This window comes from Accipiter gentilis, chromosome 34 (genome assembly GCF_929443795.1).
Source record: "Accipiter gentilis chromosome 34, bAccGen1.1, whole genome shotgun sequence".
Classification (NCBI taxonomy): domain Eukaryota; kingdom Metazoa; phylum Chordata; class Aves; order Accipitriformes; family Accipitridae; genus Astur; species Astur gentilis.
In genome coordinates, this window is record NC_064913.1 from 2,314,737 (window position 1) to 2,374,411 (window position 59,675).

Sequence of the window (59,675 nt, forward strand, 5' to 3'; positions counted from 1 at the left end):
AACATACTTCACCCCTGCTTAACGAGAGTAGAATTAAAACACGTTTCTTTGTTTCTTCCCTCAGTGGTGTTCCTAACCGAAAGTACTGAGAGTAAGAAGAGCCTTTTCCTGAGATTTTTCCCTTTCAGTTCTTTAGAATCACCCCATGAGCTCCAAAAGGGAGGACTAAACAGAAAAGGAGATGGGGGAAAAACCCCACCCAAACCTTTCATTCCCTGTTAGATACTGAGCACTTCTAAGCAGAAGTTCAAGATAAATGGTTTACATTTTTGCCAGTTGGCCTCCCTTCAGAAGGCATACACTATTGTTTTATTTTGCTTGTGGCTGATTGAGCTGCTACCAAATAGGAATCAGATTCGGGCAGAGAGACTGCCAATGTCTCCCAGATGCATGAAGGAATGAGTACACCCACTAAACAAAAGCAGAAAAACTTCTGTCTTCTGATGTGGGATTGTTCCAGCTCCAGGTGGTTTTGAAGCAGCTTGTAGTTAACGCTTGCAAGACCAGGGCGCACCTGAACTGAATGCCTGCAGGAGGGAGGTAGGAACTCGTGAACAGCTGCTAGAAAAACATTTTGTCTGAGACCATCTTTGCCAGTCCACCCGAGGTGATTTTACATTTTTAAAAATAAACGAGGTTGCATGTGGAGTTATGGAAACATAGGTAACTGCCACTCTCCTATCAGAAACACCCATAAAATTCCGCAGGTAGTTGAGCGCACATAGGTGAGGCTGCAGAACGCCTGCCGTGCCACCACGTCTGCAGAGCAGCTGGGGCCGCTGGGGAGGGCTGTGCAGCCCTGGGCAGCTCAAAGACACAGCTCCTGTGCAGCAGAAAAACACAAGTTTAACAGCAAAGTACAGCTCAGCGTTCCCTGTTAAATAGCTGCAATAGCATGGCCTGTGGTCTTCGGGTTCCCACTGCTGCTACGAGCCTTGCTTTTGATTCCTGCTTGTCATTACTGCCTGTTCAAAACTGGCCCCAGGAAGGCTGTGTCCCCTTTTCATTTAGTAGAATTTGGGTGTCATTTATAGCAAGAAGTTTCTGGTGGTGGTACTGACAGACCTCTCCATTGGGACAGGTCTTAGCTTATGAAGTGTAAGTGCTCTGAGCCGAGTACGCTATTACTGGCATGAGGATTTCTTATCAATGTGCTTTTTCTTACACAACAAAACAGGAATGTCAAGACAACAACAAAATTCTTTCTCTTGTATTTGTACAGAAGTGTACTGACCCACTGTCTGGCATGCGGGGTCACGGCTGCAGCAGACTGGCAGAAAGCCCCATTAAGCCACACACGCCATCCTTTTTCCTCTGTCCTCTTATCCTGCGGTGCCAGACAATCTGCAGTACATGACTGATCACAGCTTTGTGTCACACTAATAGAGATGCAGTCTGAGGCTTTGGAAAGGATACATCAGCACAATGTAAGGCCCCAGAGGCTTTTTTTGAATTTTTTTATTTTTTTTGTCTGGGAGCAGTTGATAGACAGCATGTGAGGTTAACCTATCTGATAGCCAAGAAGCAGCAAATGGGTTGGAGATGAGACCTGACAAACCCTGGCCACCCATGCCTCTGATGAGCATCTGGGAACTTCGGACCATGTCATCTATATGCTGGATGCTGACTAGGTTGGGGGGAAAAAAAAAAAAAGAGTGACGGTGAGGAACTGAAATCTGAAATTGAAGTCTTTAACGATCCATCCATCATTCACTTGAGTTGGGCACCCCTGCAGCACAGCGACCCATCCTTCCTCTGGCATATGTGCCTATAGGTAGACCAGATGCATCTCAGAAAAGAATTTAGCTTGCAAGCATTAAACAATGAAATGTCTACAATTCGAATCTGAATTTATATTAAAAAGGGTCTCATACCATGTTAGTTAACCACAATGTAAAGTGAGTATCTCCAGTTAAGGCAGCTGGGCTGCATCTGCTCCAGATATTTTCTGTAGCATTATAAATAAAATACACAGATGGGGTCTTGCCATAGCAACGTCTCCTTTTCTTTTTACAACCTTTAAATAGTGGGGAAATCAGCTCTCATAACTATACAAGCTTATTACTCACCCTTCAAGTAAAACTTTTTAATTATACTTGTCCTGAATTATCAAGCATAAGAAAATAATTATGCATGTTGATGACATAGCATGTGCTGTATTGGTGACAAACTAGTGGCAAACAGGACAGAAGTAGTGCAGCACTGCGTGTCAGAAAATACCCTCCTATCTCCCCGAGCAAGCACAGACAGCATATTTTACACAGCCTCCCCTTACTTGAGATTAGTCTGTCTGAGAAAAGAGAGATTGTCCTTGAAGACAGATAAAAGTTCTAGACAGAAACTGTTTGGTTTTATCCTTAGCAGTTAATGAATTGGTAAGGGAAGTTATTATGTAAAGAATCCCAATTTAATCTCAAAGTCATTGGTCACAAGACGTTTATTGGTTGAGAAGTGGAAAAAGAAAGTCCTATTTACCAGTGTGGCAAGTCTTGGACTGTAGAAAATTTGCTGTTAATTTAAAAAGCACCTTAGTTTCCACACAGCCTTAGCAAAATGATACCATGCTTAAGACTAGGCTTAACAATGTGCTATATTTTTGGGAGAACTACATAAACGCTCTGGTTTTGTTTTGCTTCAGCTCAGTAAAATGCATTTTGTATAGGAGTTAAATAGTTTTCATGCCACATCAGGACAAGATTGAGTATCGATAATACCGCTGTTCAGCGTTACGTCAACTGAGTATAGCCCTTCGTTTCTCTCCTCTTGCATTTTTGTGTAGATGGAATTTTCTCCTAATGATGAAGCAAGCTAGCTAGCTAAGGATCTCAGCAATTGGGGTGCTGGGTGAAAATAAGCAGTTATCTGACTTGGCCTGTGGCAGGACATTCCACTTAAACCAGATTTCTGTTTGCCTTGAAATTCCAGTGCTAACAGGAGGTGAGCACGCTTTGCAAAATTCTGGCAGCCTCTCCTCTGTCCCCCGCTAGACCTTGAGCTTTATGCTCAACAGGGATAACAAGCTCATCTTGAAAATCCATCATCACACACATATCTAGATTTAAACCACTGCTGGAATTTTTACAAGGTGACATGGTTGCTGAGAATCTATATTTGGCCAACGGACAAGTCCAGGCAGTTATCCACTGCCTGTTTGGACAAGTTAGTTGTCATGGAAAATTAGCATTATGCTCTCACTCTGCTCTAGTGTATCTTTAAACACTATCTGCAGCACTCATGTTCTCTAACAAGTCTTTTCACTATTCAAATATGATTTTAAAATGTCACCACGGGCAAAGAAAAAACCTGCGAATTAGAAAAGGGAGTCGGACTAAAAACTAACCAGTTCTAGTTGAAATGTAGCAATTAGTACCTATCAAAATAACATACTTCCAAATGCCCTACACTTAAAAGATATTCAAAAGTATAGAACTGGAGATGACAGGCATATAGGACAATAATGACAGCCTCCAGTTCTCTTTGGATGTAAAGTTATCTCCTCATTTCCTCTCCTAAAGATCAGTGGAAAAACAACTTAAAGGGCACAAATGAGCATTGCAAATCAAACTAGTATCCAAAGGTGTCATTACCAATGAGCCAGGCAACCAGCACTTTTACTATTGCGTCCCTGAATTTATGTGGACTATAAGCAAGGGTCTCTGCCGTTATTAACCTCAAAATAAATTGACATAATGAAGTTTTCTGTCACTAACATGCTGCAGCTGGATTTACAGAAGCACAAGGTTGCCATCAGAAGCTGTAAGGCTCTTTAATCCCAAACAAGGTCCTACATTTCAGACACGGCGCTCACGAAGCCGGGGTCCAGAGAGCTGCCAACGGCGGGGGCTGCATGGCCTCACCCTGCGCAAGCAGGGCTGCGCCTCAGCACCACATGTGTCCTAGGGAAAGCCAGAGAGATGTTCGACATCAGTGCAAGAGTTTTTTTCAGATTTTTAGTAAAGTGGGGCTCTGTAGGGAACATTCATACTCTTTTGGGCTCGCTGTTAGCAGCAAGGCCTGCTCTTCCAGTTCCGTCTCCTCAACGCCTCACATCCACAAGCCACAACAGGTTTTGTTTGCCACAACCCCACAGTTTTTGCGGAGCGGCCGTAAACACGGTCGGGAGGGGGTAAAAGGGACGACGGACAAGAAAGAAGAGCAACGCAGACAAGAAAAAGCCGCCGGCAAAGCACAGCCCGGGCGTCCCGCTTCCCTCCAGCCCCCCCCCCGCCTCTGACTGGCCCCTCTCCCTGCTGCCAGGCCTTCCCCCCTCAGCCCAGGCACCGGCTTTTCTGTTCCGCCCCTCTGCCTCTCCATCCCCTAAAGCCCCGGGGTCGGTCGGTCGGTCGGCAGCCGCCTGGTGTGAGAGGAGCCGCCGCCTCAGGGTCCGCGCGGCGCAGGCCGTTGCCCCGAGCCCGTTAGGGGGCGCTTAGGGGAAACCCGCCGAGCCGCGCCGCTCAAAATGGCGGCGTTGGGCGCGGACGGCGCTGCGGCGTGTTAGGGGGGGCCCTCCCCGGTTCCTCCGCCCGCCGGGCAGCGGAGCGGGAGCGGCTGGTGGTGCGTGGGGATCCCGGTTCGCTGGATGGGTGGGCGGCTGGGGGTCGCTGGGAGCTCGCTTTTAGCGCGCAGCGGGCCCGGGTGCTGGGGGAGGGGCGGCTGCAGCACGGCGGGGCGTTCGCTCGGGGCGCGGCGCTGAGGCGAGGGAGGACGGGGACAAGGGGCGCGGAGACGGGGCTGTTTCTCCACGACGCCTCCCTCGTCGTGTTCCAACCCCCCCCCCGCCGCCGCCGCCGCTTCTGACGGGCGCGGTGAGTCAGCGTCGCCCCCCCCCTTCTCCTCGTCCTCCTCCCCCGCCGCCGTGACTCGGCAGCACCGCCGGTCATGCTCAGGCATGTCGGGCCGCGGCCGGCGGAGGAGCTAAGCCCCGACTTGCCTCCTCTTGGCACCGCTATATAAGGGCCCAGCCCGGCCCGACTCGGCCCGGATAACCTGCAGCCGGAGCCCGGCGTCTGGCTTGGACGAGGGCACCGAGGTGAGCGGGCACCAAGCTGCTTCTCCACCCCCCCCCCCCCCCCCCTTCCCCGGGGCGTCTCTGTGCGGGGGAGGGGGAAACCCGGGTTTGTGTAGCTGCGTTCCACGTTTTGAGGTTGTTCTTTCCTTAATTTCAGGCAAATGTGCAATACCAAGATGTCCTCCCTTACGGATGCCTCTTCTGTCACCGCTTCGGAGCAAGAGGCACTGGTCGGTAGCTCCGTTGGACGCGCCAGTTTTTCATGCTTTTTTGCAGAGTTTTTACCTGCTAATTCAGAAGGGCAGCTTTGCTCAGCGAGCGATGGTTAGAGAGAAGCCAGGAAATCCGGTGAAGATGGTCTCTCTGATTCTGTAATTCTGAAGGAAATCTTTCTCATTCGTGGGTGAGAGTTGAGGCTGATGGTTTAGGTCTAGACTATGTTTCCTGGAGACCTCTGATGGTCAGGTTGCTTTCTTTCAAAAAAAAAAAAAAGTGATCTTATGGTCTGATTGAATCATAGTAAGTATTTTGTGGTGGAAAATTTTTAACGGTTCATAACTGAAGAGTTGTGGAAGACCTCTCTTGTGCAAAACGTACACTGCCTGTGAAATAATCTTGTCATTACAACTGAAGGGTTTTAAATTTGGCATTTTCACTTCCTCCTCTTGGAACTCGTAAGCAAGTTGTAATAAGAGTCTTTGTTTGTGTTTATAGCTTTGTATATCCAGGCTTTCCATCGTACAGTGACAGTTCTGCTGTCCTTGCTTTCTAGGCAAGTTTTGCTGAGGATGGAAACCTATGTGTTATATCTGAGATATGAGTTAAAAACGGCGTGTGTACAATGATGGTTGAACTGGATTACTTTTTGTAGAAGGGTAAAGCTTAAAAGTGTTGTGGACTGATAGCAGAACTTCAGAAAAGCAAAGTCATAGAACAGCAGACTGGTCAAATTTGGTGGTTTTTTCCATTTGTTTATTCTTTTTTTTAAGTCGTCATAATGTGATGCTACCGGGTAGAAGAACTTCATACTTACAGGGGTCGAGGAGAGACTCTGGCTGGGGAGTAAAAGGATCTGAACCCATGAGTCTAGTTGTGGATTCAGAGATCTGAAACTGTGCTTTGCCTTCCTATGCTCAGGTGTCGTTAGTAGTTGAATAAGTTACTGTTTGCTTCCTTTTTGAAAGTGTAATATATGCCGCATGCTCTAAATAATTCAGCACTTAGGAAGGGGTGAATAGACATCTGACGGTGTCCACAAGCTTGTTTATTGTTTTCATTATGTGCGATTCTTGCAACTAATCTCTTGTTAATGCATTAAAACTTAACGTTGGTTTTAGCAGATACTTGAAATGGAATGTAGGGAAGTCCTGTCCCGATCCGTCCCCCTTCCCTTAAGCATTTATTCCTTGTCTTGTGATATGTTATTCATACTTTCCTGTAAAATGTTTCTTTTCTAGAATATTTCTTTCTTATTTTAGGGAATATATTAGGATAGCTAAATATTAGCCTGTTCTTAGAATGGTTATGCTATTGTTGAAGTGGCAATACTAGAATATACTGCACTGGGAACTGTCAGTGGCTCCACAGGCATTTTCTTGGCAGCTGTGGCAGCCCCTGCAGCTTGTTCTTGTCTCCTGCACTGGTACTGGCACAGCTGTTTGTGGAACAGTGCAGTGGATGGGATCAGGACATTGCTCTGGCAAGAAAAAAAAAAAAAAAAAGGGGGCGGGGGGGGGGAGTTTTTTTTTTTTTTTTTTTTAAACTTTTCCTCCTACCTCAGAAATTGTCATAGACTGACTGCACATATACTCTGCTGGCACAGTGGGTGGGTGGGAGGCCGTTGCAGAGGTGGGAGTGGTGGAAATACAGTGGAAAGGACAGAGTGTGCTTATCCTAGCTAAAAAAAGTCTTCAGAGGTAACACAGCCCAGCTGGCAAATACAAAACCGCAGTCCCAGAAGCTGTCACAGGAAGAGAGTAGGAAAGAGGTGGACCGGTGTTTTGGTTTGTGACTTGCACTGTGGACCTGACAGACAGTCACAAAGTCCGTTTGCCTTCCTCCCTTCTCCTCGAGAGTTGCTGTAAAGGAGCAAAGGAGTGAAGCTGAATTCTCCAGGACCCAGCCTTGTCCTTGGAACTACCAGATGAATCCTGTAGCTCAAATTGAGGAATCTGTACGTACTAGTGGAAGATGAGGATTTGAGCTAAGATGTACAGTGTTTGAGAAGTTTAGTATGATTGGGTTTGTGTTACTTGCTTTTAAGTTTAAATTTGCAAAGTAAACATCTTGGATGCAGTTAGGTTTTAATGTAGTTGTGTGTTTCTATATCAGGTTAATACAGGAGGAGTAAGCCAACCTGTATAGTGTTTTGTTTGGTGAACAGCTGGTGCATACTGTTTTTCTTCTTCCCCACACAGGTGAAACCAAAGCCGCTATTGTTGAAGTTGTTAAAGTTAGCTGGTGCAGAAAAGGACACTTTTACTATGAAGGAGGTGAGAACTTTTAATCACTAAAGGTAGATTACAGTGAGTACAGATAGATCCGTTCTTTTGTCTTGGGTGAATGGGGGGCAGTGTAGTTCACAGCTTATCTAGAAGATATTGAGACAAGATATTACTCTTACTGTCCTGCTGACTTGTTAGGTGGTGTTTAGCGAGTTTCTCAAAATCTGAACAAAAGTATCTGGTGGTCGGTAGAATAGCAGAGTACTTGGGGAATGATAGATGAAAGTTGCAGCTCAAGGGGAGTTTAGGCAAAGTGAGAAGAACAAATCTCAATGAATTTAATGTGTTTTCTCTTGCGCTTAAACTTGAAACAACAGAACCTGGGTATTTAATGTCTGTATGTCATTTGTTTTACAGGTAATATTCTATCTTGGACAATATATTATGTCTAAACAATTATATGATGAAAAACAGCAACATATTGTACACTGTGCAAATGATCTCCTGGGGGATTTATTTGGAGTAACAAGCTTTTCAGTAAAAGAACACAGGTAAAATGGGATTCTTTTCTGAGAGTCTGGTTGTGAAATGATGGAGAACATAATGCGTATGGCCTTTTTTAACTCTTTGTATCTTCAAAGATGGTAAGCTCTCTTTTATAATTACATGTAGCTAACTTGCAACATCTCTCTCTTTATCCCCATCTAAGGAGACTATATTCAATGATTTCCAGAAATCTGATAGCAATCAATCAACAAGGTAAGCTAGTTGGGGAGGACCTTTTGTTTGGGGAAATGGCAGTAGGGGAAAATACAGCTTAACATATGCATCTTGCATGTAGTGATCAGATAACATTGATCTCTCCATAATTAGCTACTTGGCTTTACACACTACTGTCCAGATCGATCACAAATAGTGAATCAAAGCAAACACTGTTTCTTCTTGGTGAGAAAAAAAATATTCTGAACAGCATTTGGTAAATTTTTGTCAGACTAGAACCAGAATAAGCACAATCAGAGCTGAACACAGAGGACTAAATTGAAAAATTAGTCGTTTGCTTGTATTTCTTACAGATAAAGCCCTCAACGACATAAAAAGTTTTAATATGAAAAATTAGCTTCTTGAACTTGAAGTGAGGGCAAATGTTTTTCATTCTTTCTGTTAGTGTTCTGTTTTAGTTTTCAAAACTGAATCTGGAGTACATTTAGAACTGTTCACCCTCAGGTACACTTGAGTCCTCTTATGAAAGATCTCTATACTGAAGAACGTAGCTTTGCAGTAACTTTGTGGGTAGCCACTCCATAAATGGAGTGCTGTTAATATAGCTGTAATTTCTGAGTAATACAAGGAGTAAACCAGAAGTTAAACAGTGGAAGCCATTTTGTAAATTGGCTTCTAAATCCATATTAAGACACCCTTTGTTTCTGATTTTTCCTAAAGGCAAGTGTGCAGCTGCTGAAGATGCAAAACATGCTCTCTTTATTATCCCTTATTTTTATGTTTGCAAACTTAAATTACCTCTCAAATTCTCAAAAGATAATTTATTAATTCAGTATTTGTCTGATAGTAAGCATATATAATTAACCACAGTTAATTTTTCTTCCAGTGAATGTCTTTTTAATACCGTGTTCCCATAAGATGATAGCTAGTAAAATAAGCTTTGGAGAAGAAGAAGTGTAAAATATTTCCTGCCTATATTCTTTCATACCTGCAGAATCTCAGCTAATGCACAGCCTTCATTTGAAGGCATTTGTAATAAAATTCTCAGCTATTCTGTGGTTGAGATTTCTTCCTCCCAACTTTACCGCTTCAGCTAAGCTACAGGGCAAGTGCTGCACACACCTGAAAAGCAAAGGGGCAGGATTGTTTTTTCCATTGTTGCAAAACATCTGGATTTTAAGTTTAGAATTTACTTTGTAAATGCTGTGCACGCAGTTAACTTCTCTCCCTTGCTTTTATTCTAATGTTTTTGAGCCTGAAATTGACTTGCTGCTATGCTGTGTTACGGTGTTTGGTTTGGTTTCAGAGTCTACGCTTGCTGACACACCTGAGGATGATGCCAGATTCCAGCTTGAAGAAGAAAATGTTCTTACGGTGATTTTTTTTTTTTCTTTTTTTCTCCAAATAAATGTTCCGAGATGTAAATTCTATTTAGTGTTGTATGATAGTGTCAATGGTTTAGATACAACTAGTTGATTCTAGCCTTTTACTTCATATTCGTGCTCAGGCTTACTCAGTATTTCTGTTAACCAGGAAACTATGCAAGAGTTAGATGAGAAGCAGACTTCATCAAACGTGACTTCCCGACCAACTACGTCTTCTAGGAGGAGAACACGCAGTGAATCTGGTATGTGCAGATTTATGATGCAGAGCTTCCAGTAGCATGGCCACTTACGGAAAGAAGTACATTCTGTTGCCTTACTGACTTTGAAAGATGCTGACAAATACTGTTCATGTTTCTCTGCTTATCTAAAACAAAATGTTCAGTCTGGAAGAAATACACAGTTCCTTGCATTGCTCCAGTATCACGTTACAGTTTGGACCTTTAGAACTGTTAGTAAGATGATGGAATAATTTGTTCCACAGATCTCAAACTTGTTCACATCAGCAGGACTTAATCAGCTGTGTTATCTTCATGAGGAGAACACTTTTGTTTGTAATAGACTGGTGTAGTCAAATTAATTTCAGTTCCCTCTGTCGACAGCCACAAAATTTTACTTTTTTGTTTGCCTTCTAAAACAAGTTTTCATTGGATTTCAATTGGTGGCAGACATCAAAGGTCTGGTAGTAATATGGGATGATTTTGGATATGTTGGAAGTGTTCTCTACAGTTCTACTTAAGTAATATTCTGTGGAATTTCATAGATTAGTTTGTTCTATCAGTTACTTCTGTTACCTCATGACTTGGTGGCTGTAATTACCTGGGCAGTGATAGCCTTCTGTCCCTGCATAGAACTTCCTTTTCTTCAGTTGTTCGGTAGCATTTTTCAGTTCCTCAGCTTTTCTGTAGTATTTTTTTTGTGTTCGTCATAGGCCACTGTTATGTTAGTCAGTCCAAAAACTGTGCTGCGTTGCTGAGCGGTTTGCACTAAATTAAAAGAACATTTTAATGTTGTAACAAAAACTGGTGAAAGGATGGAAAGTCTCGGTTAAACATGATAACCTGTAATATTTAGGCATGACCCAGAGCACATAAGGTCCTGTGTTGTGCTTACTTATTGTAGGTTTGATGATTGACTCTTGTCTTTGCATCCGTTTATTAGTTTGTTACAACCTTAAAAGTTCTTTTAATATAGTGTTTTTATATACACTTTTTTTCTAATTTATAGGAAATCTTCCTTTTAAACCACTATTCTTGTTAAATTGGGATGGTAGCGGCTCCTTTGGAGCCGCTTATATAGTGTATAGAAACCTTGTGGTGATACAGTATCAGTACAGCATGGAGCCATGACAACTAAATGAGGACAACGATGGACAGGAGCAACCCTTGGGCCTGGGGGCACCAAATTTGGTGGGGCTCTCAGGGCGGAAAAAAGAAATGAGAGGGGCTGAGCCAAGAAGCACCAAGGGAAAGTAAGAGAAGTCTCAAAGTATGTACAAGTGTTTCGTTCTCTTTTCTTTTACAATGAAAGATTCAAGACTTGAAGACTCATGGATTGTCAGGGTGTGTTTTACAAGGCAAGGGAGAAGCTGGGCAATAGAGGGTGGGTGCAAAAGGCACCTGTAGTGGGGCAGCAGGCTCTTACCCAGGTCTGTTGAACAAAGTTGTCAGGCCTCCTGGGGAGTTTTCACTCCACTGCACTTCTATACTGACTTTGCAATGCCTTTTTTAATAAAATAGTTTCTTACCGAACACTCTGAAAGTCAGTGGAGCTGAATTTTGACTTGCCTACCCCTAAAATGCTGTCCCCCTACTCCTTATGCTGCTGTAGGTTGTTGTTTCAAAACGTGATGTATTTAAAAAGCATTGTCTTTTTGCCTTCAAACCAAGCATATTTAATAAGCACAGCTAAAAGCAATGCTTTCAGACTTCAATTTTTACATAGTATGCCTCAAAGGTTTTCTTACTAGTGCGTGGTGAAAGTCATAAAGGTTTGTTACAAAAATCCTGTCGAGTAAATACAATTACATGTAGTGTAACTATTAACTGATAAATTTGTTGAGGTGTCTGAAACTTGAACTTACCTTGCTTAGCATGAGGTCCTTCGTATGCATGTGACCTGGGGAGCTAGTTGCCCTGTCTCCCTGCAAATTCTGGGTTGGACTCAGTAGCCCTCCGAAAAGTGCCTTTCTGTCTACTGACTGTAGAGGGAGCTAGGACAATCAAGATCCTAACTATTTCTTAAAATTAGGAGGGGTTTTAACGTGTCATGTGTGAAGTGGGAGTAAAAATACTTCCAAATTTGGAGTTATTTTATTTCCTGCATGGGGAGACTGCCATTTACAAGCTGTACTGATGGGACAAGCAGGGAAAGCCAGTCCCTGAAATACTGACTTCAGGAATATTTCACACTTCTCATGTTTCTTGGTGTTACTGTGTCTTTCTTAAAAAAGTTTTTGGTGCCTTTACTTTTTTCCCCCATAAAACAATGCTGAATGATGACTTTATTCGTCCTAAATTCCTATATATGTAAATTATACTTAAAGCTTCTGTTAAGAATATTCAAAACTGCATATTGCATAGATGGTTTTGGAGTAATAAAAATTCTTGAATGTGCCCAGAAGAAAATTCTTCAGATGACCCGCGTAGTGACAGAAGAAAACGACACAAGTCAGACAGCATTTCGTTGACGTTTGATGAAAGTCTCTCATGGTGTGTAGTCAGTGGTCTGTGCCATGAAAGAAGCAATAGCAGTGATTCAACAGATTCTCTTTCCATTCCTGTAAGTCAAAATATTTATTTTTTTTTTTTGTGGTACAAATTTTGCAGATACCACAAGTGCAAATATGCATCTTAAAACATCATGTTCTTAATTAAAAGCAGCAGTGCCTTCAGTGGTGTCTGAGGAAGGAAAAGAGGCTGAAAGAAAACTTGGTGTGTGGGTGGAGTGGGGTCTTTCAAAGATGTGCTGACAAAGCTGAAGTGAAATTTTGTTAAATATTAACTTTGAATATTCTTTAAAAAACAGATTCTTACTGCTTGGCACAGTATTGAAAAAATGCCAGATACATTTTGTGTTTTAAAATAAGTATTCCTTAAAATGCTAAGAGAAGAAAAGCAGTCACAGACGTTCCATAATTCAGAATAGTTGGTAGTTCCAGTACAGCTTTGGTAACTGTACATAGTAGTGCCCTGATGATATGCTGTATTCATTTTCTAAGCCTTTACTGTTTTTTATTGTTGTTTTCAGCAAGCACTGAGGCAAATTACCTGTGGTTAGGTTAAGTCATGAAGAGCTAAACTAACAGCACTCCTAGTTATATACTGTATTCTGAATTGACAGAACTAATACTATATCTTCACTCTTGCTATTCTGTAATTGTTTAGCCACTGTCTTAAGGTTAACAAAGTTGATGAGAATAGAGAATTTAGTGACATGCAGCCAAAAGACAGCATCTTCTGGCATCTGTTCTTTCACTTTTTAGGAGAGCCTTTGTGAAATAGTAGCTGCAGTCTTCAAGCTGGCTGTAGGTTGACTGCAGCCTCTTTATTACAGAGCTGACAAAAGGTTTTCAGGTCTAGCTTTATTTTTACCTACCAATGGTTTGTCTGTCTCATAAAAGATGTTCTATCTAACAGCAACTGGTCTCATTTCTTCCATAGCTAATTAAACTGAGTGGTTTTATCTCATGAGCTACCTTTAACAGTAATGGTCATGGATATGGACTGGTGAGGCTGAATGTGTACTTTCTTTCTCTTTTTTTTTTTTTCTTTTTTTTTTTCCCAGGATCTTGATGCCAGTTCATTAAGCGAAAATTCTGATTGGTTTGACCACAGTTCTGTTTCAGACCAGTTCAGTGTAGAGTTTGAAGTTGAGTCTATTTATTCAGAAGATTATAGCCATAATGAAGAAGGACAGGAGCTCACAGATGAAGATGATGAGGTACATATTTGATTTGTTTGGGGTTTTTTTTGCCTGGGGAGGTGGTGAGAGGGAGAAGGAAACTTAGAAGAATACTTCATGTTGAGATTCCAACAAGAAGTAGTAACTCTTCAGGTTTATTGCAGGACTGCATGTGCTATGTCACAAACTGCACCCAGTTGTTTATTAAATCAAATTACATGCCTGTGCAGTTGGGTCACCATTATACACCCACCAGGCAGTAACCGGAACAGTGCTAAGGCTTTCTGCAGGCTCTGAAACAGACTCTTGACAGTCTGGAGAAGTCTGTCTGTTTACTTCACTCACTAGCTGTTGGAGTCGGTGGCAGTGTGTGTACTTGAGTCTGTCTGTACATTTTTAATTATAGAAGTATGTGTTGAGCTTTGAAAACACTTCTGATAACTGAATGAAAACTTTCCTAGTAACTGTTTGCAAAGGGATATTTCTGAATCATTTGCCTCCATGAATATAAATGTTTCATAGAGATGCTGAACCACAATTTTAGAAATTTTCATTAGGTGGCAAGAAGACAGTAAAATTGTCATTACTATAATTTTCAAGAGATCTAGATATCTGGAATGTCAGGAATGAAGTGGGAATTTTTTTTTCTGGGTTAGTTTTCTGTTACTTTAAAGAGGCGCATCAGCTTGTGGCAAAATTGGGTAAGTACCAGAGGCAGGATTCGCCAGGGACATACATGATTGTGATATTTCAGAGGCTGAATGGGATTGACTGTACTGATGTACACTGGGTTATAGTGCTGTGGAGCTGCACCCTCAGATAAGGTGGTGATTTAGAGGAAGAAAGGATTGAGGTGTGCCTCTGCTCCCAGCAGCAGTGTGGAGAGTTGCAGAACGGTTGAGGTTGGAAGGGGCCTCTGGAGGTCGTCTTATCCATCCCCAGCCCCCAGCACAAGCAGAGCTGATTGCCCAGGGCCATGTCCAAATGACTTGAATATCTCCAAGGGTGGATGCTCTGCAGCTGCTCAGGGCCACCTGTGCTGGTGCTCGGTCACACTCGCAGTGAGAAAGTGTCTCCTGACATTCAGACAGAATCTCCTGCATTTTAATTTGTGCCAGTTGCTTCTTGCCCTGTTGCTGGACACCACTGAAAGGAGCTTGGCTCCGTCTGCTTTACACCCTCCTTTCACATTTTTATACACATTGGTAAGACCTGCCTCTGCCCCCTAAGCCTTCTCTTCTCCTCTAGGCTGAAGGGTCCCAGCTCTCAGCCTTTCCTCCTGTGAGAGCTCCTCTGATCTCTTAGCGATCTCGGTGGCCCTTCTCTGGACTCTCTCCAGTAGCTCCGTATCTCTCACATACTGGGGAGCCCAGAGCTGGACACTGTGCTCCAGGTGTGCTGAGCAGAGGGTAAGGGATCACCTCTGTTCTAGAAGGTGGTACCTTCTATCTGTCTAGTCTACACTTTTCTTCAAACTGTGTGTTAAAATCATGAACGGCGTTTTTTTCCCCCCCGAACCAGCCATCAGATTTTTGGAGTTACTTGCTAATATGAATTAACATGTATGCGCTACCTACTACATTTGATTAAAACTGTATCAGAAAATCCATCAGATTAAAAAATCTGATAGATTTTTTTGATTGCCAAAACCCAGTTACATCAATACTTTATTTTTATAGGTATATCAGCTGACTATTTACCAGGATGAAGATAGTGATGCTGATTCATTTGATGAAGATCCAGAGATTTCTCTAGCTGTGAGTAAAAACCTGACTGGCAAAGCATCTTAAGTTGGGTGAACTGAGAGAGTAGATCATTGAGTATAGATGAATTCTGTTGCTACCGGTGATCTTTTTAAGAATTAAATGACTCCTCCTTGTATGCTTGAAGATTCCAAGACAATATTTTTACTTATTGGACGTGATTATTAAGGAACCTTGATTTTTTAATTATTTCTTTTAAATTAGTAAGCTTCCTAATCCATTAAAGAAAAAACAACCCACACTAACTTATGGTTTCACTGACTTAAGGGGAGGACATTTTTTGGAGCCTAAATCTGACTTTTTGCACAAAAAGGAAAAAAAAAAAAGAAGTCATGTATATTTGGAAAGCTCTTTCTATAAATCATAGTATTTAGTTTTATTGTCCAATCTGAGTGAAGGAATCTGTACCATACAGATGTGAAGGCAAAGTTCTGTAACATTAAAAGATTCTGAGGCTTTTTCTAAATTCTGTGAGACCATTCTTGAAGTGTGGGAAGAAATTCAGGGGTTTGAGGCAAAGTATGTAGGCATACCTGAAAAAGGCACACGCTAGAACTAAAATACAGCGTATCTTTTTATTTGCCTTTGCTTTTCAGACTTTAAGCTTGAGTAAAGCTGTTGTCCAAAACTGTCTGAAGTGTTCCAGTCCCTTGATCCTCTGTAGGACTGAGGGACTTTACTATGTGTGTAAAACACAGGGCTAGCCACCACCTAAAAACACAGCACTACTTATGTAGGGAAAAGTATGTCTGTATGTTGTTTTAGGAATTAAAATCGGTCTTATAAGCTTTTGATGTCACTAATGTTATTCAGGACTCAAAAAGTGCTTTGAATCCTCTAAATAAGTTTTGGGTTTGTTTTTTTCTTATTATTTTTATTCCCCGTATAAAAATGAAGTGTATTTTTAATGAGATAACGGCTTATTTTCAGTTTAGCCTATGATGCAGCCGTTCCTATATTATTTATTTTTTTTTTAATGGCCAATGTTTTCTGTTCTCCAACGCTGCTGTGTCAGAGTGCCCTCACCTGGCCGTTCTGCACACCAACAGCTTAGCATCCCACAGGTGGTTAAATGTCTCTTCAGTGTTGAGTAGCTTCCACTTCAGAACTCTATTGTACAACGTAATGGGAATGGTGACCATTTTATCAGAAATAAGTTTTTCATGAGGTTCTCTGAAGACTCTTGTGGTCTGGTTTCTTCAGTTTAGCATAAGAAATAATAAATTGTTATTGTTCCACCTCTATTTTTATTTCGCAAATCTGTTGCAAAAAGAATGAAAATCAGAGAGTCCTTTTAAAATCAAGACTGTTTTAATCTAGAACCGTAAAGTGGGGCCAAACACTGAATGGAATGTTTAAATTATAAACAAGTTGATAGCTCAAGCTCAAGATAACTATTATTTTGGCAGTAATAAGTTGTTTATAATCTCTGATTACTTCAGTTGTAAGCGTTCCACGTAGCTTAAGCTGTTCCAACCTTTAATTCACTAAAGGATTATTGGAAGTGTCCCGAATGTAGCGAAATGAATCCTCCACTTCCACGACATTGCCACAGATGCTGGGCCCTTCGTGAGGACTGGCTTCCAGATGAAAAGAGTGAGAAATTGGAAAAGAGCAAATTAGAAAGTTCCTTACCTCTAGAGTGTGAAGAAGGTTTTGATGTTCCTGACTGCAAGAAAGTGAAAATGACTGAAGATAAAGAACCAGCTGTGGAGGAGAGTGAGGATAAAGCAGTACAAATTTCCGAGTCCCAGGAAAGTGAAGATTATTCCCAGCCATCAACATCGAGCAGCATGTTCTGTAGCAGTCAGGAGGACTACAAGGAACCTGAGAAGAGAGAAGGGCAAGACAAAGCGGAAAGCACGGAATCCAGCCTGCCCGTTAACAGCATAGAGCCCTGTGTCATATGTCAGAGCAGACCTAAAAATGGCTGCATAGTACATGGCAAAACGGGACACCTCATGTCATGTTTTACATGTGCAAGAAAACTTAAGAAGAGGAACAAACCCTGTCCAGTGTGCAGGCAGCCCATACAAATGATCGTACTAACTTATTTTAGTTAGATGGATGTTGACTGGAAAGCAGCAAAAGGAACTTCATAAACCGGTTAAGAGAGTAAGAAACTTATTTTTGTATGCTTATGGGAAAATTAATATTTTGGTCTCTTTACATTTGGTATTAAAAGTAATTGCTGAAATAAGTGCACTGGAGTTGTTAAGAGGTTAGCCTAATATTCGTAAGTCAACTTGAAGATTTTAAATCCCTCTCAACAGAAATAACCAATTCCTGTAAACTACCTGCTTCCCCAAGTGTTTTATGTTCCATACAAGTTAGTGATGTTTGTGTTACTGGATTAAATAGACATTAAAAACCCAAATTCAATGATTATGAGAGAAGGGACATGTTGAGGAGTTTGCTTATGTGAGTTCCTCCTCATAAGAAGATAAAACACTCCAGACTCCAGTATCTGTTGCTGGGTGAAGACACCAGGCTCAGTCAGAACCCTCTGAATAAGTCAATAAAATAAATAAATAGAATCTTGTCTCCCTCGTTCCCAAAACTTAAATTTCTCCAAGTAACCAAATTACGGGGGAGATCTTGCCAGGAAAGGAGGAAAGATTTGATAGAAAATAATTTAAGGTTTTGGAAATAGAAAAGGTTATTGTGTTGGGTTTTTTTATTTTTGTAGTGTGCATTGTAAACTTCGGGGCTGTGTGTGTCCTGAGAAGTCACCGATCCACATTCAGTCTTACAGTTATCTCTTAAAACACCCTGAGAAACTGGCTTTTAAAATGCTTTTTGGGTTTGGAGGTCTGTACTATCCTGGTTATTATTTTGGCAGCACCAGAAGAGTCTTAACAGGCAAGATAAATGAAGGAGATGCTATGTAATGTCAGCTCAGGCAATGTTAGGGGACAACTGTATTCTTTTTCTGCACTTGTTTTTGACTTCAGCAGTATAGTGTGCAGCTTGATCACTACATTTGCTTGAATAAAAATAGTAAGGGAAAAAGTTCATCTGCAGAAACAAATAAGGCTGTGTAGTTCTAGTTCACATAGACATTCTTTAAATTCAGTAGTCTTTCCAACTTGCACTGTATTGTTATCCGTATCACAAGAATTCTGAAAGTCTGTTGCCAGGTGTTTGGCCAACTCAAAATGGGTCTCGCCAGACCTGTCCTTCACTGCTTTTAGCTCTTGTCTCCTCACTGGACTTTGTCAAAAACTTTGTGAAACTTGCCAGTTCCTTTATTAAGGAGTCTATGAACTGACGTGGTTCTGTGCTGCGTTCAGAGTGGGTAGCATGAGTATATTTTTGTAAGCTCAGGTATCTTCAGGATGTAGTTAGATTACTCAGCTGTTTTCCAGATGGAGAGTTTCTGTACCAGTGAATTGTATTTATTCCTTTGGAAAACTAGATTACAAGAGTTGTATGTTTTTAGCACCTTTCAATTTTACAGGTAGTTGCTGATCATCTGCCCAATAGCGAATGGCAAATATGTAGTCAGGGGAGTGCCAGCAATGGAGATGCATGGAGTATAAAGTGTCTGTAAACCAGGGCTGTGAACACCCAGACGACAAGGAAGTATGTAGGAACAGGACATAAAGCTGTACGGAAGAGACTCGGCAAGCCCTTGGTTGTTACTTGCCTGCAAAGAAATACCTTCATAGGTAAAGACTGAACTTCTGGAATTGGTCATGTTTTGCTCGTACATTTGAGCTAATTTTTGAAAAATACAACTAAAAGATAGCAGTATCTCTGAAGTTTTACCATAATTAATTTTAACTAAACCAAATGTAAACCCCAGCTGTATATGTTTCTTCAAATTCTGACTTGCCAATTGCTTGCCCCTTGCAATTTGTAAAGTGACAGGGGGTAGCTGGAAGTTTTTGAAGTTCTTTGGTCAGCAGAAACCTTTCATGGGGTTTGATAACCCTTCAGCTGGAGATAGAGAAGTCCTTTGGGCAGGTATTTAAATATTTCAGGTAAGGATGCTTCTAATAGCAGTGTGAATTGAGGTTGATAGCCATCTTCCTATTTATTTTTCTTAATTTTTTATTTGACAAACCTAATTGCAGTGAAGCTTGCAGAGGCTCTTCCATTGCACCTGCAGGTCAGAACCAAACAGCGGCCGTGTCACGGTCTGAAGTCTGCAGCTGAGAGAGAACTGCAGACATGTATTCGGGAGAAGCGTTGGTAATGTGGGGACTGTACTGAAAAAGCTTCGTCCACTGACATCATCTCCGATGCCTTACGCTTTTTCAGTGCAATAGCTTCTCTACGGTCACTGTGACGGCTGTGTCACAGCAGTTCTGGGGGAGCAGCTGTTGGACAAATTGTACTGTACCGCTCGTGGCATTCTCTTCCACTCTAATCTATCCCCTTGGGTGATCTCCATGTTTAAAAAAAAAAAGTATTTCAGCTTTTTAAAGACATGTATGGTCAGAGCCATGATCTGTGCTGTTCACACTCACTCAGCTTTGGGATTTTTCTTCAAAAACAATTTCATCTCCCAGTAACACTTTCTGTTTTGGCAAAAGATAAAGTGAGAGCATACTGCATAATGAAGTTTCCCTTTTATGATCTAAAATCTTACTTCCCTAGCATGTCTCTGTTGTGGAGAACAGTGCTGGAAATACCCTCTGCTCCATACGGTGCTGAGGAAATGGGTAATTTTGATTTCTGCATCTATGGCCAAACTACTGTCAGAGTGAATCTTTGTTTTGAATTACATTTTCTGGCTTAGTATTATTCATTGTAACTTCTCGTAAAACTTTAAGGTTTGGTTTGTTTGTTTTTTTTTATTTTCCCACCCCAAAGGATGCCTCCCAAATAAGGCAGTGATGAGGATTGGTGTCTGTTCCAGTTCCTACAGGAGATGCTGGTGGGGAAGTGTGCGCCTGGGTTTTGGGGAGGGTTTGCGTGACGCTCCGGCCCTGGCCCAGTCTTAGTCAGAAAGGCTGAAGGAAACCGTGGGGTCTGCCTCTGTGCCGTCACCCCGACCCACACTCGGTACTTGTGGGCGAGCGGTGGCCAGCCTGGTATCTGCCAGCCCTGTCCTCCTGGCCTTGGGTAGCGGCACAAAAGTTGGCAAAATTTTAGTACCGAAGTTGACATTTGCTCTTACTTGGTGAGGTCTTTGAGATCCTTATTTAATATCGCACACATTTTAATCTTTAATTTATTGCAGTTTGTAAATATTCTTGTGCTTTCAGTTAGTGTTCTGAGCTTTAATTTATTGAATTAGTCTGTTGGTACGTGTGTAGATACGTAAACATGCATACCTAGTAAATCACAGTCACAAGAAAAATACTTAAGAAATTGTAGCATTATGAAGAGAAGCGTTCAGATTATATACAGATTAAGAGAAGCATAAGATTTATGGCTTTGTTTTCTTTTTTTCTTCCCTTAAAACAACCTCTGTGTTGAACCTGAACAACATTTATTAAAACAGAGATGGAGGTTGGTGCAACTTGAGCAGAGTGAAAATGTTTTGATGGTGTTTGTTTGCCTTTGGAATGCTTTTTGTTCTTTGAGTGCAGCCAAGAAGCTGACTGACCGCTTTGTTGTGCTGGTGACATCGGAGGCGATGGTCTGGAAGATGCGGTGAGGTGACCAGAGGTTTTGAGGTTAATTTGCAGCGGGTGGTAATTGCTTTTGCCTTTGAATGTGTGACCAAGAAAGTTGAAGGGCTGGCCAGATGCTGACCAAAACATGACAGTACACAGTTCTCAGTAACTGTCCAAGTCCGTTCCTTCGTGTGCTTCAGGTAGACAATAGTTACATATGAATGCTGCAAGAACTTGCATTTACTCTTTTTGAAGTACAGTAAAGCCACTTTTTTATTAAATACAACTTTTTCACTATGTAGCTATTTATTAGTATTGAAATTCAACTCTTGGCCCAGTAGCTATTTATTAGTATTGAAATTCAACTCTTGGCCCAAGGAAGTGAAGTACTTAAGGCAAAATTGCTTTGTTTCAGTGTCTGACATTTCTGAAAAAGGCTAGAAGTGTCAAATATTAAAGTACTTGAGAACCTTTAGTACTGAGTCTTCCCTTAAGATTTATAAGCTATGAAGCCTGCTGCTTTTGTCCTTTAAAAAACTTGCACAGCTGAAGCAGACGTAGCTGGGTTGCTGATTATATTGAACATTCATGCTGCAAAAGATGATGCTTTTTTTGAGCAGCAACCCTTGAACATTGTTTTAGTGTTGCATTCCTAACGAGCACATGGGATGAAATCTGGGCCAGGGGCAGTGGCTGCCATGTCAGTTGGCAGGTTGATTTAGAAAAGCAAAAAAAAATGCTACAAAATTTTAATTGATTAAGAGCATTGCATTTATTCTAACAGCGTGGTACAATTTTTTTATCACCGAGTTCTGTTTGCTGTGAATTTGTTTAAATGTCGCTGTCTCCGAAATGCCTGTCTGTGGGTGTGAAGCCACATGCCAGACTCAGGCAGATTTTTCCCCTTGAAGACTAATATGAGGGAAAAACAATTCCTTATTCTTACAGAGAGCGTCAACAAGAGTAATTGTTCCAGAAAATTGTGTTCTTATAAAAGAGAGATGAGAAAATTACTAGAAATGTAATGAAACAATGAATGAGTAATGTAGGACTAATAGAGGGGTGAAGAACTGTTCTTTCTCCACCTTAACCTAAAGCTGCTGTTGTGTTAGGGTGTAACTAGAGGTAGGGCTTATCACCTTAAAGCAGTTATTTTATTCCACATGTTAACTTGCCACATGTACTGTGGGGCAGCAGTTTTCCCAGGAAGATGGGACATTTTGTTGTGCAACACTCGGCCTGAAAAGGGACATTTGCTGTGGGAAAGAGCGTTGAAGGTGTGCAGGCATAGGGGTTTGTACCTCTTCTGAGCTTTCTTGGTCACTCACAGTGCCGGCAGGTCGGTGCAGGCTTCCAGTGTCTGTAGGGTCACCTGTGTACTTAATAAAGCGTGTTATGTAGCACGTTTGTACTCTTAATGCATGGCCCCAGCATTATTGTTATGTCCAGCGCTTGGCTCTCCTAGCTGGGGGGTGTCTGCCTGTTCCAGGGCATTGCCTACTAACGGCGCTTCTGAGCTTGTCCATCCCTGAGTCAGTCTTGGCTTGAGTTAGTTGTTGTTTAAAGGTTGTGCAAGCAATATAAAACAAAAAACCCCACCCTGAAACCTGGGCTTACGGTATCTTTTAACAATGGATTGCACTTAGTGAATGTGAAAAATTGTTGTTTTTAACTAATGTGTGCTTTCTTTTTTTAATTTAGCACAGATGCACTGAAAGCTTCAAGTGAATGCCTTGCCATAGTGTGTGTATATCTATTCTACATGTAAAATTTGTTGGTGATACTCCACCTTCTGAGTAGACGTTGCTTTAACTCAAAAGCCTGATTTTAAAGGACAGTTCTTGGTTTTTAGCTAAATTAATTGCTGTAATGTGATGATTACATAATACCTAAAATATCAAATAGCTTTTCCAAAAGCAGAGTCTCACGTTGTTGTCTGACTACATGTAGCTGGATTGACCATTAAACAGACTGGATTATAGTGAATTTAAATAACTATGCAATCTTGCCACTACTAGCTGAACACACTTTCAAGAACTTGTCACGGTGCATCCCTTCCTGATACCCAGAGCACGTACTACCACAGTCAGCAACCATTCAACTACAGCCCTCCACTTAAATTGCACAGTGTATAAATCCATTTCTGAGAAGAGTTTTCATGTGTATTGTGTTTGTCTTTCAGTTTTCAGTTTTTCCTTTTCTGAGGAAACTAAATACTATGTTGCATTTAAAAGCTTTAAATAAAGATTTGTTTATATACTCCTTGGTGCTCAATGACTTGAGTGTCAGAAGTTCTGCTACTTGGTTTTCTGCGGGGGTAGTTGAGCTGTCCTGAAGCCAGCCTCTGTACCGGGATTGGGTCTGTGCCTCGCTGCGGCTTCCAGCACGTGTGCTAGACACGGTCCAAACTGTCTAGGAGCAGGGCTGCGTAACATACTTGCACATGCTAAAGTCACTGCTAAAACTGTTCAGTTTAAAAAAATCTGAATTAGATGTAGTTCTGTTCTGTACCAAATTCAGTAAAAAATGGACAATGGCAACGGTCTAAAGCTATCGATGACTTGTTTTCAGCAGCTCTGTCTTAGGGGACCACCATTTTCAGAGACCCGACTCATTCTTTTTGTGCCATCAGGCAGATAATCGTCAAGCTTCCAGCCACATGGCCCTTCAGCCCATGCTTACACATCTTTTCCATCTTCCTGCCTCTCAACGTGTCTGTTACTGGTCTTTACCTTATTTAAGCCCTGAGGAGTCTCGTCTGTCCAGGTAAGAAAGAGCATACATAAAAACATCATTCCTCATTTATAGCAGTGGCTTTATTATGAGAAGTTGGGACTGAGCTAATTGCTTACAGTTGTGTGGCACGTGAGCCGGTGGCTCAAGGAGGAACCTGAGCTTGCATGAAAAACTGGCAGTTCAATCCTGGACTTTTTAACTCAGGCGAATTCTTCAGAATGTATTTGTACCTTCTGCATCAAAATTGTATAGTTCTCTCCCTTGGCTATACAGAATTTTTTTAGAGTAAAATACTTAATGTAAAAAAATACAGTAGCATAATTAAAACATTTGATTGTTGGGCCGGTATTTTACAAAATACGATAAAGATGATTGTAAATCTGAGAATTTGGTTTATAAAAACATAAATTCTTTTTGCATATAAAATTCCTTGTCTGAAAAGCCACATTTGCGCAGGAAGGTTTTGCCCTGCCATGTCACATTAGTCCTTACTTTATTTGAAGATCACAAGCATAACAGTCATTAAAGCCAGGATATGTAGAGTTGGTTTTACTGCAGCTGATGCCCGTTCGAACTCTTGGTAGAGGGGAATTTTGGGGCATGAAGGCGCTTCTGGTTTGATAGAGACTTCTGGGAAAGAGAAGTCCTGTTTCAAAGCACTGAAGTTACCAGTATTGTCAGGAATTTCCACTGTCTTCAGCACTGATTTAAATCCTGGTACAGTAGCCTAGGAGCAAATGTGAAACCTTTTCTTACTTGGTTTGAAACATTGTTGAGTGAAACAATCATTGTCTAGTGTGCTTATTTTACACTTTCACCATAAGAAAAAAGTGTTCTAAATATAAGTTTGAGAACATGGGCTGAGAAAAGAGTAAAGTTTTCATGTTATATCAGTAAGACTAACCCCACCCAAAAACCTGAGACTATTTACTTTAACAGGGGGGCACAGCATGCTGTACAAGAGAGGGAATCCTGCAGTTATGCTTCAGCATAAACCCTCAGCTGGCAGCAGGCAGAGCCGTTCTCGTGGACCAGCTACTGCCACCCATCCTCTGCAGAGAAGCCATGTCCACCAGGGAAGTAACTGTCTCCGCTGGCATTGTCAGCCCCTCGCTGCCTGGGCTTTGGGGACCCCAGCCTCCGCCCCCTCGCCCTTCAAGAGCTCTGGTTTGTCTCAAACACCTCAAGGTCCCGTCATCACGGTCCAGACACTCATCCCAGCTGGCTCCACCATCTCTGTCAGATGAGTGCTTATCTCCAGCCAGTCTGGGGCCTCGAGACCCTACTGCATCAAACAAATTTCCTTTCTGCTGACTCACATTCTAAGATACTATCTTCTTTTAAATCTGCTAAAGAGCCGTTACAGCTCCTGTATATGACTTGAGCAAGTTCAGCTCATTGGTCTGTAAGGATGCAGTATCGCTGTGCTCAGGAACTCGATGCAATTAGAAACAACAATTGAGTAAGGCGGCACACTTACATTGATGACATACGTCCCAGGCAGGAGGAGAAGAAAGTATTCCCCGTGTTGATTTGTTCTGTAGGGGCAAACATGAGCCCTTCCTTTGGCTTCCACGATGGCATTGGGAATAGGAGTCCCATTCTTACCAGTAACTTGACCCTTGACACCTATGAAAAAGGGAGACAAGAGAAAGGTCACAGCATTTAACTGTGGTGAGCTACCTCCTCTGAGAAAGTCGGGCTGTTTTGTTCCTGGATGCTCTCAAAGGCTATTTCATGCACTTCTAATAATATCACTAGTCCCTTCTATCTTAAGGGAATTAAAATAGAAAATCCTTTGTTGTTGTTAACATGAGGGTAAGCCATTAAGTTAGAGAGCAGCACTGTAATCTCCGCTTCTAAGTCTCATTTGCTGAAAGCAACATAAATACTTACTGCATGTGTCTTTTACTGAAGAGCTTCAATCTTCAGTACTGGTTTGGGGGGGGGGCGTTGCCCCCCCCCCCCTTTTTTTTTTTTTTTTTAATTTAAAATAAGTTGGCCTCTTATCCAGTACTTCCCAAGGGCAGAATACCAACACTGTCTGCTTATGAAATAGTTTCCCTAAATTCTCACACACCACCTTCAAGGCAGCACTCGCGTTAAGCAAAGATAAAACAGCAGTCAGACTTCCTGGGCAACAAAACGCGAGACAAGCAACAGATTTGTGCAAACTCAACTCATTGTAAAGTACCACTGCTTCACTAACCCACAGCTCTCTTCCAACTGTGAAGGTAAAGAGCACACCTAGAAAAGCCTTACAAAAACACAAAATGCAAGCAGCAAAGACCCATGAAACATTGTCCACACACACACATACCTGTACAGACCTCTGAAATAAATGACTGCCCCAAGGCTGCTCAGCAAAGCGGGCTGTCTGAGGGGGGTCTCTGCTAAGACAGCCCCTGGGGCCCGCCCCTTGCTCCTGCCCCAGCACATTTTAAGCCCCTTGCATCGCTGTAGTAGTGCCCATTGCCCCACACCTGACACACGTTTTAAGTTCTCCCTTACCCATCCCTGGCCTTGTAGCACTTGCTAGTCCAAAGCAATAGCTCCCAGGTTCAGGCCAGAGCTCCTCACCTGTGAGCTCTGACACTGACCTGGGCTGCTGAAGAGCTCCCACTTTGCCCACCGGCCTGACCTCAGCTTTGGCTCCCTTCCCCATTCGCATACCCACCTAGATGTACTTGTTTTATATATTCGATCAGAGCAGCTTTGTTGTCTCTCCAAAACTTTTCCAGCTGGTTTGCTGGAGGATATTTACAGCATGACAGCTCCAATGTAATTTCAAAACATTGTCCCCAGATGTAGTTGTAATCTTGCATTCCACCTTAAAAGTGACATAAAAGAAAGAGCATTCAGCTGCAAAGAAGCACCAAGTTCAAGCTCAAAGAAAAATAGGAGAGTTAAAATGTTGGTATCCAATACAACCAATGTTGCATCACACCTGTAAGAAAAGTAAATCAGATAAATGATTCCTCAGTGCCACATTTGTATTTACTGCCTCCTGTGGAAAACCAACTTAATTACTCTAGTTACATGTAGAGTGTTGTTTTCTAAAGCACATTATGGCTGAGGAAGGGTGGGTCTTTGACTTAAACTCATTCAAGCGCTCCCAAGCAAAGAGGGGCAGGTAAATTCACAGGCTGGCATAGAGTTTGCCACTGCCAAAGCCATCCTAAGGGCCTGTTAAGGCTTTGAATTTAGACAGTGAAAGCAACACGCAGTGCCATAGTACACAGGACCCATGTTCTATTTGGCTACACATAAACAGTAATGAAAACATTTATTTCAGTGATCAAACATTAAAAAAAAAGGATGATGTATGAACAGAAGATTGGTCTTCTTTCTGAAAGGACAAGACCTTGGTGCCACACCAGTGCGTGCGCATGTATGTTATCTATACAGCCACCCAGGCCTTAAGAAAGGGCACAGAAGCAGCCAGACAGCAGAGACTGCCTCATTCACTTCTGTAACTGCTGACTGGGAGGGTCTGCAAACACCCAGGTCCTGCTCAGAGAATCCGCGTGAACACGTTTGCTTACTCCCCTCATCAACCCTCTACTCTGGGCAAAATCACAGCCCTTTCACCATCAAAGATGGCAGGCGGAAGCGAGAACATCATATCTGAAGCAGCTGAAAAAAATATATCGCTGACATTCTTACCTTCCAGCTGGTACCAAGAATACCCGTTGGTAATGCCTTCCGGAAAGGTTTGTCTGTTGTCACACCCAGTCCCTTTGTACATGCTGGCATGGTTGAAAGAATAAGTTTTTGCCAGATGAATAAAGACATCATCATCAAGAGACCTGCTATAGCCTTTCAAAGAGCCGGTAACTGCAGAATGAAGATAGCCATCATGTAACTCTCATTACTGGTAAAACATACAGTGCTGGCTTACATACAGGATAAATATCTCCCAAATAGCCATATCAGGCAGTGAATTTTGATGGGGTTTTGATGGGCTGCCCATCCCAGCTCAAAAGCTGGAAAAATGTTGCAGAAATCCTTACAAATTTTGCTTTAGTACAGCTAACATTCCTAAACCAAATCAGCTGTGGAGAAGAGAGTTTGTTACTGGCTTACCTGAGTTACCATTATCAAAGGTGTAACTGGCAACCAGGGCACCCCCGTGCAAGTTTGCCGAAAGAACAAACGTTTCATTTTTTATCCAGTCCATTACTGCTTGAGTCTCTGGCTGAATACTAGCGTTGTTATTTTCAAAGGCATCAGGGAAATTTCTGTTCAGATCTTCTCCATTCTTATTGTACCTTAGAAAGAGAGAAGACATTCCCATTACTGCTTGGCCTATGGACACTTCCACATCGCCAGCCTCCCAGTACTTAAAATCTGTTGCATGCTAGTGTCTTTGGGAAACAGGCAAGGTGACCATTGCAAATCTTCTCAAGCATTAAGAAGATGGACTTTAGTTTGCTTTCTGGCAGCCCTGGAATTTTCACAGGACACAATAAAACAATTCTATGGTATTTGAGGTGGAAACAGTGAATAATATTTAACATGCATATAGCATGCGCACACCTACACATACGTGAATTAGAAGAACCTAAAGCCAGATAAGGAGGAGGATGTCCTTCTGTATGGTTTTTCCCACTTGTATAGAAGACCAAGGTAACTACTGGATGGCAGGGTCCTTTGTCCTGCTGTCACTCTGGACATAGAGCAAAACATTTGACTCAAACACAGGATGCATTCTCTTCTCCCTGTACCTGAATGTCCAGCCTGTGCAAATGCTTTCTTTTTCACTCAGACAGGTCAGTACAAGAGTAGAGAGGGTATTTAGCATCAGCTGTATTAATTTTTAAACTCAGTAGCTAGTTAAACTCTGTCTATTTGACAGTGAGGGGATAAAAAATACCACCCTCCATAAAAGTCCTATCTATTTGCTGAGGAATAAATTTCTTTCCTAATAAAAAGGACAGCCTACACCAATCACCTAGAGAACTAAACTACCTTGTCACTTGCTTCCGACGTTGCCATGGCCAGTGATCCAAGAGAACTTCTGGCTCATGAGTTTGCTTTTTGTGCATATTCCAACTCTGTTCCTTTGGGATTTCTTCCCATTCTCTCACTCTCTCCTCTTCTTCCCTTTTCTAGCCTGTTAAACCTTTCCTCCCTTTTTTGGTCTCTGCAATAGTTACATTAAAGAATGCAAAAGTAGCACAGGATGCAACGCTAGGTTACTTTTTCTTCTGTGTAAGTTTTCTTCCTAGCTCTGCTATTAGCACAACACTTATTACAGCTAGCTCTGCTTGCGTAACTCCTCCCTCTTAGTAGATCTGTGTTCAACATGATCTTCAAACACATTTCTAGAAGTCCATTCAGCCAGCTTAGACACACCTTATTCTCATTAGGAAGGGTTACGGGGTTCTGCAATTGAACTAGATCCCTATGGGTGGAGTTTTCCTTCTTTTTTTGTAGCACCCTAAAGGTCTAAATAGATAATTGAGCTTCTATTCGCAGTCTGGGTCTCCTGCCTAAAAGGTTAGGTCATTATACCATTCTGACCAATTTTCTCTAGCCACACCACATATAAACACCAGTCTGACTCAGTCTTCCAAAAACTCTATGCCGTAACAGTGTGTCTTCAGAACAGCACAGGCCAAAATTAGCCCTCACGCATCCTCTAGGCTGTCCTCGCCACCAAGTATGACTCAGTCTCTTGGCTATCTCCGATTATTACTCCCCACCCATTTCTTCTACCTACTCCCACCCTCCTAAACCGCCCTTACCTTCCTGGCGTGTAGTAACAATCAGGCACTTTTGTAGCTTCAAATCCATCAGGATTCATTGTTGGCATGATGTGAATCCGGGTATTATTGAGTAACCGGGTAATAACTGGGTCACGTCTATAGCTGGTCACCAGGAAGTCTATCAAATGGAGCAGCATTTCTCTCCCAACAGTCTGTATAAAGAAACATAGATTTTAAGTCTGCTATGGAAGAAGAAGAGAAAAAAAAAGACCCACCACCTTACACTTACAGGTTTTTTCTTACTGGATTATACAGACATACAAGAGCATCCTGGTCAGCACTGTTTTGTCTTATGCTCTCCCCTAAATATATCTGAAGTAATTTAATACATGAAAGGAGTCACTGGAGGGCTTTCACAAGGGTTTTAAACCCATATCAACCAGAGCTTTTTCTGTAATGGGAAACTGACTGTGTCAGCTACACTGCTTAAATCCTGCACGGATAAGGAGTAGCCTTATCAAAAACTAAAACTGCATAGACTGCCTGTTAAAGAGCACGTGGGCTTGGAAACGCACCACTGCACTATCTCAGCTGCACTGCAGAGTCAGCTCTGTGCTGATGCCCAAGGGACCCCAGGCCCTGCACATAAGCGTCAGTGCTGTGCATCACCACTTGGCAGTGAAGTTCAGAAGAAAGGAAGGCGACACCTTCCATGTTTTCCAGGTGGTACAGAGCAGGATTTTTTCTTGTTGATCACCTTCTATGGGAAGTCAACTTTAATACAGGATCAAGAGAGGCCCCATAGGCACTTCTGTAATATTCTCTGTTACATTGCTTTATTTTAATGCCATGAACACAGGCATTAGGGAAACCAAACAGGTATATATAAATCCTTAGCAGAAGAGATGGAAGGATATTTGGATGCAGACTTTGGATCAAGGAAAGGCAGTAGCAGAGAAAAAGCTAAATACGTATTTTCATTCATGTAAGTTTGTATAGGTCATGAAAGCTGGCAGGACATCTCCCTTTAGTCTGCTCTATCAGATTTCAGGCAAAACAATGGCAAGATTCAGCTCCAGTGAGTTAAGAACAATCCTATTCTACCCCAGAAACCACTAGCACAGCGTTCACTGAACCATACTTTCCAGGAGCATTTCCTATAGCACTGTGACCCATGCCTCAAGGGCACTGTAGTGTTCCTAAGCCCTGGCTGGGATGGGAACAAATCAAGACTTGCAACTAGATGTGCTCCAGAGACAATTTATTTCTAAGAACAAAGCCTGGTAAATCACTGCAGGCTCTAATTCAGAGCTTACAGCATCTCAGTATCTTTTTGAATGAGTCTTGCACCACTGAAGTGGAAATCTTTCAAATCTTTTTTTTTTTTTTTTTTCCCCCTAAAGTGAGGAACATGGAGCAGCATTACTAGAAGAACCTGGTGTTGCAGATAAACATGTCCTTGCTTTCAGACTGGTACAGGCTAAGGTAAAAGCCGGGTGAAGTCAGGTAGGGGAAAAGGACTATTTCTCCACAGCTATTTGCTGCGCTAATACCTTGTTGAATTTTCACATTAGTACATTTTAAGTGATAAGTCCTGCTCCAGGTGTTAAGGTAAACAGGAACACAGACACTGTCCAGCAGGAGCTCTGTCTGCAGGAGCCCCGTTGGTACATGATGGGGCAAGGAGGTCTGGGTGTAACTGCTGTTCAGGTTGGGAGCATACCATGTCTTGCCAGTTAGCTGGCAATTGCTGTTTATTGCAGGGGAAACAAACAAACAATGTAGTGCCAAACATGATCACACCATTTAAAGTGTCAAAATTGAAGGCAGCCACGCAGTTTGCACAGGGAAAAAGAAGGATCTCTTCCCACCCTGCCCTCCAGCAGATTTGTTCCTAAGTTTTCTAACCCTTGCCTGTCAGCTCCTGCTGATCTCCTGCAAGCCACCATCCAGTAATTTGTTAGGGGAAGCTACATTACACAAATGCATATACTGTGTCAGTAACTAAGTTGTTCTTTTTCTAGACAATGCAGCAAATGGGCTTGGACAAGGGGTAAAAGGTACCCAATTTCCTCCATTGCCAGTGGCTTTCAAAACAGCACCTGAGCACATGAAAGCAGACTGCTCTGCCGGTTTGATAAATTTACTCTGTGAAATTTAAGAAGGGATGCAACAGAACCTGTCTTGTACAGGCAGCTCAGTTCCAGCTCTGGGTGATAGACATCTTGGGAAGAACACAGAGCAGGGGGGAAAGAAAGGAGGGGAGGGAAGTCAGCCAAGATGTGGCCCTGGGCATGAGAGATAAAGCTAGCAGACTCAGAAGCAGCAAGAACAGCCCTACCACAGAGGTAGCTAAACTACAGACAAGACTGGACTGCTCTCTGGTAAAACTGGGAAAGTGCCTCCAATCCTACTGTACTTCTCTGCAGTACCTGACAAAAAGATATCCAGGAAAGAAAAGGTAAAGAAGCAGAACAGGAAGGGGAAAAAAAGATAAAGAAAAGCAACAAGAGAAGGTGGTGGAAAAGGACAACATTTACAAAGAATGGAAGATGACCAGTTTTTCATGGATGACATTCTTTGCACTTAGAAGTTAAACCCAGATTTACTTACATATACAGTATTTTAAAAACTAATCCTATTTTATAGGATTCCTTGTATAGCTATTGTTGTACCCAAGTATGTAGTAGATTAAACAATTCAGCTAATCTCTATCACAGAGAGTTGGCACTTTGATCATTCCCTTGTGGGAGAAGAGTATATTTATTACAACACTGTTTCGGTGGGCCAACTGAGGGGTGGTTTTGTTTTGGTCCAGAGTACCCTGAATTTCTTGAGAAAGCACAGCTGGAGATGTTTGAGGGGAGGGAAAGTTTTCGTTTCTGGGAAAGTATAGCTCAAGTTTTGATCAAGCCCTTGGAAGGCATCTGCCACCCAGCCAGGTAGAGCCATTAGAAGCTTCAAAAAAAGGATCTAGACACAGTGGAGGTAGGTTGCTGACAGTAAAGTCGAGGACAGACACCTTAACCTGCCTCTAGTCTAATATGAAGATGTAGGGAGCAGGGGACAGCCTTTATGTGCTCTGGGACTTTGAGAAGACATGATGAATACTTGGTTTTAATCGTGGTATCCCAAGGGCAATGCCCAGGTGCATTGTTTTGCTGTATCTCAGATGAGGAGTGACACAAAAGCAAAGGAAAACCCTTTCTCCCACCTCCAGGGATACAGTTAGATATTCAGTTTCTCTGTACACTTTCAGCTGTCTGTTTCCTTGTGTGCCCCAAAGGGAGAGAGTCAGCGTGAAAGGCTTTTGGGGATCCTCAGGGGAAGTCCTGAATGAAGCAGCACGCATGTGTCAGGGCATGGATTGACACTATAGAAAAGGGTGTTCCTGCTGTTTCTGTACACATACCCCTTAAACTTGCTGACTATTGCTTCTGGCATGTCTGGGTCAGCACCCTGCTCAGCTACTGAAGGGCTTACTCAGGAAGCCCTAGCAGCAGCCAGTTAAAAGATTAAGGTTATCTCCAATTGCACCTGCGCTGTAACACTTCACTGCAGCACCCCTGTTTTTAAAACATTTTTGTTACCACATAAGACACCTAATACCAGGGGACTATGGGTGGATAGACTCTGCCCATTTTTACGATTAAAATTCTTTCCTTAAATGTGGCCTGGTTTTTAAGTTGAACTATGTTGAAAGAAAGATCCAAACCATCAGGTAGGACCTGTTTCAGAGCAACATGGTCTTGCCCATGTCCTTGCTCCAACCCTGACTGCTCTACAGACCTAGCACTAGCACAACCCCGCCTAAGGAAGTGGAGTTACAGCACAGAAACCAATAGTCCATCCTGGTTTACCACTTAAATGCCACACTTACAAGATGTTCTTTTTTAACACTTGTATAGCACTAATTATTATGCACAGCTGCAACACACCCCACTCTATTTGTCCTTCTTTACTAAAGTGCTAAAGCGACTGTTTGTGCAAATAGAGTTTGGCACATACCCATTTATTTCTATAGCAGCAATTGCTATGGAAATAAAAGAACTACCACATGTATGACAGGGAATTGCAGTTCCTTGGATTATCACTTAAGGAAGTGGCAACACAAAGCCTGCTTTTGAACTAGTAACTGGCATAAGATAGTACCACCTGGACAAATTCCATAGCCTTGAGGCTTCTCAGCACAGGCTTCACCTGGCTGAGAAATGGATCACTTTATTTTCCCCACTCAGAAGAGTGGGAGTAAAGATAAGGAAAAAGGTAACTGGGGCAAGGCAGCAGCCCTACCTGTGTTGAAAGATCTCTCAGCAGCATCCAGCTGTTTTTAAATTCTGTTGTTAGCAAATAGATTTGGTTGCTTTGAATTTTGAAATCTCTGGTGCTTCCGACCTTCTTTATACCACATCAGCTGATACTGAAGCCAGGTGGAAAATAGTTCACTACACAAGAAATATTTCTTTTTTTTTAACTCTCTTTTCTAGAGCATGTATTTGTTTCCCTGCCACACCACTTCCATACTATACTGCACAGTGCAAAGGACGCAAGATATGTACTGAAAATTCCTTACAGCAGATTGTGTAGTATGTGGACAACTCTATTTGCCCAGCCTGGTGGAAAAAAAGTACCTTTTTTGATATTGGCATTTTGATAGTGTAAATGCCACTGCCATTCATTTTTCGGAAATGAGTGAGAAATTCTACACAAGACTCATTAGTTCATTGTTTTTTGGTTGGTTTTTTTGTTTGTTTGTTTGGTTTTTTTTAAGCCCCAATGATGTTGATCACAAATAAACCTACCCCAGTCCTCAGTCACCCAAGCCCTAGTAAGTCACCATATCTCAGGAAACCATTCTGTGGATATGACTATGTGTATGATGACATGGAAAATAGTCTAGTTGCTTTAACTTAAACCACAAGGTAAGCAAGCAAGATCAACACATCTTTCATGTAGGCTAGGTCAGGCCTATCAGTACAGGCTTTGCTTCTCATAACAAAAAAGAGTTTATCTTATGATGGCCCAGTTACAGTATATCTGCAGAAAGTTAAGGAAGTCATATACTTAATATATTAAAGGGAACAAGCAGAAATACACAAGTAGTTTACACTTTGTTCAGATGTGCTTTTCCTCAAAGGGTTTCCCTTGTGTGATATACACGGTTTAGGAAAAGCCTTCTAATTAGATCCTGTGGTTCAGTTGTGTAGACTGGACTCAAGTCACTGGTACAGCTGGTCAAAAGGTGATAGTTCTGCTCCATTTATGACTTAGGAGTGTTTGGGTGTTTGATTGCAGTCAATGTTAAGTAGAATAAGTTCTTCCCCAGAGAGGAACGTGTGAGTATACACATTGAAGAAGAAAGGATCTTTCAAGTAATAGTACAAGTCTGGGACAAGAGAGACTGCTGCTCAGTTCAGAATGAGAGCTGCCTGAGAACAACAGGCAACCTCTCCCTCATCTTCCTCAGTACAGACTTTATTAACATTGCACAGGCTGATGCATTTTCTGTAGTCTATTAGTGCCATTTTGATTAAAGTCTCACATAGCTGCAAGTGACTGGACTAATCATCATTTTTAATCTGGCTTAGGTTAAACAAAAAGTACTGCTAAAAATGGTGTCCAACTTCATACAGGCACACAAAGAATGGGAGAAGTGTTTTGTTGCACCTCTGGGGATCCGAGACAAAAGTTCACGCTATTTGGCAATGGTGATCACAAAATAAAATCGTTTAAACCTTGGCTGGTCATGTCTTACAGTATTAAGAAAAATTACCCTACTTAAATAATAAATCTTTCCAGTTCTGAAAAAAATACTCTTCCTAGTATTGCATACTCATGTTAGTTTATTAGAACTTCCCTGCTGGGCAGCTCTCCAAATAACCTAGGTTTTCTTCCAGCAGCATGTGCAAATAGCCTGCACGCATGCAATTCAGGCTCCCCCCCAACTTTTAGGTTTCAGGAGCAGCCAGACAGCTGAGTCAAAAAAGAAAAATCATTTGTGTGATCATGACAGGTTAGAAGGGCAGCATCACCAAACAACACTTGAGAACAGAAGTTTTCTCACTCTGTACCATTTATGAAAAGCATCACTGAAACACAAAAGACCCAACTAGATCAAATAAAGCCATAATCCTGCAATTTTAAGTTATGACAGACTGTGAAACACAAGTTGAAGCTTGTCATACAGTCAATACAAAACTTATCTGCTTAAAATATTATAGGGCTGGCTGAATCTTTCCCCAGTGACTAGTCCAGCAGAATCTTATATTATGGGAAAAAATATTCAAGTTCTTCAATGCTTTTCTATACAAGGAATTCATTTCCTGCCATCTGAAATACATTTATGGTCAGATAGGAAAAACAAACAGCAACTGTGTTACATCCATACACAAAAAACCATAAGGCAAAGATCATCATGAGGGCCTAAAAAGGAGGAATCCTCTATTTCCAGAATCTTCCCTAGGTGCATGCTTGGTCTAATGAACAAGTTAAAATGCAGCATGGCACTTAATACTATATGGTACCTAGGCAGCTCAAGGATCAACCCTACTCAAACTCAAACACAGTGCCAGATCCCTTAAAAAAAATTCTTGCCTCATTTCCTCAAAGTCAATATAAGAATTTAGATCCTAGGCAGTGATCCAGGTTGCCTGATCTTCAGCAATTCCTGACCCTGTGGATATGCAAATGGTGCATGTCTCCACAGTCAGAGTTCCTTGTGCACATCCTGCTAGGCAGTGATAATGGCAGAAGTGCTTCATTGTGGAGGCTTCAATAGGAGGAGTGGCCTTCTGCAGTCCAGCAATATTGGATTTGAGAGCCAGGCCATTCTGGATGAGATCATATCCTGCCCTCCATCTCTTTCCCACCAAAGTGGGATCATCTGTAGCCATAGATTTTCAATTCCCGTCAGCAGTCTGCAGGGACTGTCATATGGAACCTCAGTTCCTAGGCACCCTAGACTACCCTGCTGACACACACTAGGTTTTAGGAGTTGCAAACCCCATCTTGGGCATCCAGTAACATGCATACCCATTTGAAACCATGAATCAGCTTCCTCCCACAGAATTAAATTCCAAAGCAGTCAGACTCCCAGCAGCACTTTGAGCATAGCCACTGTCAAACAAGGTGAAACTAGTCTAACTTGGGGAAAATTCTTGGCACATAATGTCACAAGTGTCTGTAGGCGTGCAAGTGCTCATGCATGGTATTAGTAATAGCAATAGCTTGTGACATGTTACACTTTACATGGGATACACTTCCTACTACATCTATTTTTCTTCGTTTGAGGAATTCAGTCTAGCAGATATAGATAGATATATAAAAAAGATTTTGCCATTTCTGTTTAATTATTTACCCTTCACATTAAAGGCTGCACAGGAATATATTGTGTAGTTTAAACTTATCCTGAACATGACTAATATAAGCAGGTAAAGCTAAAGAATAAGGGAACTAGAAAGCAAGAAAAGATTAGAGAGAAGAGTGAAGCTTTAAGTCTTTCTGTTCCAGATTCATGTACTACACCAGGAAGGCTCATAATCACCATTTTCTCCTTTATCATTACTAAGTGGGCATTCTTTCCAGAGCAAGTTAATCCTGTAATTGCTTTTTGTTTTGTACTCACTGTGTACATCTCAGGTAAATCTAGGTATTCCAAGCTTAAGGTTTCCAAGATAAATTTTCTTCCTAAAATAATTTGGTGCCTCACAGCAATTATTATTCAATCTTATGATGTATTTGAAGAGTTCTATCAGTCATACTTCATGCCTAGGCAATAATAATGCACAAGCAAACTATTGCATCTGACTCATTGCCAGGAAAGTTAAAGCCTCTGGGTTTATTCACATGGAGAAGACAAAGCTCTCCACTTGGTCTTACGTGTAGGATTGTAGGATTCTTTACTGTGATGTAAGGTCTCCTAAAGCCCTTCCACCAGAACAAGGGAACTTTATTCATGAAATTCCTCAAGAAATACACACATATTAGGTCTTCTTTGAGGTATGACATACCTCAATATTAAGTAGCACACACCTAAGAAGTTCACTCTCAGCCTCTGGTAAGTGTATTTGGTATAAATGACATTACAAAAGTTGAAACGTACCTCATCCCCATGCATATTCGCAACATACTTGAACTCTGGAATGCCAATCTTATGATGGGTTGGAAACCTTCCCAGAACAAGAACCCACAGGTCTCTACCTTTAAGAGTGGAAAGGGAAAAAACATTTATTTAAACAACTATAATATCATACAAACCTTAGGAAAAAAAAATTTAAAAAGAGTTGGTCATTAAGACCACCATACAAATTCTCATATTTCATTACTGCCCAGTCAGTCCTATATATAGCATATTAAGTAGGCTGTGGGGTTTTTATTCTATGAGTACTTGTTATATTAGTTACGGTAAAACAGTTTGGTTTTTTTTTTTGTAATAAACATTTTTCAAATCAAGTTTAGCAAGCAAGATCTTGTCAAGCAAAGTCACCAAGCAATTAAAGAGTATTTAAAATAAAAGACATTCTTCCCCAAAATATTAAATCATAAGGGTTTTCTGAAGTACACACAGAAGTTTTCATTAACACAAAGAGCGAGCATCTTTTTTGTATTAAAGACAACACAGAAAAACTAAACACATTCATGAGTTACTGCTCAGAAAACAGGAGATACCAAGCAGCTCTGTATCAGAGACATATTAAATAATAAAAATTAGCACAGAAAGAATTAATAGATACAGAATGAGTATTAGTTTAGGACCAGTAAAGCTGCACAGGAAGCTGAACTTCAAAAAACAAACAAACATTTTGGAAGTCCTCACTAGGGGAAGGGGCATTTTTAATTATTATTTTTAGCGATATTGTGGCATTTCAGATCTCATCTTGAAAACTATGCTTCCCATTAGTCTGCTCAAGGAGGTGGAAAGCTCTAGTATCACCAGATGGCAGCAATGAAACTGGGCCAGTTCCTTGATAATAGCAGTCACAGCCTATAGATTGCTAATGCCCAGACCTTGCATATATGCTACCTGTCCCCAGCTCACTCAGGGCTTGTTGGGACCCATAAGCTGTCTCAGAGGAGTCCAGCTGTCATTGTTACTTACAGGAAAGAATGTAGGTGCTGCTATATGCAGTACCATAAAAAGTGTTATTTCCTAAATCTTTGTGGAGCATCAAATCTGCAGTAAATAAACTCTGGAGCGTAACAATTTCTCAGAGGTGTAAGCCATGACCCTCATGGTATAGCAGCAGTGAGCCAGTCACATAGCTAGAAAGGAAAACAAAAATGCTGTGGCAACTGCAGTACCTTCAGGAATGGGGAAAAAAACTGAAGAGGGCAGAAAGAACACAACAAGATGGACTGAAAACAACTGCAAGACAGGTAAAACTGAAGACTGGCTGCCAAACTAAATTCTCACTTAACAGGTCGAATCAGAGTCTCAGGCTTAGAATCAAGAAGCAACAAGACAGCACTGAGGGCAGACAGATTCAACAAGGAATAGTCTCAGGATCCCTTAGTTTTACACAGTCACTCTAGAAGACATCAGTGTTCAACCCTTATATCCATATGCTACACACAAAGCTGTGAGATGCTGCTACTGACTTTTTCATTAAAGGACAATGTGAGCAAGCAATCCATACTTTTAAAAATAAGTTAACGGTAAGTGCTTTGGTGACAAAGCTAGTTATTTGGCTTTGTTGTATGCAGAGCCACTGTTTCATTAAAAAAAAGAAATTAGTTTGACTTCTATAAACCTAGACAAGTTACAGAGCAGAGAAACCAGGGATGCTAGCTTTTAAGCACATCCTTCTTCAAAAAGGAATGAAGAACAACCATCAATCCTCACCACCCTAGCCCTTCTCCCCTCCAAAACCTCCAGAGGTCCCTTCCAACCTCAATCAACCTGCAATTCTGTGAAAATAGATGACAAGTCTTGCTGCAGAAGTATGCTTGGAACTGAAAAAAATCCTAGTCATGAAAAAAACATGCTACTTTTATTCAATCTCAATTTCTATCTCTGCAATGTGTCATCTTCTCCATGGTTGCATCAAGGGGCACCTGCAATGAAGTACCAAGGAAGTCCTTCCAGAGTGACTCCTATAACTGTTTGTCCTTATGCCCTCTAAGCCATTATGCCTAGCTCTCCTTCCCTCTACTGGAAGGAAATTTCAGACATCCTCTCCTTGGTTCCCAACTTGTCAGCTGCCATATGGACTGCTGCACCAAGAGGAACATACAATTGCGATTGCAGCCTTTCTGTCACAGCCCAAACTTAAGATGACTACTGGCAAACCTACAACGTGCAGCTTCCCTAGCTAGGGATTCATCAGACAAAGCTGCAGTGTCAAAGAACACATCCAACATCTAAGTGGCGAAATTATAAGATTAAGGTAGCAAAGGACCTATATTGGAGACCTGATGGTGCCCCAGCTCTCTCCTTGATGGATGTGGATACAGCTAAATTGTAAAACACGTGGTTTCCTACAGAGGAGTCATATGCCTTCTATAAGGTTATAAATTCATTCAGCCCTGGGACTGCTCATTGTCAGCATGAGTACCAAGCACACAGACAGGGCTTCAAAATATCTCAGAGCCAACGGGTTCAGTGAGTTACAGGTAAAAAGCCCTTTCACAGCAAGTGAAATAAGTGCCAATTAAAAGCAGTAGCTTCCTCAAATCCTTGATGATTTCCTACACAAGCACAAAACAGTGACCTAGAAGGCGAGATGGTTTAATGTCCTGGTCCTGCACTAAGCTAACCAATATATTTACTACATTTATATTACCTTTCTGTACATAATTATTATCCATTATATAAAATAACCAACCAATCACAGCAGCCAGACAATACTGTAGTCCCTAGAACATGAAGCATCTTATCTCACCAATAACTAGACATTAAGATTAGACCCAGGTTTTCTTTGAAAGGAAGCAGGTCACAAGGACTATTTCAAAGCCAACTGCTAGCAATGACAACATCCACATCCATTGCATACAGACTTTTTGGAGCATCTCATGAACCACTGTAGAACAGTGTCGCATTCTTTAGCCACTTCCCCACAGCAGCACTAGCACAAATTCAGTACTATATATATACACTAAAGCAACAAGAGTCCAAGTACAGCCAAAATGCTATAGTTATTTCTATCATTTAAGACTTTCTACAAATATTGTATTCTGATTTCAAATTAAAAGGAAATTTCTAGTGCCTTGCCATCAGCAGTGTTCATTCCTGCTGCTGTCACTGTGAAACTGCACTCATGGGAAACACAAGGAAGAGCTAAGTATAGACTAGCATTAAGTACTGATTTAAATTGGTCTTTCCAGCATTAGTGTTTAGACTGTTTATAGTTTATGTGAGGGCCATCTAAATGATAAACACTCCCATGAACTGAGACAGCAATTATTTCCTGGCATTTCCAGCTTGTGAGAAGTATTAAACCTACCATTAACAATTAAAATAAATTCCTGGGTCTGTTCAGCCTGCAGTACTGGATTAGTGTACCTATGAGGGATGATGTAAGATTTCTTTCCATACAGCAGTAATTTACTGCATATAAAAAGATTCAGCATATAGATAGTTTCCTTAATCAGTAAAGCTTAGATAACACTGTTTTTGTACCTGAAGTGAACAGCAAAGCTATCTCCCATGCTTTGAATCAACTGAATGTGTATCAGAAAGTAATTTCTCACTGCCAAACCAGAACTGACTTCAACTAATTAGTGAACTATATTTCAAGTAATCAGGACAAACGTGTGTTTCTAACTGTGTGTCTTGGGACACATAAGGCTTGCATTGGAACAGAGCCAGACCACACAGCTTCTAGTAGAATGAGCAATCTTTTTTAAAATTTTCTAGCACTGCCACAGTTAATGGCATAGTATCAGTATTCTAACTAGATTTGTGAAAACTAGGAATTAAGATGGAAAATCGAATTTGATCTCCAGATCAAGTGGGAAAGAAACCAAATCATTTGTACATGTTGCCATCTGGATTGCCTCCCTGGTTTGTTCTGTTCTGAAATTTATTTCTACTTTTCTTCATTTTGTTCTTTACAGCTTCATCTATGAAAAAGAACTTCAAAGAAAGTTATGGCTAGGAAATTAAGTGAAATGACTGGGCAACGCACCAGACCCAGTGTCAGTACTGCTCAGGCTAGGCTACAGATTCAGGTTTGCATGGAGGTCCACTTTGACCCAGAAACAGCAATAGGCTGACTACAGTCCTCCTGGCCTGGCCATGTGTTGCACACTGACTTCATGAGTAGGAACTGCAGTAATGCTGATCCATGTTGAAGCAGTCCCTACCTAGAAAGCACAGGACAGAAGAGAGGAAGAATGATTGACTCTCATTGGAATGCAAGGCCCGAGAACAATTTAATCCTAGAAACAATTACAGAACCATAGAACTTCCCAGGTTGGAAGGTACTTCAAAAGATCTGGTCCAAAGTTTCATGGGAAAGCAAGCCTAAATGAGATTATCAAGCACCCTGTCCAGTTGCATCTTGAAAACTTCCAGTGATGGGGACTCTACCACATCCCTGGAGAAGTTCCAGTGAATGAGTGTTCTCACTGTAAAAAGTTTCTTTCTTATATTGAGATGAAATCTCTCCTGGTGGAACTAGCATCCATTGCCCCTTGTCTTTTTCCATGTGGCTCCTTGTGAACAGAGAGCCTCCATCCTCTTTGTAGCCACCCTTTTAAGTACTAGAATCCTGTGAGGAGGTGTGTGTCCCGTACCCCCCCCGCGCAAGGATTCTCTTCTCCAGGGAGAAGAGCCTGAATTCCTTCAGTCTTTCCTCACAGGGCAGGTTCTCCAGCCCTTTGATCATCTTTGTGGCCCCCTCTCTTTACACCCTCTCCAGTCTGTCCACTTCCTTCTTGAATTGTGGGTACCAGAACCAGACACAGTACTCCAGATACAGCCTGAGTGGCACAATCACACTTTTATCTCAGCTAGCAATGCCCCTGTGGATGCATCCCAGGATCCAATTTGCCATCATTGTTGCAGCATCACACTGCTGACTCGTGTCCACCAGGACTCCCAGGTCCCTTTCCGCAAGGCTGCTCCCCAGCCACACAGATCCTAGCCTATACTGGGCTCTTTGGTTATTCCATCCCCGGTGCAGGACTTTGGATTTGTCTCTGCTAAACTTCATACTGCTCTTGCTAGTCCACTCTTCCCTTCCAGCCTGTCCAGGTCTCTTTAAGATGGTTCACCCTTCTAACTTGTCCATCTCACCGCCTAGTCTGGTGTCATCAACAAATGCAGTGATGGTGCTTTCAATCCCATCATCCAGATCATTTATGAAGATGTTGAACAGTGCAGAGTCTAATATCGATCCCTGGGGGACCTCACTTTGACGGGCTGCCAGCATGAGTAAAAAAACATTGATGACCACCCTCTGAATATGGCCTGTTAGCCAGCTTCCTCCTTATCTTGCAGGCCACCTATCCAATCTGCAGCTTACCAGCTTGTCTAAGAGAAGGCTGTGAGGAAAAGTGTTGAAAACAGTTTACTCTGGCTCCAGATCTCACTGAATACCTATTTGAACAGTACAGCACTGAACATGGCTCATACAAAACTTGCTCTGACACTGGCTAGAAAATTGAGGTTTTAGATGTCTAAATCCTCAGATATGAGTCTGCTTGGATTCATCTATGTTACCTACAAAACACGTAAAGCTAGATTATGAGAAGAGACATGACATTATACCAAATAAAATTAATGACCTCAAAAAATATACGCCTGAGATTTGATGCAAGCCACACCAATTTACTTCTCTTTGTATTTCATATCCTTTTCCTTAAAACTTACTAATTTTTACTCTTACTTATCCCATGTTTGGCAACAAACGCTACAGGCCAAGTAGTATATTATCAGGGTGGTTTGCATATTACCCAGAAAGATATGGCCCTAAGTTGTAGGGAAGGCCACCTTACTAGTAAGAGAAGAAGATAGAGAAGTTAAACAGAAACTGCAAACAACTTAAAAGCTTTATTATTTTTCAGATTGTTATTGACTACTGATATTTCAGCAGTCCTGAGAACTCTCCCTATCAGGGCTTCACTCCATCATGCTCCACACAAACTTTTAAAATACATGTTTCTGACCCCCAGAGCATGCAATCAAAGCAGTGCAAAATAAGAAGGGGGACCAGACAGACAAGGTTTTGTTCAATGAGAACGTAAGAGGGTGGTGGCTATGCCTGAGGCATAGCTTGTATCAATCCTGCTCAATTCCAGTATAAGCAGAAGAGCTTCAGCCTAGATTTTATGATGAGAACACCAAGTAACAGTAGTGAAATAAACATACCAGCTGATTTTTATAACAGCTTCCACTGCAAAGGCAACCATTACATAATTATGGTTTGACAGAAGAAAGAGAAACGATGCAAATAACTAGCATCTGCATTACTTATACAAAATATTGTGGGGAGATGGGATGGCATGAGAGTCACTCCTTGATAAATTCTTCTGTAGATATACCACAATTCCCACATAATCTCTCATACGCTCTTTAATCCACTTTAACTATGCATACTAATATTGAAAACACTTCCTTAACTGCATTTGGCAACATATTCTGCAATGTCTTGGGATACTCCATCCTTACCAGCTACCTGTAATACTAGTGTAAATCTAGGTTAATTGTTAGCATGCAAGACACTAAGGCATCTTTACAGTTTTCTTTTCATTGCAGAACTACATCAGAGTATCTTTCCAGCTGCACCTGACACCTATTTTCTGAGACTAAGTCAAACTATGCTTATTACTTAAAAGTTCCTTATCTTGCAGGAAGAGAGATGAAGAAATCAATCCTGGCTTTATCACTTCTAACTTTTAAGTCACATTCATGGTAAACCTGTTTGCATACTAGCATAAACCATTCTTTGGTTTTTAAGTTTTCTGATCTGTACTTGTATTCCCTGCAGAGTTCAGTAGTGTCAGCATATAACAGGAGTACAGTTGCCACCTATGTGTGCACACATAGGCAAGATGGGAATACAAAGGCATTAAATCCTTAGGTAACTTAGCATTGCATTTCCAAGCTTCAATACAAAGACAAAGTGTTAGTTTCTCCATGATAACAGTGGGGCAATACTGTCTTCTGGCAAAACACTACCACAGCTAATGAAGGACTTCAGGAGCAATTCCCTTTTGCTAAGCGAGCACCAGCAGCATCCTTGCCCTGTGGTACTCTGATTTGCCATCAACAGTTCAAGCTGGAAGATCTAAAGCTATTTTGGTACTTGTCTTCCGCAAGCAGACTGCCCAACAGCACACACAGCTTGATTCAGATTAACAGAATTTGAGTTACCAACACATTATTTATGTAACCAGAAATGTCTAATCAGAATGACTGAGGTAGTAGCATTGCAGAAGTAGCCTTACAAACATGAACAAATATGTGAGTTATACCTAACCAGACTGTTGAATAAAGCACCCTCCTGATAAGTAACATACATGCATCCTGTGGGGATATAAATTTTGTAAATTATCAGCCAAAAAAGGCAGCTGTCTGCTCAGAAAACAGACACTCTAAATGTCTAGTTTACACTCAGAATAACCTACGTACCTGAAGCTGGGATCAGATAGACATCTGTATGAACAACTGTAGTACATCAGATTCTTTTGTGAGAGTTTATCCTCACTTCCAGTATACCATGTTCTTATGGTCTACTGAGACAGAAAATATTATCTAAAGACTCAGCCTGGATTAGCATTAGTAATAAACAAAGTTGGTATCCCAAGAAGAGCTAGGACACTTTAAATATAAGAAAGCCTTCAAGGTATTTTGAAGGATTAAAGATACAGATCAATCACATATGTTAACCAGGCACATCTGGCAATGTTTGGCATGGTGCATAGGTAAGTAGAACAAACCCAGAAGAGCCCAAGGTAACATTAGACCGCAGGTCTACCGTGGCTACATCCCCCCTCCCACCCCAAACTGATCACACTTCTTATTTGGGGAGGGGAACAAAGGTTTTAGTACTTGCTTTGTTTCCCCAAGTATCCTGCTTAATGGAGAGCATGTAAAAGAGATCATAATTAGCAAGAATTAATCTAACCACACTATTCTTAGTAAACTATTGGAAGGAGTAAAAATCATTGACAAGGAAGCAAATTCTTATTTGAGGATAACAGCTAGAGACACTAATTGGTAGAGTACCTGCGCAGCACTTTTAAATTTTATTTCAAAGTGTTAGGGCTATCCCGTGCTCTGTATTTCCATTTGTCAGCTTTCTGACTGCTAATACAGACAGTCCTATCTCAGCCAATTTGTGGTATTTCTTGAGATAGAAAGGACCAGAATGTTTCAGCAACAGCTGCATTACCACTGACATAGTTACTATGCTGGGACCACTGCTTAGCTTAACACTTCTGGTCTCTTCCCACACATCCCTTTTTACAGGCATAAGACTACCTCTCTCTCTAAAGAGAAAAGAAAGAAATAAAAGTAACAATTTCCCACTACTTAATAAGCACCTATCTACTTCCAGAGATTACACCAGCCAATCCAATTTAGAGTCAGTACCTTATAAGCAGAACTGTGGGAATGACCAATGGCTTTAAAAAAAAAATAGACACTGCTTATTTGTAACCAAAGCACTTGAGAAGGGAGTCAAAATAGTTCATGGCTCATGTGCTTGCCTATCTTCCGAAAGATTTACAAATCTTTGGTTGACTGGGACATCCACAGCTGCTTTAAACACTTTCACAGGACTTGTATTTTATGAGAACGACAACTTTTTCTTTCCTACATGTACATGACTCACCACACTGTACCATTTCCAGTTCTCATAATCACTTTATACACAAAGCAATGAAAAATTGCCAATCCAGAGCACAGTCTCTATAATAGCACCTTATAGTTTATTTCAATGCAAATCAAGAAATAAAAATAAATTTTAAAAATCCAAACAAAAACAACCCAGAAGGAAATACTGTTTTTAAATTAATATACACTAACCTTAGCCAGTATTGCTCACTGAGAGCAGAGCACCACAGACACATAGGATTAGCCCAAACAGGCTCTCCCCATTACTTACACTCACTGCTTTCATATTCACTCCCAGAAACCAAGCAGACTGTTTTTCCTTTTCACCAACTCTTGCTTCTGTTACCACAGGGTTTTTAAACCTAGTTCTGAAAACATGTGCTTTATTTTCTGAGAAAGATGTGAAACTGGTATGCATCCAGTAATTTTCAGAAAAGCTACTGTATGCATAAAAGAAAGTAACATTACCCATTCACAATAGTACTGTTGGATCATCATGAGCTGAGTGATTGCTTATAACACAAGCTAGGCACAAGAAAGGGGATGGTTTGTTTTTAAGTGCAATTTATCCAGAGTCAACATTTTTATTTGGCCTACCCTTTTGTCACCAGAGGCGGAGAAGACTAAAACTATTCCTGCCACCTGAAGGCAAGAGAGGGAGTAGAAAACTAGGAGGACACTATAGGTTGTTGCTCCTACATGGCTGAGAAGTTACTGGTGAACTTTGAGGGTTTCAGTGTACTGAAGTGCCTCATCAAGAGACTTACTATGCAGATCCTGTAAACATCCTTGGCAGATACCAGACATTATGTTTGCTCCAAGATTAGCAAGCTCCAAACAATACACATCTCACTGGCAGAGTCCTACAAATTGAGACAGTGAGCAGCTTCCCCCCCCCCCCTTTTTTTTTTAAACTGGCTGGATAGGAAAAAAGGCAAGACAGATTCACTTTTTTAAAAAGAATCCAACCCTTATCATCATCTGTTTCTGGCTTAGTTAACAGGCTACATGAGTTTGACCAGCTGCTTCCAGATTCTCTTTCAAAATGTCTCCTTAGAAACATTAGTGACTGCCTTTTAAGAAAGGCAACAGACACTACAAGGAACTAAAATTCAGGCACCTACAAACAGAGTAACTCAGTCCTCCTTTGAGAAACATGTTCTGCTGGCCTTTGTTTCCTCTTGGATTTTGAGATCAGCCTAGTGCAACTGTACATCAAAGCAAGCTTTGTACTTTAACCTACTTTACGTCCACCATGATTAGGAAATACACTTTGTCAGAAACACCCAGGTTGCACATAGCCAGAAGTGCATACTGAGGAAGTATCATGCTGTGCCTACCCAATTCCTAGACTTTTCTCTAGCTATTCTTGGAAAAAAGAATACTGGTCCAGACTGGACTTTTGAACTGATGCAGCATAACTGTCTTTAAGAGCACAGTTTGCTTTTATTTTAGCTTTAGGATAAATGTTACTTTTGCAGACCTGCTCAAGCTCTGCTTAAATGCCCCAGGTAACTGCAAGACTCATGGATGTAGAACACATTGGTGGAACAAACAAGAAATGTAACTCAACCGTCCTAAATCCACTGTGAGCTCAGCATGTTACACAGCAGCTACAGTCATTTAATTAAATAACTCCAACTGCCATGAACTGACCTTTCGCATAACAACAAGTAAGCCCTAGACATCAAGCTGCACAATCATCTGCTTAGAAGCAGCCCCTAAACTTTTTCTTGCATCTGATCAACTGTAAAGATTAGAGTTACTGTGCCAGGAGTAGAGCAGTTTACAGGGAGGGTAGTATCTCAGCTGCTAGGGGAAGAGAGCTACAGCCAGCCCTATGCATTATTTGTTTCCATCTCCAGTAGCTAATTCATACAAAGTTCTGAAAGCAGAACTAGCAATCATCATCCAGCTTTTAGAGAAAGAAACCAGCCTTAAAAAAAAAATCTAGATCCCTTTTCTATGCAAAATAATGTATGGAACAACTGCCTAAGGAACAAATGCTTCAGGGTAAGCAGTCACATGCTGCCTATCAACTAATTAATGTATTATGAGTAGGTCTCCATTTATACTTATGTGAACCAGCTGAACACAATATGCCATACCACAGCTACATATAGAAAGCTTTAATTAGGCAGTCCTGACAATCAGCAACATTGGTAGCTCCAAGGATCTACAGCCAGAGGTCCTTGGCAGAAAGTCCATCCAGAAGGGATGAAAGGTACACTGCTCTTTTGTGAGGCATGACTAAAAAGCTAGTAGAAATACTTTTCTACTAAAAAGCTTCATCCCCTCAAGTGGGGTAGGAGGTATGTATTATTGTGCTCTCCTCAAGTAACAGGAGAATGCAGACTGACCATCTAGGTGAAACACAGGCATAGGATAAGAGTTTTATTTCAAGTAAGTCTGTGATTAGAATTTGTTTAAAAATTAACAACATTGTACTGAAAGGGCAATTCAACCCATATCACTGATCATTAACATCAATATTCACCCGATATTCCCTGTTCCTAGGGAAATATAGACCCTGTAGCACAACCCAAAGACTGGCACATGTAGGCTGTGACAGGCTAATAGAGAGACCTAATCTGGTGGCAGAAGACCTTTAATCAAAGGCCATCTCTTGATTAATAGTTATGTTTTCTCTTTTTTTCTTTACTGGATAATCTTTCTCTTCTTGTGCTACTCTACAGCATCTGAAAAACAGCAGCTGGAGGAATTGAATACCTATTTAGGACCAGCGTTAGTCAACACCGAGTTACATATAAAAAGTAACTTGAAGTAAGAGTACAGATTTAATTTGCCCCTTGCAATCAACAAACCATAATTTAAATTGTTGGGATAGTTATGAGCTATACAAAGGATCACAAGCCATGTTTCAAGATCACATCTCTTATCTACATCATTAAAAATTTATGTACAATACTCCAAAGAGCAGAATCCTACAAGTAGTGAGGGGGAAAAGCCCCAGTAATTTACCTGTCCATTATGCACCACTGTTAGTATCCTGAGCTCTGTGGTTTTGTACTTGGCTGATTTTTTAAAAAAAATTTTCTACATACTTACTTTCTCAACACCAGCTAAAGGATATGGAGATCGCCAAGAATCAATCTGCACCCACCAGCTGCAATTGCCGATTTTATGTTACACAAGCTCCCCCGCATTGCTAACTTCACTGGTGTGAATTACAATACCCAGTTGTCAATTCTGCCTGCTTCTAAACAAACATGGAAAGCTGCAAAGTCTTGCTGAGGGAAAGCAGGAAGGCTGCAGGCTTAAGACCTTTACTACTCTGAAGAAAAGTTTGACAAATATATGCTGCAACCACACAACTACAAAGCAAGGGGCAGAGAGGATGCAGGAGAGCAGAGATTCTTCCCACAACACTGGTTTTAAATAAATGCTGCTCATAGGAACACCAGACTATTTCTAAATAGCTCAGATCTTCCTGTTTCAAAGTTACAACATAAAGATACCAATACTAGATGACAGGTTTTATATGAAAAGAAGTGTTTGATCTATGTTGCTAGGATAGGTCCCCTTCAAACAGTTGTTTGAAATTTATTTATTTATTTTTTTTAGGCTGGGACAGGAATCTCTGATATGGCAGGTTTCACAGAAAAAAAACCTTCCCACAAGATCTTCTGCAAGAACAATATTTAAGTTCCATTTGTGTGTGTGTGCATGTATGTAAAAGAAAACTACACAACACATACAAATACATACACACACTTCCATTATTATTTTTAGGTGTAGGAAATAGCATAGAAAGCAAGACAAAGATGATTGACCAATTCAGAGCAAGCATAAAGAAGACTTAAGCCAGTTATTTTACTTTTGCTGTAAGAGAATAGGAACATGCTCAGAATCAGTGACCACATCTCTGAGTAACATCTTAACTTATCAACCTTTTAAACATCTGATGCTGACCAAGCTACATACTTTTTATAAATTATTTGCGTAAAAAGCACAGCCATACTGACAGGAAAACAATGTTAACTCATGTTATCAGGCAAAATCTTAGTACTTGGCTATTGGAAGACTGATTACACACAAACTACCTGTGTCACATTACAGTAGTCAGACTACTATTGCAGAAGGTAGAAGTGCTATGGCTTTTCTCCTATAAGTAGACATACACAGTATTCACATTTAAACTAATTCTGGAGGATGCAGTCAGATGAAATACAAAACTACGTTTCAACATTTAAAGACTTCTTAGCTTCAGTTAGGACAAATGGACTTAGAAGTTAAAGCTAATGCAGTGAGTTCTATTTAAGCACATGGTTTAGAGCAAAGCTCAGTTGGAAGCTGAACATTTTTAAAAATACAGACTAATACTTCTTGTGTTTGAAGTCATGGTTTAGCCTTGACTAGACAAACCCTGAAGGAGCCAGTCCTCCTCCTGTTTTTTACCCCCTTCCTATTGCAGTGACTCACATAATATGCTGCTAATAGTTTACGAGGCTGTTAAGATCAAGCCCACCCATAAGCCCAAACACCCTTTCAATAATAAAATGAACATACACTTATATGCCACAGGTACTGACAAATACTAGAACAAAGATGGTTATGAAGAAGACCAAAAAGAGCAAGTGGCACATAAGGGGAAAAGAATTTCAGAAGAGAAGCAGGCAAGAATGTGTAAAAGTCTAACTATCACGATAAAATGCCCATTTTTAAATGAAACTCTGCACTTGAGCCAAGCAACTTTAGTGTGCTTTACATGAGGCCCTCAGAGTGGGCAATGTCCCATTCATTCTTGTTTCTAAAATTGAACACTGAAGATCTCAATGCTTATATTATCTACACATACCATGCTTGCACGATGAGCCTGTAATTCACAGTACTAAGGAAATCTGTGGGGTGGGAGATGAGAAGGGGAAAGGGAAGGGGAGATATCAAGGATTGAAGACATGAGGAAAGCCATCTGCAGCAGTCATTCAAATGGAACAAAGAGAAGGTAATACTCTTCTACACAAACATACCTCGCATGTAACCACAGAAAAAAATAATTGCAATGTTCTCTTTAAAGACATCACATTCGCTGTGCATTTTCCTCTAGACAATTTGTTTATTTTCAAGACAAAATGTCTTCTTTATCTTTTTTTTTCCTTCCTTTTTAAATACATGGTACTTGCATTTAGTTTGTACAAACATTTAATAACAGGTAACACTGAGAAACTTACCTCAAAGTACACTGGGCTATGTATAACCTTCTCATTCTATTTTTGTACCGCGCCAGGACTCCTGAAACTAACCTGATAAGAACAATTTCAGTAGAGTACAAACATTTCATGGATACATATTCCAGTTTTGTTTTCTCCAGCAGTAAAACTTGTTTTCTAGTACTTCAAACAAAAGTAAAGACATCCAGAATATAAGTGTTCCTAATGTAAATTCAATAAAATTTTCAGTGCATTTTACTATTGGTGGCAGTGACCCAGGCTCCTTCCATACTGTATCACAAGAAAGGTCTGAAAAGAAATATCTGTTTTTCCCCAGGTAAACATCATTTTTCAGCTACACAGACTATCAATATATAGACAAGTACAATACCTGGTCTTTTATTATTAAATATTTTCACTGGAGTGCAATGAACCTGAACTTAACACTCCCCTGTTTAATAGCCTCCTGTAAACACCTAAAAGTATCAATCACACTGTATCAGAACAGTCAGGAGCTTTCACCTGATCCCTGACATATCTTGGGCACATGTGCCACTGATGTTTGTGCAGACTGATGTCAGGGACAGCTTAATTGCCTAGGTTCTCTATTAACTGTATTACCAGAATAAACACTACACTTTCTAATATCTTAAAACAACTTTAAAAAGGTTTCCCCCCCCCCCCCCCCGATTAATTGTAAGGAAGTATCAGTCTTAGAGGGATAAATTCAAATATCTCTATAAGGCCAGGAAGGTGATTATTGATGTCGGTATATTTTCCTGTAGGATTTGAGACTGAAATGCCATTCTTCATTTAAAGCACAAGACCCTGTATCAGTCTGGAGTTTTAAATTCTTTTTCTAGTCAGTCCAGATTTACTGGAAAAATAGGTAAAGCCAAATGAGAAGATATTTTTAACAGAGCCACAAGTTAGGAAACACACGCTCCTATTACAGCCCCACCTAGAACGGGCACTTGGCAAATGGGGTACCGCTCATTTTAAGCTCTTTACGGACAGCCCTGTTTCTGAAATTGCCACTCAGGAGGTTCCCAATTCTCAAAAGAAGTAGGTGTCGGGAGAACTTCTACCCTAGCTGAAGCGTCATACGTGTCGTCAGAGTTTGTTACTTCAGCTTAAGCAAGAGGAAGAAGAAACTTCACAGAGATTGAAGCAGAGAGGCACCCGGCACTTATGATCAGAGCAGCCCGGCCGCCAGCAAGCGCCCACCAAACGCCACCACAGCCACTTTTCCCCACACTTGTCCCAGTTTCAGTAAAACCGAAAGCCTTCGCCCCCCCACCCCTTACCCCCTACCTTCCACCGACCGCCCGATGCTGTGTAAGTGGGTGAAGGAGGGGTAGGCGGCATGAACCCCCTTCAGGTACGCCTCCAGCTCCGCGGCGTGGTGGTACTTGAAATCCAGCGCGGCCGCCACAGAAACCAGGCAGAGGATGCCCGCCACGTCCTAGGAAGGAAAGGATGAACCGAACCGACGCGAGAACCGGCGGGCTTGTCGCTGCCCCGGCTCTGCCGCCGCCATTCGGCGGCGGCAGAGCCGGGGCAGCGACAAGCCCGCCAAGGGAGCCCTCCCGCCTCAGCCCGTCTCCCCTCACAGAGAGCAGGTGCCTCCCACCCCACCGCAACTGCCACTCCTACCCCAGCGGCCACCCGCATGGTACCGCCGCTCTTCCACAACTGGAGCCCCAACGCCGGGCGGGGGCCGCCATCCCCCGTTCGCCGGCCTCGCCCTGCCCTTGACTGACACGGGTTTCATCCACTCAGATCCCCCCGGCCCGCCCAAGGGTCGGGGAGGGGGACACACACACACCCCTCCCCTTCTCCCCTCCCTCCTTCCCGCCTTTCGCCAACGGCTCTCACCTGTGCGCGAGCGGGCTCCTGTCAGGGCGGCGGGCGGCGAAGCCCGCTCCTCGGCAGCCCCGCGGGCTCCTGTCAGGGCGGCGAAGCCCTCTCCGCCGTCCTCGGCAGCCCCTCGGGGTGAAACTAACCCTCCCCTTCCATCTCCCCGTGTCCCTCCTTGTAGGTTGAGGGGAGGGAAAGGGGCTCGGGCGTACGGCTGGCCGTCGATTTGGTGTCGTGGCTGACCCGCTGGCTGGCCCTGCTTGCTGGGCGGTGTGCTGAGGGAAGAGCGGGGCCGCGTTTTGGCGAGTCCCGGCTGGTTTTGCCTCATTTTTCTTAGTGGAGGCGGTGAGGGGTGTCTGGAGGCACCAAAAAAAAAAAAAAGGTGTGTGTGTGTGTGTGTGTGCAAAAGTTCACATTTTGACTTTTGGTGATTGTTCTGATTCACAAGAAGGGTTGTTGAAAAAACAACTCTTTTTAATTTTTTTTCTATTTTTTCTTTTTCCTGTGGGAGGTGTGACAGCTGTCCGGCTCCGGCTGACACGTACCTTTCATATCACTGCTTTTCCTCAGCACCTGTGTGCTCCTGGGCTGTGATCAGGGTGTCAGGCCCTGGGGCTCACAGACAAAACCTGCTACATGCAGGACTCTTGAGAGAATTTAACTGCCCAAATCTAACCAAATCTCTGCCTAATGTGTTGGGGTTTTTTTGTTTGTTTGTTTGTTTGGATGAGTTTTTAATAGGCTTGTATTCACTTACTGAAAGGACCGGATTATCTCTACGGAATTAAATGCTTTTCTTGGTTTTGCGTTAACCACATTGCCTTGGGGATATCCTAGTCTTGGGATTCACCACAAAGACTTTTTCATCACCTTTTATTGTCTTTAAGATTGAAAAGGACTAAGAGAAGAAAGTGAAGCTGGCCTCCAGCAACAAAAATTAGGATAGCATCTAAATTTCTTTTAAAATATGATGTGTATATATAGCTGAGTGTTAGAATACAACTATTTGAAAATTCTGCATAATTTTTCTGAGGAAGAAAAATGGCAGTTTTCATTATAACCAGCAGCAGGATTTAACCCGCCTTCTTCCAAAGTTTGCTATGCTGGTCAATGTCAGAAAAAGCATATTGAAGGAAATGAATGTATGAGTCAATCCCAAATAACAAGTCCTGCATTCCAAATAGAAGACACTGTATTTAATAAAAAAGTTCTTCTTAAATAAAAAGTTACCATTAAATTAAAAGGTACCTTTTTTTTTACCCCAAAGCTTTAAGAAAAAAAAATCAAACTACACTTTAATGCAAGTATCTGTAGTATCCCAATGTACCAGAAGCATATACATCTAAAAATGGTTGTAAGATATCTATATCCAGACCCCTCAAGTATTCTTAGTTCATGGGAGGGACTTCCATATCACATAGGATGTATGCAATGTACAAGGCTACTTGGTTAAGAGATATATTTGGCATCTGTTGAATAGTGTTCCTTCAAGCATGGCATTTTGGGGGAGGGGACAGCCCCAGAGCCCTTCTCCCATACTCTGACTCTACTGTTTTTTAACTCTTACAGCTTGACAAGACCTTCTTTCATCTACCACAAGAGAAAATTCTTGTAAGACCTAAATATGGATGACTTTACCTTCTTCATTAAAAAAAAAAAAAAAAAAAAAAAAAAAAGAGGTTAACAGTTGGTTAGAGTTACTTGCATTTTCTACATGGAATGGGAGAGAATCTGTGAGGTTACACTGCAAACATGTCTGCAGAGAAGCAGGAGGAACGAGTCAAGTGTGTGAGCTTCACATTTGAATTTGTGAGGCTTGAATATATATATTTATAGGCTCCTTGAAAGATGATCTGGAGACACCTCTTGAGTAAGCAGGAAATAAAAAAAATACTCAGGTGATAATCCAACATCTACATACTTGGAAACTGTCCCAAGATAATCACACGAAATCAGAGAACTCTGACTCCAAGACAGAGTAGGGTGTTGGCAACATGATAAAAATCACAGGGGGCTGTAAAAACTTAATCTCAGTGAAATGACTAAAATCACCTTTGATACTAGGTAATCACACACAGCGTTATCTCCTGTGGAAATTATACCACCCTTTAATGTAGCCAACATAGTCATGGTTAAATGAGAGCATTACTGTATTTAGGAATGTTCAAAATGATAGATTGTTTCCATGCCAGGTGCTTGCAAGTTAGGACAAGTCAGCCTGTTTGGCAATATTTGAGTTACATGTGACAGAATTAATTTTTATTTTTTTTCCCCCAGCCAGCACAGAACTCAGTGATATCTGTTGCTCTTCAATCTCTTTTCAGAAGGTCAGTTTAATCCAACCTGGGCAAATAACACTCTGGTATACGCAGTTGTGGTAAAAAGTCAGTACCAAAGACCAAATCTTGTATGAAATTAAGTCAGCAATAAATCTCCCATTGGCATCAGTAGTTCAAAATCAGGGAGTATGTGTCTGAAACTGCTTGCTGTTCTCAGCACTGCAGTGGACAATGACCCCTATAAGGAAGCGAGATAAACAAAGTCCTATTGCTGTAAAAAGCATTAATTGTTCTCTCAGTGTCATTCCGGATCGTCCATTCAAAAAAAAGTATTCAACAAGTAACTATTAAAGCTAGCACCTGAGCGTGGGGTTTGCAGGGGAAAAAAATGCAGGTTTGGACGTGACATCCGCACCCGTGGACCTCGGCAGAGAGTTGCTGGGGAGGACATCGGGGTGGAGGAATGATGTGAGTAGCTGTGTTGCCCTCTAGTGACACGTAAAGAAAATTCTGTCACAGGCAACAGGTACGAAAAACTCTTCCTGACGCAATAGTTAGGTAGCACGGTAAAACTGGCACTTCACACACAGTTAAGATGGGTCTCAGCAGTAAAAAGATCTTCTGGAAGCTTTTGTGATTTTGGAGAGCCATTCACAGAGGCAATCTTGGAATCTGAAATCTTACTTAGTGTTTTGTCATCTTTTGTGCAGGATTTCTACACCTTCCAAAGATTAGCGAGAAAAAATGAGTGCCCCACATTATAACTGAAGCTTCAAAATATTTTTAGTGAGAAATACAAAGAGGACACTAACAAGGATTAAACTTTTTAAGGATCACCACTGCTATTAAAACTTTATCATTTGAAATCGTCCTAGGCATACAGGCTACAGCTTCATGTTCTTTGCATCAGTCTAACACCAAGGACCTGACAATCAGATTTCTGGTGTGGGAAAAACACGGGATAAAGGCTTTCTCAAGTGAGATGGACCAGACAAGTGAGTCCAGTACAAGTGACGACACAGATGTGTGAATTTGATAGGACAGCACAGTCCTGGATTAGCATAAACCCCAATACCAATCACCTGAATAAACGGCAATGAAGCCATTCTGGTGTATAATACCCACGCTGATTAATTAACAGGCTGATATTAGTATGGCGAAAGACAGATTCCCTGCGTGAAAGAGCACAAAAGCACCAGAAATCGCTCAAGCATTCACCACCTTACTAGTTGTCTCTACCACGCAGGCAATTCTCAGCTGAGGCTTGCGTATTCGGTTCATAAATCTCCTCGCCTCCATCCCAGCACAAGGATTACCCCTGGAGAAGAAAGGGATGCCCTGCTGTGTCTGGTAATCTGCAATTAGAAAAAGATCCCGAGGGGGACTATTAGCAGCTGGTATAGTTTAAAGCTGTCCAGACATGCACTGAATTAGCTGGAGAATCTGGAACCACAACTAGCTGCCTGACAAGCCTCGTGCTCATCCCATCTTGCAAACAGCAAAATCTGCATGCAGCAGAGATTCTGAGCTACCGTATGACAACACGTTGTCATGTGCCATGGTGGAACAGGTCAGTTCTGCTCCACAGGGGTTTGGAGCATGGGAACATGATCTTGTTCAAGACAAATGCCTTGAGTGTTGTGTGTTGGGTATTGTAATACAATTGTAAAATGTTTTGGGTTTATCTTTCTCCTCTTAAATTGGCTTACACTTGCCCTTTCAGCATTTCACACAGAATTAGATGTAATTTGAAAATAAACTATCCTTGGAATGGCAGAACTTAATTTTGCACCTGTGGCATAATGGGTCCCTAGGTAAGTAAGAGCACAGGACTAAGAATGGAGAAAGCCAGGAAGGTCTGATGGGAAGGTCAGTGGGATGGGGACCGATGGATTTCAGGGAAGTAAATGGGAAGAAGGAAGGTGAGGAATGTCCCTAGAGGTCTTGGGGAGGTGGGAGGACTGGAGCCTGGGGAGAAGGGGCTGGAAGGTGGAAGGGTTACAGATACTGTTGTTGGGAAAAAGCAATTGAGAGGACTGGGGAGTGTGTGGGGGTGTCATATGGAAAAGGACTGAGAGTAGTATTTCTGCTCACTAACATTTCGCTAATCTGACCTCAGGATAATAAAATTTGAGGGATTTAAGATGTTGACATAGCATCTTGTCAGGTCTGCTAATTTGTATATGAAATGCATTGTGGTTAATACCATGGAAATTACAGGGATTCTTCATAGCTGATTTCTTGTTGATATTAAGCAATAGTTTTGAGTAATCTGAAATTTGTCCCAAGAACTGGACTCATCTCAGCTTTCAACATTGGGAAAATTAGTCAAGCTTTGGAATAGCATTTCGCCATTTTTGCTAATTACCTTCAGATCAAAATATCTTCCTAATTGCCATTGTCAAGAACAATGCAACACTCTTACTCACAATGATGGCTAGTCTGTCTCCTTAAACAAAAGTCCTCCAGGCCACTTAACATATCTGTTTCAAGTAAACAATGGTGCCATTTCCTGAACAAGAAATTAAGACATTTTTGGAAAACTTCATTGTGTAATAAAACAATCCTCTATTTCTCTGCACTGATTTATGCATAATGGGCTTCTACACAGACAACCAAGTAAACAGTATGTGCTGAACTCTCCCATCAGTGAAAAGTACACATCGAGATGTTTTGAACTAACCTTTTTCTTTCGGGAGAGAAATGAAAAGGGAGCATTCCAGATATACAATATCTATGAATTTGCTGATCAGCAGTTTAAAAATGAATGTTTAGTGGTGCAATAAACAAATATGCCACTTGACCTCACTGAAAGCAGCTGGCAAGTCTTTTCTTGGATTAATCTGTACTGGTTATGCTATCATTTATTAAACCATATGGCTCTGTGAAGGCTCCATTTCTCCAAAGATACGGGTATGGTTTTGTGGCCAGTTCAAACCAACCTAAAACTGAGCTGTCCCTGAGCAATGCAACCCTGCACCCAACCCTGCTGCCTCCCTTTTGCCAGTGTGAGCACCCAAGCAGCCATGGGGTCAGCTGGACTGGGGAACTGGTGCATCTGGAAGCTAACCCAAGTAGACACACAATCAAAAAAAAATCTCTTCATCTTCACCTGGCTCAGCTCCCTGATCCAGCCCATATAAGCACTGACCCTGGCTGAGGGAGCAGAAGGGCTAGATGGCCCATGCAGAGTAAGAATGAACGGAGAGTGAACTGCTGGCTAGAAGTAGTTAGGTGTGTGACACCACAGGTCAGAAGAGAGTTTCTTCGGAAGAATGAGCTGTGCACAGAAGAGAGAGACTCTTGTGCTGTGCCTCAGTTCTGGCAATGGCTCGTTCCTTAGAGATAGGCTGGACATGAAATCCTGTTACTCTCCTACCCCACTGATGATACGGGAATAGTAATGCTGAATTTAACTGTAGATTATTAGTGCATGTCAAGCAGTTTTGTAATGCCAATTAAATAAAAATTAGAGAAAGAGAATGCTTTTTCACATATGGAAACCTCTATCAGGCTTAGTCTGATACTATTTCTTGTTCTGTATAGAAAGCGATAATACAGGCATAGTTCCTCCAGCCAAATGAGCCTTCCAAGGCAACCTGTTGTGACAGAAAGCTTATTAAGGTTATCTTGATACGATCAGTATTTACAAACACAATAGCCTGCACAAAAGAGCACTGGAAATAATAACTTTTATTCCTAAATTTTTGTAAGTCCATGGAGAAAAGCTGCTCCCATGGTGGTTATGGAGGCTGGCTAAAGAGCAGCCCTTAACAAGACACAACCTGGAAAGAATGAATCTTCCAGTCCTCAGGCTTTGAAGGTAGTTTATTGAAGGTCATGCATAACTTTATCAGAAAATCAAAAATCAAGATGAAAAAAGTTGTTGCTGACAGAAGAGAACGGTTTTTTTTCCTAGTTAATGTTTTACGGAATGATTAGAAAACTGTAAAAGTAGTCAAGCTTTGATATGAAGCAAGAAAGACCAGGTAAGCTTAATTTTGTCTTGGCTCATTGAATTTTTATATGATTCAGCTTCTTCTAATGTCACTTATTTACAAAGACTTTTAAGTGATTTCTTGCTTTAGAATGCTTTGTTCTTAAACTAAATCGTGTAAGAAGAAACATTTTACTACCACAATGCTTCCCTAAGAGTAACCACTCAGCATTTTTTCCTGTCAAATCCATCGTTAGAGAAGACGTGTAGGATAAGGGATGCTCTTGCATTCTTGGCACACCCTTGGAATCGATGTTTCAAAACAACATACATTACAGCAGCCTTAAGCATGGTCATCAGGCACCAAACTGACATCTGAGCAAGGCCCAGACTGAAAGAATTCCCTGTACC

The 59,675-nt window shown here is 41.5% G+C and overlaps 2 protein-coding genes across 13 annotated transcripts; one reads left to right on the forward strand and one right to left on the reverse strand.

Moving 5' to 3' along the window:
* The first annotated feature begins 4,437 nt into the window (after positions 1–4,437).
* On the forward strand, positions 4,438–23,501 carry MDM2 (MDM2 proto-oncogene). Of its 11 annotated transcripts, none has more exons than XM_049792514.1 (12): positions 4,788–4,805; positions 4,955–5,029; positions 5,166–5,238; positions 7,426–7,500; positions 7,870–8,003; positions 8,162–8,211; positions 9,479–9,546; positions 9,706–9,799; positions 12,175–12,335; positions 13,341–13,496; positions 15,137–15,214; positions 16,714–20,133. In XM_049792514.1, the coding sequence occupies exons 3-12, from the start codon at positions 5,170–5,172 to the stop codon at positions 17,281–17,283; spliced, it is 1,455 nt and encodes a 484-aa protein (XP_049648471.1). In that variant the 5' UTR covers positions 4,788–4,805; positions 4,955–5,029; positions 5,166–5,169; the 3' UTR covers positions 17,284–20,133. The 11 variants fall into 11 exon arrangements, 7 of the variants coding, with proteins under 7 accessions (XP_049648470.1, XP_049648471.1, XP_049648469.1 ...); XR_007504659.1 differs by lacking the exon at positions 4,788–4,805 and adding an exon at positions 23,423–23,501 and having other exon boundaries at positions 4,842–5,029; positions 16,714–17,335; XR_007504661.1 differs by lacking the exon at positions 4,788–4,805 and adding an exon at positions 22,492–23,052 and having other exon boundaries at positions 4,842–5,029; positions 16,714–17,335.
* An 83-nt stretch (positions 23,502–23,584) lies between these two features.
* On the reverse strand, positions 23,585–52,930 carry CPM (carboxypeptidase M). Of its 2 annotated transcripts, none has more exons than XM_049792521.1 (9): positions 52,845–52,930; positions 52,503–52,653; positions 37,339–37,436; positions 29,277–29,449; positions 27,613–27,797; positions 27,193–27,363; positions 26,204–26,356; positions 25,007–25,155; positions 23,585–24,253 (listed from the first exon to the last, which is right to left on the reverse strand). In XM_049792521.1, the coding sequence occupies exons 1-9, from the start codon at positions 52,860–52,862 to the stop codon at positions 24,020–24,022; spliced, it is 1,332 nt and encodes a 443-aa protein (XP_049648478.1). In that variant the 5' UTR covers positions 52,863–52,930; the 3' UTR covers positions 23,585–24,019. The 2 variants fall into 2 exon arrangements, with proteins under 2 accessions (XP_049648478.1, XP_049648479.1); XM_049792522.1 differs by lacking the exon at positions 52,845–52,930 and adding an exon at positions 51,210–51,281 and having other exon boundaries at positions 52,503–52,591.
* Between the last annotated feature and the right edge of the window lie 6,745 nt (positions 52,931–59,675).

Bases quoted from the DNA above. Each gene is read 5' to 3' on its own strand.
- MDM2 (XM_049792513.1), top strand. From the start codon at position 5,170: ATGTGCAATACCAAGATGTCCTCCCTTACGGATGCCTCTTCTGTCACC. The intron at 5,239-7,425 runs GTCGGTAGCTCC...TTCCCCACACAG, and splicing joins CTTCGGAGCAAGAGGCACTG to GTGAAACCAAAGCCGCTATT. The intron at 12,336-13,340 runs GTAAGTCAAAAT...TTTTTTTCCCAG, and splicing joins CAGATTCTCTTTCCATTCCT to GATCTTGATGCCAGTTCATT.
- CPM (XM_049792521.1), bottom strand. The intron at 37,437-52,502 runs GTAGGGGGTAAG...CCACTCTTAAAG, and splicing joins CATCGGGCGGTCGGTGGAAG to GTAGAGACCTGTGGGTTCTT. The intron at 27,364-27,612 runs GTAAGCCAGTAA...TTCATTCTGCAG, and splicing joins CTTTGATAATGGTAACTCAG to TTACCGGCTCTTTGAAAGGC.